General features: G+C 45.7%; 3 protein-coding genes across 6 annotated transcripts in view; 2 read left to right on the top strand and 1 right to left on the bottom strand.

Moving 5' to 3' along the window:
- LOC138742967 (platelet-derived growth factor receptor beta-like) overlaps positions 1-12,477 on the top strand; it is a 60,954-nt gene extending 48,477 nt beyond the window's left edge. The window contains 9 exon segments of the mRNA XM_069897840.1: positions 620-743; positions 1,398-1,531; positions 3,477-3,587; positions 4,758-4,803; positions 4,806-4,858; positions 5,180-5,261; positions 5,263-5,286; positions 6,563-6,792; positions 10,510-12,477. Coding sequence (XP_069753941.1) covers positions 620-743; positions 1,398-1,531; positions 3,477-3,587; positions 4,758-4,803; positions 4,806-4,858; positions 5,180-5,261; positions 5,263-5,286; positions 6,563-6,792; positions 10,510-10,645 — 940 coding nt within the window. The 3' untranslated portion in view covers positions 10,646-12,477.
- Positions 12,478-18,476: 5,999 nt separating this feature from the next.
- On the top strand, positions 18,477-42,888 carry dele1 (DAP3 binding cell death enhancer 1). Of its 3 annotated transcripts, XM_069897981.1 has the most exons (13): positions 18,477-18,707; positions 20,447-20,570; positions 23,695-23,812; positions 25,048-25,192; positions 27,953-28,081; positions 29,422-29,501; positions 31,031-31,124; positions 31,932-32,074; positions 33,514-33,672; positions 36,327-36,419; positions 37,906-38,065; positions 38,869-38,982; positions 40,707-42,888. In XM_069897981.1, the coding sequence occupies exons 1-13, from the start codon at positions 18,677-18,679 to the stop codon at positions 40,997-40,999; spliced, it is 1,683 nt and encodes a 560-aa protein (XP_069754082.1). In that variant the 5' UTR covers positions 18,477-18,676; the 3' UTR covers positions 41,000-42,888. The 3 variants fall into 3 exon arrangements, with proteins under 3 accessions (XP_069754082.1, XP_069754084.1, XP_069754083.1); XM_069897983.1 differs by lacking the exons at positions 18,477-18,707; positions 25,048-25,192 and adding an exon at positions 22,275-22,350 and having other exon boundaries at positions 20,495-20,570; XM_069897982.1 differs by lacking the exons at positions 18,477-18,707; positions 20,447-20,570 and adding an exon at positions 22,277-22,350.
- pcdh12 (protocadherin 12) lies at positions 42,792-69,509 on the bottom strand. Of its 2 annotated transcripts, XM_069897985.1 has the most exons (7): positions 68,959-69,027; positions 63,570-63,881; positions 60,820-61,043; positions 59,386-59,471; positions 58,400-58,566; positions 57,079-57,520; positions 42,792-43,272 (listed from the first exon to the last, which is right to left on the bottom strand). In XM_069897985.1, coding segments are annotated over exons 2-7 (939 nt in total). In that variant the 5' UTR covers positions 63,589-63,881; positions 68,959-69,027; the 3' UTR covers positions 42,792-43,271. The 2 variants fall into 2 exon arrangements, with proteins under 2 accessions (XP_069754086.1, XP_069754085.1); XM_069897984.1 differs by lacking the exon at positions 63,570-63,881 and having other exon boundaries at positions 68,959-69,509.
- Between the last annotated feature and the right edge of the window lie 1,598 nt (positions 69,510-71,107).

The following is a 71,107-nucleotide window of genomic DNA, read 5'->3' as shown; positions in this document are numbered from 1 at the left end:
CCCCCCCCACTCCCCCCCCCCCCCCCCCGCCCCCCCCCCCCCCCCCCCCCCCCCCCCCCCCCCCCCCCCCCCCCCCCCCCCCCCCCCCCCCCCCCCCCCCCCCCCCTTCGCCCACCCCCCCCCCCCTTCGCCCACCCCCCGCCCCCCTTCGCCCCCACCCCCCCGCCCCCCTTCGCCCACCCCCCCCGCCCCCCTTCGCCCACCCCCCCGCCCCCCTTCGCCCACCCCCCCGCCGCCCCTATTAAGTGTCATCCCACCCTGGCCACATTCTCCTCACCCCCTCCCCTCAGGAAGAAGATTCACAAGTGTGAGATCATGCACCATCTGATTTCAAAACAATTTATTCTTGCTGTTATCAGACTCCTGAGTGAGTCCCACTTTAGTAAAACTGTGCTGCCTTTACTCTCTCCCAACTGGTTTCTCTCTGTAACTCTGTTCTGTGCCTTGTTGCTGTACTGTTCATGTGATGTCTACTGGTCTGCTCGCCAAAACCATCTCTATCACTGGACCTTGTAACATGACAATTCTCTTTTTGTGAAGCTGCTGTATATCGAACTCCCTGACGTTCTCCCCCTGAGTTCCGGCTCTTGTCTAATGAGTTATGATCTGTGTGTTTTTAAGAAGAGCAGGAAGAGTCCGAGGACAAGCTCCTCATCAGCGAATCGCCCATCCTCACCTTCATCGATCTGGTTGGGATCAGCTATCAGGTGGCGCACGGAATGGAGTTCCTCTCACTCAGAAACGTAAGGGCAGTGTGTATGATCACAGGGGTGAGGGAGAGAGAAGAAAAGAAAGGAGGGGAGAGAGAGAAATGCAGGCAAGTGGGAGGTGTTGCATTCTGGAAGACAAACTAAGAAAGGACATACACGGTGAATGGTCGGGCACTGAGGAGTGCGGTAGAACAGAGGGATCTGGGAATACAGACACATAATTCCCTGAAAGTGGCATCACAGGTGGACAGGGTTATAAAGAGAGCTTTTGGCATCTTTCCCTTCATAAATCAAAGTATTGAGTACAGGATTTGGGATGTTATGGATAAAGTCACTCTGTGACCCACTGTAATACTAACACCCGCCCTTTTATTATTGCACTACCTCTGTACTTAAGTATGGGTTGATCTGCCTGTATAGCACATAAAACAAAGCTTTTCACTGCACACAAGACAAAATGCACATAAATCCAATGTTCCCTCACCTGAATTTCAGTTCCATGTGTTGGCTGATGACCATCTTCACAGCATTGAAGGATGGAACCAAATGCAGCCGTGTGATTAGCTGAGAATGCAATGTTAGTCAGCATGGATATGACGGGCCAAAGTCTGTTCCGTGATGCTGCCTGAGTTTCTGGAGCACCAATCCCTGGCTCTAATGAACTGATCACTGTTTTTGTTCTGTCAGTGTGTCCATCGAGATTTAGCAGCGAGGAATGTCCTGATCTGTGAAGGAAAACTTGCAAAAATCTGCGACTTTGGATTGGCACGAGACATCGTCAATGATTCAAACTACATCTCAAGAGGGAGTGTGAGTATCACGCCAGCTACACCTTCATCATAGATGCCTAACGTGATGTTTGCAAGGTAATTCAGGCGTCTGAGAGCGTCCAATGAAACTGGACAACAATGTTTTTCAAAAGGTTTACTTCCTGAAAATAAATTGGGGATTATAGTCGACAACTTCAAGCTGAACACAAAGATAATTTCAGATTTGCTGCATCATGTAGCAACTTGGAGAAACGTTAAATTAACTTTGATTGAATTTAATATGTTTAATCACATAACGACGCTGACACATTGCGTTAGTTGAACTGACCTAAAAATGTTTTGCTGCTCAGCATCTGATGCCTCTCATGTCAGAGTCTAACAGTAGTTGGCCCAACATTGATGGATTCCAGTTGCCCTGATACCGCTTTTCCATGGTTGCAATGTCCTGGTGAAACCTTTCACCATGTTCGTCATCGACTGCAACAAGATCAGCAGGGAAGAGTCACGTGATGGTTGGTCGAGTGGAACCAGCCCCTCTCCAGAGAAAAGAAAAAAAAAGTGTGAAAAGGCAGAGCTCAATAAACATAAAATACAGGAAGAGAAAGATAAAGTTACAGAGAAGAGACAGAAGATGGTACCCAAAAGAGAAATAGTAAGAATAACAGAGAAAAGGGTGCCTTACCTGCATGTCGGAGCAGAGAGCCACTGTGGAGAAGAGCAGCCGTTCTCCAGTGTTGTGGAGTCCCTAGAGGAGCAGTGTCCTCTGAGAGACCCCCAGGATTGGGGTGTTCGGCTGGGGGAATTAAACAAGAAAGAAGAAAAGAAAAGTGGTGAGAAAGAGAATGAAGGGCAGGAAGAGGGTGAGTGGCAATGGGGCAACCGACAGGGGGACGACCTGTAGCGGGGGGCCAGCGGCGGGTCGATCTGCAGCAGGGGGCCAGCAAGGATACAGAAGCAGCTCACCAGAGAAGGATGAAGATACCCAGATACAGAGAAGAGAAGAAGATGACACAGACATAGATACAGACACAGAAGAAGAGGAGGAAGACGGACCAAGAATTTCAAAGGAAAGAAGAAGGTAAAATAGAAGGACAAAGTTTAGATAAAGCCTTTACGTCAATCAGCTGGTAATAGTTTAGGGCTCTATCTAAAACAAAATAGTACATGATGGGAACATTTTAAGCTGACTTTTGTGGTCAGCAGCCCCAAAATCCATGAAATACACCCAAAAGTGTTCAGGAAGCAAAATCTTTGTTGGCCAGTGTAATTTGATGCATTAAAGGGTCATGAGGATTGGAGTATAATTCTGAGGAAGTGTTCCTTCCACTAGAGAACTCTAAGGTTCTCTTCTTAATTAATTGCATGTTCTCTTGGCAATTATAAATAAAAGGGCAGCACGGTTAGCACGACGCTGTTACAGCGCCAATGACCCAGGTTCGAACCCGGTGCTGTCTGTAAGGAGTTTGTACGTGTCTATCTGTGTCTTCTCCAGGGGCTCTGATTTCTCCCACCTCTAAACATATGTGGTTAGTAAGTTTAAGTGGTCATATGGGCGCGAGCTCGTGGGCCAGACGGGCCTGTTACCATGTGGTGTCTCAAAACTAAAATGAAAATCAATTTGAATGAGGTCTTCATCTCTGACACTGAATGGACCTAAAGTCAGGAACTGGTCAGCAGGTCAGGCAACCTCTGGGGAGAAAGGTCAATGGTAAGAAATGAATGAGAGGCCATTGACGTGACTTGTTAACCGTTTCCCCTCCCCACAGTTACTGCCTGACCTGCTGAGTGTTCCCAGCAGTGGTTTGGTGAACAAGAAACAAATGATCCATCTAGTTTCAATAACTGGTGTCCAGTCCTCAGTAACTACATCAGGTCTCGGTAACACCGGACCCGCCCCAGACTCAGTAATGTCCACCCTGGTCTCGGTGACGCTGGACCGTCTCAGTAATGCCGGGCTGCCCTGGACTCAGTAACCACTGACCCATTTGATTTTCAGCATTCTTGCCTCTGAGTGGATGGCACCAGAGAGCATCTTCAACAACCTGTACACCACTCTCAGTGACGTTTGGTCCTACGGAGTGCTCCTGTGGGAGATCTTCACACTCGGTAAGGAATCCCCTCACTGTTGCAAGCATAAAATCCCAGCCAGGTCGACCTCCCCCCCCCCCCCCCCCAGCCTGGTCGACACCCCCCCCAGCCTGGTCGACACCCCCCCCAGCCTGGTCGAACTCCCCCCCCCCCAGTCCTGGTCCGAACTCCCCCCCCCCCCCAGCCTGGTTGAACTCTCCCCCCCCCCAGCCTGGTCGAACTCCTCCCCCCCCTCAGCCTGGTCGTAACTCCTCCCCCCCCTCAGCCTGGTCGAACTCCTCCCCCCCTCAGCCTGGTCGAACTCCTCCCCCCCCCAGCCTGGTCGAAACTCCTCCCCCCCCCTCAGCCTGGTCGAACTCTTCCCCCCCCCCCCCCAGCCTGGTCGAACCTCCTCCCCCCCCTCAGCCTGGTCGAACTCCTCCCCCCCTCAGCCTTGGTCGAACTCCTCCCCCCCCTCAGCCTGGTCCGAACTCCTCCCCCCCCTCAGCCTGGTCGAACTCCTCCCCCCCCCAGTCCTGGTCAAACTCCTCCCCCCCCTCCCCAGCCTGGTCGACCTTCTCCCCCCCCCCCCCCTCCAGCCTGGTCGATCTCTTCTCCACCCCCCCCCACACCCACCCAGCATCCCAAGAAACTTCCTTTTCTTCCAAATCCAGAAGCTGGTAGATTCTGAGGATGTCTGAGGTGCAGGGGAAATAGAGAGGGAGTTGGATGAAGAGTCCATTCCAAGAGGTATAAAGTACCAATGCAACTAAAGGCTTTCTTGCTGCAGCCACACAGGTTCATAAACTAACAAGAATAATTAACACAGAAGAAAGGAGGAAAAAATAATGATGATGAACAGGTAGAGACGGACGGTCAGATAAAAGGCAGGTAGACAGACGGGTGGATTAAGGGAATGAGACAGGTCTCCTAGGAGAGAGCATTGGGTCAAACGTCCTCCTGTGAAGGGAATAATTGGATAAGAAATACAAATCTTTCTTTCAGAATTTAGTTGAGAGATGGAGGGAGGGATGGAAGGAGAGAGAAAGCAAAAAAGAAATGGAGAAAAAAGAAGGATGGAAGGAAGGAGAAAGTAATGGGGAGAAAGGAGGGATGGCGGGAGGGAGAGGGATGGAGGGTTGTGCATTGCCCTGAGTGAGCTGCATGTATGACCCCAACTTTCATTCCCCCCCAACCCCTCCCATCAGGTGGGACCCCCCTACCCTGAGCTGCCCGTCAATGACCAGTTCTACAACCCGCGATTAGGCATGGTTACCGCATGCCCAAGCCTCACTACGCCACCGATGAAATGTGAGTGGGCCCACGGACGAGGAGGGGATGCGGGGCCTTGGGTGGTACAACAGGAGCAATAAATACCGCAGCACACTGCACCCCGACACCAAGATCCAGGCCTTGGATGTAAGCGCTGTCGGAGGGGTGCGGGGAGAGGGGGGGAGTGGAGAGCTGTGGGAAAGGGGAAGACCCTTAGTGTGAGGGGGAGGGGCTGATCTTCATTGCAAGGAAGCTGTGGGGGAGGTGTGGGGGAGCTGCAGAGAGGGGAAGAATCCTCAGTTAGTTGCTTGGATGAAGAATGATTGTCTTCAAATCGACCTTCTGGTGAACCTATTGTAGATACACTATCATGAAGAAATGCTGGAACGATGAATTTGAGAAGAGACCGTCATTCTCTACCCTGGTCATGTCCAGGGGAAACACTGCTCACCGAGACCTACAAGAAGGCAAGTAAAAACGCACAGGAGAAGTTGGAGGAACTCGACCAGTCTCACAGCGTTCATAGCCAGGAAGATATAAATTTCGGGCTTGAGCTCTTCTTCAAGGTGTGAGGAACGAGCAGGCAGGCATCTGAATAAAGACCAGGGGAAGGAGGAAGGCAGGAGAATGGAAGGGAGGGGGAGTCAGATCAACAACAAAAGGTGTTAAATTGGATACGATAAGAGGACAGGTGAGAATTGAATTTGGCTCCATGAAAGGGGACAGATGGGAAAAAGAGAGAGACCTGACATCTGAACACCCTCCAATTGGATGGCATTAATCTCCAGTTTCCGTTCGCACCCCCCCCCCCCACCACACACACACCTCCTTCTTCCCCTTGTCACTTTCCCCCAGTTCCCTCTTGTTTTTGATCCCCAGCCATGGGAACAAGATTCTGCCAGAAGAGACTATGAAAGGACCAGTAGAGGCGGCCTCATTAAATAGTGTATGTGCCAGTGAACCCCTGAATTTCCACCTAAAATTTAGGTTTTGAGCGATGCCCTTTGTACAAGATGACCCCGCCCCCCAAAAAAATATCTGGCACTTACCGCTGACCAGTAGATGCGGTTAACAGCAAATCACAATATTTTAATAACAAATGATCATGTAAATGTTTCAATTTTATTTGGATATTTTAAAGTAAACCACACTCTGCTCCTGTAATGGGCTGTTTAAAGCCAATACAGAGCCAACAGCTGACAGTCCAGGCAGACAGACCCCACATGGGAGCGCTGAGACCAGCAGGGCACGGGATTGCATCACAGCCGGCAGGAAGATGGTGGCCGTGTATAAAACGACTCCAATTTTAGGGGGAAAATTTTGTTTCCAGAATCGCCCTTTACAACGGCAATTGGCGTTATTGAAGAGTTGGATGGAATTTTGCATTGAAACACAATTAAAGGTGATGGGGAACAGGTGGCCAGATCAGCCATGATTTTATTAAATGGGGGAGTAAGTTTGATTGGCCGGATGGCCAGCTCCTGCTCCTGAACCTGATGTTATATCTTCATGAGTCTCTAATGTATCAAAGCCTCTTTTTAACCTCTATTTGGTCCAGGAGGACAAGCCCAGCCTGTCTGATATCTTCCCAGAACTAATGTTCTCCCATGCAGGCAATGTGCCAGTGACTCTTCTTGGCATGATGGAACCACGTCCCTCCTACAATGTGGTGGACCAGAACTATGCTCAATACTCTGTGTGTAAAGTTGTAACGTTAACGTCCCGACTTCAACCTCCCTCCAGAAATACGCTCAGGCCAGCCAGGAGTTCATGAAGAGCGACCACCCAGCTCTCGGCCGGACTAGGCCCAACACGTACCAGGCCAGCGATGATATCATCTACTCCAACTGCCTGCACCCTGAGGTGACGGACAATGGCTACATTATCCCGCTGCCTGACCCGGAGCCCTCCCAGGACCCTGGCGATGCAGCAGAGGAGCCCTCGAGTGAGATGGCTGTGGGGACGAGGCCGAGGTAGGGAATCGTCCAAAACTATGTGTTCTACCTCACTGCAGGGCAGGCCATTCTGCCCCTTGTGCCTGTGCCAGCTCACCAAAACACCTTCCTAATCACATCTGAAACCTGTGTAATTAATCTACCCCTTCTAAAGGCTGACCTACTCCAACAACCCCCTGACCCAACGCCATCCCTCCCCTCCCAGATGAACATCCAAGACTGGCATCCAATGAAATTAAGGTCATAACCATAAGACATGGGAGCAGAAATAGGCCATTCAGTCCATCAAAGTCTGCCCCACTATTTAACCTTTTATGCCCTGGCTAATCAAGAACCTATCAATTTATGCCTTAAATACACCCAATGACCCGGCCTCCACAACCAGCTGTGGTAACAAATTCCACAGATTCACCAGCCCCTGGCTGAAGAAATTCCTCCGCATCTCTTTAGGTATAAATTTTGAGATAGTCAAATGGATTGAACATTGGCTGAAAGGGAGAGGCCAGAGAGTGGTAGTGGATAATTGTCTGTCAGGTTGGAGGCCGGTGACCAGTGGTGTGCCTCAGGGATCTGTATTGGGCCCATTGTTGTTCGTTATATACATTAATGATCTAGATGATGGGGTGGTGAATTGGATTAGTAAATATGCAGACGATACTAAGATAGGTGGAATAGTGGATAATGAAGAAGGTTTTCTAGGATTGCAGAGGGATTTGGGCTGCTTAGAAAAGTGGGCTGAAAAATGGCAGATGGAATTTAATGCTGATAAGTGTGAGGTGCTTCATTTTGGTAAGAAGAATCAGAATAGGACATATGTGGTAAATGGGAGAGCATTGAGGAATACAGAAGAGCAGAAAGATTTAGGAGTGACGGTACATCGTTCCCTGAAGGTAGAAACTCACGTGAATAGGGTGGTGAAGAAGGCTTTTAGAATGCTGGCCTTTATCAATCATTGCGTGGAATATAGGAGTTGGGAGGTGATGTTGAGATTGTATAAGACGTTGGTGCGGCCTAATTTGGAGTTCTGTGTGTAGTTCTGGTCGCCTAATTATAGGAAGGATATAAACAGAGTGGAGAGAGTGCAGAGAAGGTTTACCAGAATGTTACCTGGGTTTAAGCATCTAGAGTATAGGGAGAGATTGGACAGATTAGGTCTTTATTCTTTGGAGCGTAGAAGGTTGAGAGGGGATTTGATAGAAGTATTTAAGATTATGAAAGGGATAGACAGAGTGGATGTCGATAGACTATTTCCGTTAAGAGGAGGAAAGATTAAAACAAGAGGACATGAGTTAAGAATTAAAGGGCAGAGGTTTAGAGGTAACATGAGGGGGAACTTCTTTACTCAAAGAGTGGTAGACGTGTGGAATGAGCTTCCGGGAGAAATAGTGGCGGGGGAGTCAATTGTATTATTTAAGAAAAGGTTGGATAGGTATATGGATGAGAAGAAGATGGAGGGTTATGTGCATTGTGCAGGGAGGTGGGACTAGAGAGGGGTGTTTGGTTTGGTGCGGACTAGAAGGGCCTAATGGCCTGTTTCCGTGCTGTAAATTGTTAAGTGAACGCCCTTCAATCCTGAAGTTGTGCCCTATTGTCTGAGCCTCTCCCACCACAGGAAACAACCTTTCTACATCAATTCTGTCCATACCTTTCAACATATTTCAATGAGATCCCCCCCCCCCCCCGTTGTCCTAAATTCTAACGAGTCCAGGCCTAGAGCTGTCAAATGCTCCTTGTATAATAGCCCTTTCATTTCAATGCTGGTTAAAGTCGCATCACCTGATAACTGTCTTGTTGCAGCTTGTGGGATCTTGCTTTCCAACCCCCACCCCACGCTGAAGTATACTATAGGCATTCCTCAGCGAGTGGGGACACCCGTGACCTGTTGGTGCTCTTTGCCATGGGGTTCTTTCCCAGATTTAGGCACTTCTGGGATGGTGGACATGTCCTCTTGTTGAGTGGCTGAGACACCCCTATCAGAAGCCAGAGGCGATTCATTCACATTCTGGGGTGGCATCGAGCCACAGCCCGGGTGAGGATAGGATTCCCCTTCTCCATAATGGTGAACCAATCACTAGGTCATGGAGCGCGGAATTGTCGCACTGCACCTGGCAGTGAGAGGCATCTTCTGCAAGCAATTCAACAGGTCAGCTCCAACATTCACACTATCTAGAAGAACCAGAGCACTATTTACAGCATGCAGCATTACAGTCTGTACCTGTTGACACACAGGAGATTGCAGATGCTGCTGGGGATCTCACATTCCTGATTTACTGTCAGAGAACATGCATGTCATCACATATAACCAGGCAGAATTACCACTAATTGGTAGAGCAAAAGAAAACTGTCTCCACATACACATGTAAACAAATAAAAAACTGTAAACAATTGTGTGATACAGAAATAGAGGGGAAAAAATCAATAAAGTGCACAAGTCAGAGTCCTGATTGAGTTAGTTGTTTAAGAGTTTGATGTTGGAGGGGTAGCAGCTGTTCCTGAACCTGATGGTGTGAGACCTCTTTCCCTGATGGCAGCAGTGAGAACAGAGTGTGTGCAGGGTGGTGTGGGTCCTTGATGATTGCTGCTGCTCTCTGACGGCAGCGTTCCCAATAGATGTTGGGGAGGGTTTTGCCTGTGATGTCCTGGGCTGTGTCCATTACTTTTTTCAGGGCTTTACACTCAGGGGTATTGGTGTCTCAGTACCAGGACCATGATGCAGCCAGTCAGCACACTTTCCACCACACTGCTGTAGAAATTTGCCAGGGTTTCTGGTGTCATACCAAACCTCTGCAAACTCCTGAGGAAGTAGAGACACTGACGTGCTTTCTTTATGATGCCATTGGTGTGTAGGGTCCAGAAAAGATCCTCCAAAATGGTGACTCCCAAGAACTTAAATGTGCTCACCCTCTTCACCTCTGATCCCCCAGTGATCACTGGATCATCCACCTATGGTTTTCCCTTCCTGAAGTCAACTATCAGCTCCTTAGTTTTGGTGACATTGAGTGTGAGGTTGTTGTTGATGCACCATTCAGCCAGGTTTTCATCTCCATCCTGTTCGCTGACTCAACCCCATCCTTTATACGACCCAGTACCCTGGTACCGTCAGCAAATTTGTAGTTGGTGTTGTTGTCGTACTGAGCCACTCAGCCACAGGTATGTTAGCAAGTAAAACTCAACAGGTCAAGCAGCAACCATGGGAGTAAAGGAATAGATGAGGTTTTGGGCCAAAACCCTTCATGGTAGCACTGTTGTGGGGTTCATTCAGGAGCCTGATTCCTGCAGGGAAGAAACTGTGTTTAGGCCTGTTGGTGTACAATTTCACACTCTTAAGCATTCTTCCCGATCTAACATCATGCTCCTGAATGAGCCCCACCACAGTGCCCTCTCGCTGCCCGTGCTCAGTGCTGACTGATCTTCCTTTTCATTGTGATCCCGCACCCTGTAAATTGTGCTCTTTACATGGCTGTACGAATGCTGGAGATAACCTGTTAGACTACTCTCTTACTGCACTAGGGATTTTGTGTTTTTAAAAAAAACAAGAGCAGGAAGGCATCGAGGGCTGAATGGTCTATACTGCAGTGTTCTATGTTCTAAAGTTCTCGATTTTTTTGGCCAAAAATAAAGGTCAATTTTTACATGAGATTGACTTTTACATGGGTATGTACGGTCATTGAAAATATGTGGAGCAATTTCTGGCCCCATTTTTAGGAGTTGTTGAGATCCCTGCTCTCTTTCCAGCTCCCTTGTCTGTGCTGAGAATGAAGAAGTAACTGATTCTGGAGACCATCCCCAGGAGAATGAGGAGCCCAGAACCCCAGAGGCAGACAGGGACACTGAGGAGAGCCTGCCAGAGGTGGAGGACAGCTTCCTGTAATTGCCCCTGCAATCCCCAGCACCCAGAACCTCCTCAGGTAGTGAATGAGCTTGGCGGAGAATTCCCAGGTTTCTGCATCACCTGCCCCATCCCTGGTGATTCACGGGAAGGAGGACACGAGGAAAACTGGGATTACAATGTGAAAATCTTCATGAAGCAAAGAATCTCTGCGGTAAAGTTTGGTGTTAGCCATGGAACAGACATTAGTCGGTCAGTGGGAGGAGGAGGGTGGAATCTACCATGTCTGTGAGTGAATGCCCCCTTGATATTGTATTCCCAAACATTCCCACCCCACTGGAGATAGACGGTGCTGAGCAATTGGCTCCCAGCTCAGCTCCCCCCATCTCAAAACCTGAATACCCCCATCTTCCTGAGAACCACAGTATTCCTTACTGCCTCCCCTCCAGACAGAGAGCCCTTCCCTCTCTCAACCCTCCAAACTGAGGGAGCCCTCACCTCCTCCTAACTGAGGGAAACCTTCCTAAGTCTTCCGCCACATCAAGGGAGCATCTCTCTGTCTCCTGTCAAATTCAGGGATACCTTCCACCCTCTACAATAAATAAACTGGAAACTTTCAGCAGGTCAGGTTGGGACCTAAATCATTCACTCTCTTCCTCTCTCCACAGACGCTGCCTGTCCTGCAGAGTGTTTCCAGTGTTTTCCATTTTATTTCCAATTCCCAACTTCTGTGGTTTACTTTTGATTTTTGTTGAAGTTTCCCCCCCCCCTCAGTCTCTCCTTTAGCTGAGGGATTCTTTCACTCCTGTCACTCTGAGGGACCTCTACCCTCCCTCACCCTGTGGCAGAGGGGCCCCTCCACTTTCTTGACCTTCTCAGAGAGAGACCTGTCTGCTCCCACACTCTGGCAGCATCCCTGTATCTCATCCACAAGAAAGCTCCCTCACATTACCATCCAGGAAGCCCCACTGTGGCTGAAATGCTTGTCTTATATTAAGATACAGGATGCTAACTCCAGACCAGTGTGAAAGTGTGGGGTTAGAAAGAGTACTCTCAGGGCTCCTGGACCTTTCTGAATTCAAAGGGAAAGGATTAATCTATTTGGGACCATTCAGCAAATGAGAGAGTATCTTTTCCAAACCTCCCACCGTGTATTTCTTTTCAGAAGGAACCTACTCTGGTTTTGATCTGGAGTGGGAGATCTTCAGGGTAATATTGTCCAGATAAAAGCTAGATGACAGTTTATATTTATATTGATCATTTGAGTTTTTCCCAGCCAATAATAATCACCTAATAGGTAGCATATTTGCACAAAATGGAACTAGTAAAAGGGACCTACTTTTCTCTTCATTTTCTTCTAAGCAAATATTGTAAATCTTTGTTGATGATGTGCTGGTTACTTCGATAATGTTTCAAAGTATCACTTCTTGGTGTCAATAGCTTCAGACTGACCTGCGTGTGGGTTATTTCAGACTGAAGAAATTCCCCCTTCCCTCCCTCCCATGCAGTGAATCATCAAAACTGAAACTCCGAAGGCTGACATTTATTTTTTAATTTTAATTTAGACACACAGCACGGTAACAGGCCTTTCTGGCCCACATGCCCATTCCACCCAATTGACCTACAACCCCAGTACGTTTTTGAAGGGTGGGAGGAAACCAGAGCACCCAGAGGAAGCCCACACAAACACGGAGAATGTACTGACAGTGCCACATTTAAACCCTGGTCACTGGTGTTTAAACAGCGTTGCGCTAACCATGCCTCCTGTTGAAAATTGTAGGCAGGACCAAGAGTTGGGGACAAGAACCAGAGATCTGATACAGACTTCATCCCCATTGCTTCTCGAGTGTGGATCGAAGGGATGCAGTTCTAATTGATGTTACTTCACTCTTTCGTCTGCATGTCATTAAACTGACACATTGGGTGTTGGAACTGACATTGCTAATCAATATACCAGCCTCTCCAACAACAAACAACTGGTGTCAGGCAGCTCAGTGAGAGAAAAGTCATTGTTAACATTTTGGGTCAGGACTTCTGGGCAAGAAGATCAGCAGAATCCCATCCCATCCAAGCACTACATCTCCCTTACTGGAAATCTCTCCCATTGCTGCTGGGTTTAACTTGCTGAACTCTCTACTCTCTCTCTCTCTCTCTTTAGGAAGACCTTCCCTGGAAGGACTTTAAGCATGCAGCTCACTTTAACCGTCTCACTGAGCCCTTAGACATAGGTACCACCAACACCCACACCCTATAACAGTTTCAGAAGGACTTGCCAACTCCTGGCAGATGAATTCCTGGAGGTTTATTCACATGGCCCCATCCCTGACATACTTCAGTTCCCTCTGTCATCTCACAGCCTATATGAAAAGCAACAGAATTCTCTTATTGTCTGGTGAGATTAATCTGGGTGGATTGTGAAACGACTTTCCTTTCCCAACTCCTGCATTTCTGGAGTGCTGACGAGAAGTGAAAAAAGCAGACGCTTTGGTCTCGTCCCTACACCTTCTCTTGCTGCTCTTGAACCAGGAAACAGAACAACCCAGAAACAGCCTTTCTGCTCATCAAATCCATGTTGAATTATTATTCCGCCCAGTCCCACTGACCTGCACCCATTCCATATCCCTCCATATCCCTCCCCTCCAGGTACCTGTCCATTTTTTCTTGAATGTTAAAATTGAGCCCACATTCACCACTTCAGCTGGCAGCTTGTTCCACTCCCCCACCACTCTTTGTGTGAACAAGTTCCCCTAAATGTTCCCTTCAAACATTTCACCTTCCATCCTTAACCTATGTCCTTTAGTTCTTGGCTCACCCAACCTCAGCAGAAACGGTCTGCATTCACTCTATTTATTCCCCTCATAATTTTGTCTTTCAAATCTCCCCTCATTATCTGATGCTCAGGGAATAAAGTCCTAACCTGTTTAACCTTTCTCTGTAACTCCCACAATGTCCTTTTGAATCGTGTCTGCATGCTTTCAATCTTAGTGACATCTTTCCTGTAGTTAGATGGCCAACATTCCAACAGAACGTCCCTGGAGGTAACCCCCTATGAAAAACCCTGCTGCTGAATGTATCTAGGACTAATTTGGAAATAACTGCACGGTACTGAATCTTTCATGTGTGGAGTCCATCCAAAGTAAGCCAAAGACAAACTGCTGGAAGAACCCAGCGGGGTCAGGCAGCATCTGGTGAGAGAAAGAGATGGTCAACGTTTTGCCATCCTATTGCAGGATCTCAACCTGAAATGTTGTCTCTTTGCCTCCTCCCTCTTTGCTGCCTGATCCATGGAGTCCCTCCAACAGTTTTCAGACCAACATCTACACTGGGTTCTAACGCAGATAAGGCCAGCAGCTGTTGCCAAGTGCCTGACCTCCTCCAACCCATACGCCTAGACCTTGATTTCGACATATAGCATTGTTTGTTATTCTAAGAACAGAAGAAAGTGAAGTAGGAGTAGACCAAGCAGTCCTCGAACTTGCTTGATAAGATCATGGCTGAAGCAGTCTTGGCCTTGACCCACATTCACATGCTCTCAAGTTCCAGCCTATCATCATATTATACCTGCCTTGAATTGCAACCATCTTTCTGAAATACAGTCAATTGTAAATATATCAGTCAGGCCAGTAGAAAAAATCTGTATGACTCCAGAGTAATACCCTGCATATTCATCTCAAAGACTAAATAGGGAACTACTGGGTCAGACAATAACTTCTGATGTCAATGTCCACTTCTATGTTGTTGGACTATTTTTAGCAAGCATTCAGGAGCTTATTAAAGCCATGTATCATCCATATAATTATGTTCCCATGGATGCAAATTGAATCACATATCTTTCAAATTTTGGGGATTAATCTTGGAAAGATGTTGTTGCTTTGAGTTGAATGAAAGGTTTGTAAGTGCAAGCCTTGACCTGGAGAAGGTTAAAAATATGGAAAGACAACTTTCACTTCACTCATCCATGCCGCGAGTGCTTGCCCAGACTCGGGCATGGCTGGGGGTCATCCTGGCTCAAACCACTCACCCTTCCTCTCACCCTCCCTCATGGGAACGTACAGATGCACTAGGTTGCCTGCTTAACTGAGTGTGTGCTCCAACGCAGCCATTGTCTGGGAGTGCGACCCCAGGAAAAATGCCAACATACAACATAGGTGAAGAGTTGCAGCTGAATTTTCCACTGCCTTCCGAAGGCTCATCGACCCCCTTAACCCTGGCACCACGTGATGAAGTTGCCTTAAGTTTGTGTTCTCTCTGGATGGGTTGTGATAGTGTACGAATGGAGATTTGCAAGTGTTCTTAGTTACTTTTACACAGGTATCTCACTAATGGTACAGACAATATTTTTAAATCAGTTGTATCAGTGTTTATTTAGAATGTGTATTAATTGTATTAAGTGTGCAAAGTGTTATGTTTTGTCCATTTATCTTGTTAACAAAATAAATGTTATTTTGTAGCAATTCTCCTCATTAAACTTAGTTTCTTTGATCTTCAAACATCGACACTTATCATTTGTGCATTTTAAAACATTGAAACGGAAACAAAAACCTGGTCATCACTTTATAGAAAAGATCATTGTACTGCAAAGAGGGCAGAGGAGATTTATCAGGATGGAGACACAGGAGACTGCAGATGCTGGAATCTGGAGCAAAAGACAAACTGCTGGAGGAACTCAGCATCAGAGAATCAAGGGGGTTATTTATTTAGAGATGAAGTGTGATGCTGCCCAAATAGCCCCACAAGCAGGGGTGTAGGACTAGGACTGCCGGAGCTCACCGGAGTGTTGCTCCAGCACGCCTGTATATTTTTTAAAAAGGGAAAAATAAACGAGTGTGGAATTTAGCAGCGGCTGCATATTAAATACAAGGGATTTTATAAAGTGGGTGTTGGGGGGGGGATGATGGGGATGGGGAGGGTGTGGTGGGGGGGAAATTGCCACCAATAACGTTAGGATATTTGATTATTTTTGGTGAAATCCTGGAGCTGTGATGGTCTTTTGGGTATTTGTGAAATTCCTCTTCGCTCAACCCGTTATCCATAGAACTACATGTGTATTTCCAGAGGGTACCATCGGATTTCATGTTGGAGCTGCGTTAAGCAAGGAATAGTCATCAAAACCGAAGGTTAACAGTCGAAAATAATTCACTGCTCGCTCACCTTTGGCCTGATTTTGATGAAATATTCAAGGGAATCATCCAAAATCCTCTTCTACTCCTGGATAAATATAGCTTTTTTTTTAAAGCAAGCCAAAATGGTGGGGGGAAAAAACCATTTCCAGGCTATAAGCTTGTTTCATGTCATTAATAGTGGATCAACCCCTTGGCCATGCTCCACCAACTAGAGTTGATTGAAAAGAGGTTCTTTTCCTCTTTGTGTTGTTAAGACAAAAAGAATTTAGTGAGACCATGAACAAGACAAAGCACATTACCAAATCTCCTGAATATTTGTTCTCCTCCCCTGTTATATTTGTCTCTTCCAAAATACGATATTTTTTATTTGTATAGATAGGATAATAATTTACGTCAAGATTCAAGCTTTTTTAACTTTTTATATATTTAAAGACTAAACAGGGTTTAGACTAAACCATGTAATACCCGACATGTGTGAGGATATTGTGAGGATCGATTTCCTTCCAACCATTTCTGTGAGAGAAACGGTACGTGGTAGAATTGCCAACCTGCCACACTCAGCGATATCCGTGGCTTGAGCAATAGTTCATTGTTCATTAGATATTCTTTTTTCATACTTGATTACTTGGTTTCAATTTAGTGGCTAAAAGTGCAAAAAAAAACTTGCTTGCTTTATTTCTGTTATTATTACACCTGCTTAGGATGTCTGCTCAGCGCTGCGGGTCTGCTGTCTCCCCTGACTCAGTTGCATTAGTAAGGCTACACCTGGGGGCTGGGGGTCGTGGATTACTCACTAATGCAAAATTAAATTACTCTCACTCACAACCCGATGGCTTCTAACAACATTAACATCTTTCTTTTGTAAACAAGCTGAGGAGTGTAACAAGGAGAGCGTACAAGAAACTGACAGTGATAACAGTAAAAGTGAGTTTCACTTGCCTCTAGTTCAGATTTCTAATCAGGTCCAAATTCAGTTCTGAAAGTAATGATGCTTCGAAGTCAGGCTTGTATCCCTGTTCAGGGGTTTGGACTGAAGAAATGTGGAAGAAAGAGAAGGAAACTTATCCCTGGTTGGATTTCAAGGGTGATAAACTTGGGGGTAAAGTGTGTGCAAACATAAGGAATCTGACACTTTTCACTTTGAAGAGTTTGAGGCTGTCGAATGAAGGGCAGGCAAACCAAGAATCCTCTTATGAAGCCAATCAAAGTTCACGCTTGAAGTCTCTCAGAAAAAAAATTGTTGATCACAAACTATGAAAAGTTCCCACTGCTGCTTGACGTGTTGAAGATGGAGCTGGTGAGGAAGCTCTTGGAGAAGGATGTGGCACCAAGAATGTTTCACATATAAAGGCAACTTGTTCAGTGTTTCATTCTGCACATTATTTAGGTCCAAGTGACAGACCACACTCTGATCACTTTGGCTGAACTGGAACTTCAAAACAAAAATGGTATTGACATTGGAATTGGACTGCATTCCTGCACTAGTGCTACAGAGATGATTAATCACATGGACATTAATATGAGAAAGAACATTTTCCAGTATCTTCTTCTTCTTTGGCTTGGCTTCGCGGACGAAGATTTATGGAGGGGGTAAAAAGTCCACGTCAGCTGCAGGCTCGTTTGTGGCTAACAAGTCCGATGCGGGACAGGCAGACACGGTTGCAGCGGTTGCAGGGGAAAATTGGTTGGTTGGGGTTGGGTGTTGGGTTTTTCCTCCTTTGCCTTTTGTCAGTGAGGTGGGCTCTGCGGTCTTCTTCAAAGGAGGTTGCTGCCCGCCAAACTGTGAGGCGCCAAGATGCACGGTTTGAGGCGTTATCAGCCCACTGGCGGTGGTCAATGTGGCAGGCACCAAGAGATTTCTTTAGGCAGTCCTTGTACCTTTTCTTTGGTGCACCTCTGTCACGGTGGCCAGTGGAGAGCTCGTATATCAAGCAGATAAATAACAAGATGTCTGTTCTCATTGATGAATCAACGAGCCTGAGTATTAAGACCGGTCCAATGGAGAGGGTGCAGAGGAGATTTACCAGGAAGTTACCTGGGTTGAAAAATAAGTCTCATGAGGTAAGGTCAGCAAAGCTGGGACTTTTCTCTCTGGATCGTAGAAGGATGAGAGGAGACTTTATCAAGGTCTACAAGATTCTAAGAGGCATAAACAGGATGGACAGCCAGCACCTGTTTCCCAGGGCAACAGTACCAAATACTAGAAGACATCTATATAAGAAGTGGTGTAGCAGGGGGAGTGGTAACTTCCTTGAGCACATTTTTCAAAAGTGGCACTTTTCCTTCCACCTCCCCAGTGCAACGCTGCCAAAAAATCAGTGCGGCCCACCGTTCAACAACCGACTCACCATCAGGTATGTGTCATGGTGCTTTTTATTTTAATGTGCTTGCTCCCCCTGACTTTAGAACCTGGCTACACCCTTGTGTATAAGGTGGGTGGAGGGAAGTTTAGGGGAGACGGGAAGTTTTTTTAATGCAAAGAGTTATGGGGGCCTGGAATGCATTTCCAGGGATGGGGGAGGAGGCTGGAACATTAGGAGCATTTAAGAGACTCTTAGACACTTGGATGGAAGGAAAATGGGGTGGGGAAGGTGTAGTTATTTTGGAATACAGGTATATTCGTGAGCCCAAGGACCTGTACTGTGCTGTAAGGTTCTATTTTTCCCACATCGACATTTAAAACGAGTTTATTGTGAGGAGGAAGCGGGTCAGGGAAGCTTGGGGAGGGGGTGGAAATCTGGAACAGCCTGTCATTGAATCATCACCCCCTTTATTAGGCAAACTCGTGCGACCCGCTGCATTGTGAGAGGAGATGGAAGTCGGTGGGCGCCGCAGCACGGATGTGACGTCACCGTGAATACGGGACTGGACAATGCATCATCGTGTGAGTGCCGGCGGCGCGGGGTGATGACGTCAGGCGGAGAGCGACGGCCGGAGCTGGAGCGCGGGCATGTGGCGGCTGAAGGGGTTTCTGAGCAGAGGTGAGAGGGGTGGGGGGTGAGGGAATAGAGGGTGAAGGTGTAGGTGGGAGAGGGAGGTGGGTGGGGGGTGGAGGGGGGTGGAGGGGGAGGGTGTAGGTGGGAGAGGGAAGTGGGTGGGGGTGTAGGTGTTAGAGGGAGATGGATGAGGGGTAGAGGGGGAGGGTGTAGGAGGGAGGTGGGGGATGGTAGAGGGGGAAGGTGTAGGTGGGAGAGGGAAGTGGGTGGGAGGTAGAGGGGGAGGGTGTAGGTGTTAGAGGGAGATGGATGAGTGGTAGAGGGGGAGGGTGTAGGAGGGAGGTGAGGGGAGGTGCAGGAGGGAGAGGGAGGTGGAGGAGGGAGGTGGGGGGAGGGGGAAGGTGTAGGTGGGCAAGAGGTGGGTGGAGGGGGAAGGTGTAGGTGGGCAAGAGGTGGGTGGAGGGGTAGAGGGGGAGGGTGTAGGTGAGAGAGGAAGGTGTAGGTGGGAGAGGGAGGTGGGTATAGGAGGGAGGGGGAGATGCAGGAGGGAGGTGGGGGGAGGGTAGAGGGGGAAGGTGTAGGTGGGAGAGAGGTGGGAGGAGGGGTAGAGGGGGAGGGTGTAGGAGGGAGAGGGAGGTGAGGGGAGGTGCAGGGGGGAGGGTGTAGGAGGGAGAGGGAGGTGAGGGGAGGTGCAGGAGGGAGAGGGAGGTGGGGGGGGGGGGGAATGGGGACAGAGTTATGAAGTGTTACCGAAACGAACAGGCCCACAGCCCAACTCATCCATCCTGCTCACCAACTCAAATCTTATTTGTCTGCAATGGGACCCTATCCTTTCCTTCTCTGTGAATTTAAATGCTTCCAACTGTATCTGTTCTATGTCTTTGCTTGGGCCAGCCTACTGCACAATACCTTGCCTAAAGCCTGGGTAAAGTCCATGTATACCTTGCCTTCATCGATTATCTGGCAAAATTTACTTTGAAAAGATCTCTTAACTATTTAATTAGTTTGAGGGTAGTACAGAAATGCATTTTCCTTACCTCAAGGGATGAATGAAGTGATTTGATTGTTTCCAGGGTGTGGCTCTCTAGGTCTGCCGTCTGAAATCAAAGTTTCGACCCTTTGAAGTGTTTCTTTGCTTGCTCTAGAAGGTCTGGAATCTGCCAGCTCTTCCCAAGCTACAAAGTTTCTCTCAGCAGGTCACACAGCATCCATAGGCGTACAGTGGAGTTACAAGCCCTGCTGGCCCACGAGCCCATGCTGCCAAAATAAACCCCATATGTTTTGAAGGGTGGGAGGAAATCAGAACCCCCGAGGGGAACCCACGCAAACATGGGGAGAATGTACAAACTCCTTACAGACAGCGCGGGATTCAAACCCAGGTTACAGGCGCTGTAATACTGTCATGCTAACCGTGTCGCCCATCCAAGAAATAGGAGCAGGAGTAGGCCATTCAATGTGATTGTGGCTGATCTGATGATAGGCTGCACTCCACCTACTTGCCTTTTCCCTTATCCCTTAATTCCTGTCCTATCCAACCTTGTCTTAAATATGTTTACTGGGGTGATATCCACTGCTTCACTGGGCAGTGAATTCCACAGATTCACCTCCCTTCTGGGGATAAAAATGGTGAAAACATTGGTGACCCTCCATTTCCCGTGGAAGCTGCATGACCTGCTGAGTTTCTCCAGCATGTCTGTGTATTGCGCTCAGCCCCATTTTCTTGCTTAGCCCAGTGTTGTCACGAGCTTTCCCGGTTTCATCCACTTTTTTTGTTCTCCCCTCAGTGCTTCAACGCTGTCCCGTGACTGGGCCTTCGTCCTCACTCCGCCTGCCAGCCACTCATTGTGTGGAAGATGACACGTTAAACCCCTCACCCTTGGTTTCCACCCATCAATCCTTCAAAAGCAGGTTGGTTGTCAGCCAAGAGTACGAATCCGGATTTTAAGTTTTCTAACTAATGTCTACCAAATCCATCGCTCCCCTAAAGTAGCAAGGCCAGCAGCATCCCCCACCCCTGGTTCACTGAGGTGCTGGTGAATGCTCGCTTTTGGATTCAGTGAGACCACAGGGCACTGGAGACCAAAATGCTTTGGGTTGGGACTGCTATCATGTAGCTGAGTGGGCATATAGATGTGGCAGATTAGACACACTGTGGGCTGGATCAGAGTGCACCTAGCAGATGGCATAAAGACAGGTTGATGCAAAGACTAGCTGAAGAGTGCCATGTATTGGAACCAGGATGCAAGAGGGTGCCCAATGGCGCTGAAGGTTTCCTGCTCATGTCCGTGTAGCTGTGAGAGCGCTGGAGGTGAAGCCAAGGACACTTGGGGACTCTCCTCTGAGGCGCTTCAGGCAATTTCTGCGGATGGTGAATCTGTCCGCCTTACAGCAGGCGAAAGCAAATTCCGGGTAATATTGCATCTGTCTTCAATACATGACAATAAAGGAATCTTGAAAGGGGAAAGTAGTGAGAGGGAAACAGAGAGGAGAATGTAAAACCAGAGATGCTGGAGGAACTCCACTAGTCTTGCGGAGTCCATAGGAGGTAAAGATATATCACCAATGTTTTGGCCCTGAGCCCTTCGTCAAAGTTCTCAAGTTCAGGCCGGAAATGTCGGTAATGTATCTTTACCTCGTATGGACGCTGCAAGACCGGCAGAGTTCCTCCAGCGTCCCTGTTTTTGTTATAATCACAGCTTCTGCAGACTTTCGTGTTTTACTCCAGATAAGAAAGACAGGCAGGGAAGTTGCAAATGAAATGTGATGCGGGAAAGTGGACAGTTGTGCACTTTGTTAGAAGGAATAAAAGGCCAGCTATTATTTGGATGGGGAAAGTTTTCAAAATTTGGAGGTGCAAAGGGATGCCCTGAAGATTCGCCTCCAGGTTGAGTCGGTGGTGAAGAAGGCGTCCTATCGAGAGGGATAGAATACAAGAGCAGGGATGGGATGTTCTGGTTTTAGAAGGCACTGGTGAGGCCTCAGCTGGAGGACAGGGGACAGTTTTGGGATGTTCTGGCGTTGGAGAGGGTTCAGAAAAAATTCACAAGAATGATTCTTGGAGTGAAAGGATTAGCATTTGATGGCTCTTGAACTGTATTTCTTGGAGTTCATAAGAATGAGGGCCTTGTAAAACCATTTTGAATGTTGAAAGTCCTGGCCAGAGCAGTTGTTCCTCATCGTAGGGGAGTCCAAGTCAAGGGGCACAACTTCAGGATTGAAGGGCACCCATTTAAAAAAGAGATGTGGAAGAATTTCTTCAGCCAGAGAGTGGGAAACCTCTGGAATTTGCTGCCATGGGCAGCTGTGGAGGCTAGGTTGATGGGTATAAGGCAGAGATTGAGAGGTATCTAATTAGTCAGGGTATCAAGGTTATAGGGAGAAGGCAGGGGAGTGGGGCTGAGTGGGAAAAGGGATCAACTCGTGATGGAATGGGACTTGATGGGACAAATGGCCTACTTCTCTTAAATCTTTAGCCCTCCCTGGCTCAGCTGACTGTCAAGTCCCTATTTCCTAGCACTCTTTGCTGTTTCCAGTGCATGTCCAGATAATTTATAAATGTTGGGATATGTTTATTGTTATAAATATACTTTCTTCTTTGACTTGGCTTCGCAGACGAAGATTTATGGAGGGGTAAATGTCCACGTCAGCTGCAGGCTCGTTTGTGGCTGACAAGTCCGATGCGGGGCAGGTAGACACGGTTGCAGCGGTTGCAGGGGAAAATTGGTTGGTTGGGGTTGGGTGTTGGGTTTTTCCTCCTTTGTCTTTTGTCAGTGAGGTGGGCTCTGCGGTCTTCTTCAAAGGAGGTTGCTGCCCGCCGAACAGTGAGGCGCCAAGATGCACGGTTTGAGGCGATATCAGCCCACTGGCGGTGGTCAATGTGGCAGGCACCATGAGATTTCTTTAGGCAGACCTTGTACCTCTTCTTTGGTGCACCTCTGTCACGGTGGCCAGTGGAGAGCTTGCCATATAACACGATCTTATATAAACTTTAATATAAAAATGTCCTGAAATTCTTGCAGCAGGCACACTGATAACGTAAGATACATTAATAAACAGTCAGTATAAATTTAAATTAACGCACGGGGAAAATGGGTTAAAAGAAAAGGGTTGTTGTTCAAGTTCCTGACCAATCCAGAAGGCAGGGCAACACAGCTGCAAATGTTGAGAAGTTGGGGAGATGGGATTCAGTGTCCGTGGAGAGAAATGGTCAGTGTTTCAGGTCAGGACTCTGCTGAGTCTGGAGAAAGGTTTGCAACCCGAAATGGGCTGTTGGCTGTCTATTTCTACCCACAGATGCTGCCCAACCTGCTGGGTCTATCAGCCTCTCGGTGTTGGCAGCAGGTAGAACGTAGAGCCCAGTACTGCTTTGAGGTCGATGAGCACCTTCAGAGGCAGAGAAAGGTGTTCATCGTTTGATGACGAGTTTATTGTCGTAAATGTATATATGTCCTGAAAGTCTAACTTGCTTCAGCTGAACAAGTTCTTGCTTTTTAAAATTGCAATAATGACTAGAAACCAATTACAATGGTATGCTTAATTGAATTAAAATGAAACAATGAATACACAAAAAAGGTAGCGTTCAGTTATTCGCTAGGGACCCTAACCCTAATGTGTGAAAAATGACCTGACAGTAGTGCAGACAGTCCTTTTGTGATGTGGGAGCAGTTCCCTGATCGGTGTAATGGGAATGTTCAAGAGCCTGATAGCTATTGAAAAGAAATTGTTCTGGAACCTGGAGGTGTTAGTCTTCAAGCTTCTGTACCCTTCAGGCTGAAGGGAGCAGTGAGAAGAGGTTGTGACCGGGGGTGGGGGGGGGGGGGGGGGGAGGGTCTTTTATGATGTTGGCTGCCTTCTTGAGGCAGCTCCTCAAATTCGGGTCGAGACCTTGCAGCATCTTATTGAGTCATCTTGCAGGGCCTTGACCCAAAATGTTGACCATCTCATTGCCTCCACACCTGCTGCCTGACCTGCTGAACTCTAGCAGTTTTTTATTTAAACTTTAAAACATCTCATCTTGCATGTGAATTCCCAGACCGACAGATCTTCAGAATGGAAACGCAGGAGAGAGGAAGAGGGAGGAAGAGGAGCATTGGGCTCGATTTTATACCAGGCCATTACCTCAGTTTTCAGGATTGGATGCTGTCGGCTGGGTAAGAATAGAAACATTTTCCCTACCTCTCGTAGACTTGCTGTGCCCATCCTCTGAGTTCTGGTGTGTTCTGTATGTGACCAATAATAATTACTAATACCTCGATTCCAATTCACATGATCATTGAATAGCCAGAGTTGTTTTAAAGTTCAAAGGTCAGATTTATTGTTGGAGTACATATACGACGTCCCATAAAATCCTGAGATTCTTTTTCCTGTGGTCCAGAAAGAATTTCTACTTATTGGTAGTGAAAACTACTCAAGAAAAGATGTGTTAACAAAAGAGAGAAATGTGCACAAACTACAATACAAAAAATAATATTCAATAACAATAAAATGCACAAGAGTCCTAAATGAGTCCCTGATTGAGTTTGTTGTTGAAGAGTCTGATGGTGGAGGGGGAGCAGCTGTTCCTGAACCTGGGGGTGCGAGTCTTGTGGCACCGAAACCTCTTTCCTGATGGCAGCAGCGAGAACAGAGCCAGTGCTGGGTGGTGTGGATCCTTGATTGCTGCTGCTCTCCAACGGCAGCGTTTCCTATAGATTTTCTCGATGTGGGGAGGGTTTTGCTGTGAAGTCCTGGGCTGTATCCAGAACCTTTTGCAGAGCTTTACGCTTTGGTATTGATGCCCCCTACCAGACCATTAGCAAGCTGATTACAGTGGCTTCCACGGAGTTATCCGCTGGCCGTGACGTTTACTGAGTGCTTTAAATGATCTATGTATCGGGGACTAAATATGTTATATCTTCATGTGTTTATGTGATTATTATGTGCTGTGTTTGTGTGTGCACCATGGCCTGGATATTTGCAGTCAGATGCTATTGAAGTTGTATCCTAATGCCTCCCTTGCCCCATCCACAATACCACGTGTACAGGCGCATGTAGATGTACAGTGTGGTAACAGGCCCTTTTGGTTTACGAGCCCTTGCTACCCAATACCAAATCTACCCTATCACACCCAATTAACTTATTCGGCCCCCCCGCACCGGAACATTTTGAACAGTGGGAGGAAACTGGAACCCCTGGGGAAAACCATGCAGACACAGGGAGAACGTACAAATTCCTTATAGACAGCGCAGATTCGAACCCCAGTCTCAATTGCTAACGCTCTAATTAAATTGTGCTAACCGTGCCACCCAGGTAGTGATGCTGTGTGCCCAGATGTGCGGGCGTCTGCCCTTTGGAAGCACCCAGAGACCAGCCGTACTAACCCGGTATCTGTCCCTGCTCCCCACAGGGTGCTGCCACTGTGGTGCTGCTACAGTTTGCCAGACACCTGCATCTCCAGTTGTTCCAGCACCATGAACCACAGGAGGGTGATGCAAGCTCGCAGCCATCTATCCCAGGCTTCTCTGCTTCTACACTGACTCCGGACCAAATCAGTACGTTTACATTTCCTTCACATTCACGCAGATTTCCTCCAGACTCCTTGCGAGAAAATGCTCTCTGCATGCTGAGGAGAGGAAATTGTGTTCCCCCTAATTCTCCTGCAGCCCCAGAAGGGCTTCCCGCTTCCAGGGTCAGGGTGGGGGGGGGGGGCAGAGCACCGGGGGGGGTCGGGGGGTCAGAGCACTGCCTGGGTAGAGCGACTCTTGCCTTTCAGAAGTGGTTAAGAAACATTTTCACATGAAAAGATTTTGAGTTCTTTTCTAGAAAGGACAATTCATAGTTAAGTCTGATTTTTCAGAGCACGTCAGTTCAGAATCAGAATTTATTGCCATGAATATGTCACAAAATTCATTGTTTTGTAGTTTCATTATTGTGTATTACAGGTGAAAAAGTTGCTATAAATTTCCTTAAATAGACTATTTTTAAAAAAATTAGTGCAAAAGAGAAAGTGAGGGGGTGTCTGTGGTTCACTGTTCATAAATCTGATGGCAGAGGGGAAGAAGCTGTTTTCATCTTCAGGTTCCTGTACCTCCTTCCTGATGGTAGCAGTGAGGAGAGGGAATGGCCTGGGTGGTGAGAGTCCTTGAGGATAGAGGATGCTTCCTTGAGACCTCTTCCAGGTGTCCCTAATGGAGTGGTGCCTGTGATGTTGCAGGCAGAGTTCAGAACTCTCTGTCGCCTGTTCCTATCTTATGCATTGGTACTTCCATTCCTGACTGAATGGTCTCCACAGTACACCTGTAGAAATTTGCAAGAGTCTTTGGTGATATACTAAGTCTTATCCAACTCCTAAGGAAGTCCAGCGAGCCTTCTTCATGATTGCATCAACGTGAAGGCCCCAGGATAGTTAACAAAGCTGGAGGGCATGGGGAAAAGACAGGGATGTAAAATTAGGTCACAGATCAGTCATCATCAAATTGAATGTCAGAAAGGCTTGAAGAGCCGAATGGCTTTTCCCGGCTCCTGAACCCCCAAGACTGTGTTTCCATCCCAAGGTGAACACATCGGGCTTTTACAGCAGTCCATCAGGGTCTTGTTCTTCTGCACTGACAGGAAAAATGCAACCAAGGCATGAGAGATTGCAGAGCTTGGGGTGCAGGGGGTCTGGGGTCACGGAGCCCAATTTGCTAGAGGCTGGTAACGAGCAAAACTACAGAACATTATTGTTTGTGGTTTAAGTACTGGGGTGATATTGGTTTCCTTGCAATTTATTTTTTGCAAGGAGGTTTATATGAAGTTTTTCTCTGTGACGCTGCCGCAAAACAACGAATTTCATGACTTGTTCATGGCAATAAATTCTGATTCTGAAAAGATGTTCATGCTTTAAAGGCAGATCAAAGAGGGCTTGGTATTGTGGTGATACGCCACTAGCCGACTGCAGGGGGTGACCTGTGTACCTGCAGGAAGAGCACTAGAGGACAAAACAATCAGCTGTCAATTGACAAGAGGCTGTCAATCAGCCAACCTGAATGGACCAAACCCCACCCGGTCGGCTGCCAATCATCCACTGGGATACAAGCCACATCCGGCCCCTCGAGGTCAGACACTCAGAGCTACAGCTAATTGCAGCAGGGACTTTAAGTGCAATAAAGCCTGCAGATCGGTCTTTAAGCTTTGTGTCTGCTTTTTTGTATGACAGCACACCACAGGTATACTGACACCTGGAATGTGAGGGTTGTCCTAAGTACAGATTGGGCTAGTATCTGGAGGGAGAGGATTTGATGGAAACCTCCTGAAGGTTCCCGACAGGATTGAAGCAGGGAGGACATTCTCCATGTGGGAGAATCCAGGCCTAGAAATAGAGAGAAACACAAGCTGCAGATGCTGGAATCTTGGAGCAAACAATGTGAAGCTGGGGGAACTTAGCGGATTGGGCAGTATCTGTGGTCAGTCAAAGTTTTGCATCAGGACCCTTTATTGAGACTGCTGCAACCAGGAGTCGCTAATTAAAAGCAAGGGCGTTAATCCATTTCAGACAGAAGGGGGCCTTTTCTTTTCCTCTCAAGGTTGAGAGTTTTCACAACTCTTCAAAATCAGGTGGAAAGGTAGAAAGCGACAGGTCAGTGGGAATGCAGAGTAGGGGCTGTAATCTCTATAAATGTCAGGAAAGGCTCAAGAGGCCGACTGACCTCCTGCTTGTAACAAGAATGACACCTGAAATTAAGGAATTAGCAAATGAAGAATGTTTAACGGCTCTTGGACTGTACTCCTTAGAGTTCAGAAGATTGAAGGGAAAAGCTCAAAAACATTTTGGATATTGAAAGACCTGGACAGAGTAGATGCGGTAAAGTTGTTTCCCATGGTAGAGGAGTGAAGGACAAGGGGGCACAACTTCAGGACTGAAGAGCACCAATTTAAAAACAATGCAGAGGAATTTCTTCAACCAGAGAGTGGGGAACCTCTGGAATTTTTGCTATGGGCACTGAGGAGGCAGAGTCATTGAGTGTATTTAAGGCAGAGATTGATGGGTATCTAAATAATAGGCATAGCAAGGGTTATGGGGAGAAGACCAGGAAGTGGGGCTGAGTGGGAGGATGGATCAGCTCATGATGGAATGGTGGAGCGAACTCAGTGGGCCGAATGGCCATCTCCTGCTCCTAGCGAAAGTATTGTATATTCCTTAGTTGGAACTCATTGGGGTAGGAAGATCTGCATTCTTGTTCTGTCCGACATTGCCTCTCTGCCTTGCCTTTGCTCTGGCTACCCTCCCTCCACCCTCCCCTCTCTCTGACCCGTATGCTCTTTGTGGTTAGAGTTCAGCCAGTGCATTCTCCCTCACGGTGTGGTTCAAGGCTCTCCCTCGACGGACCTATCAACTCCTGCAGAGGGACCAGACAAGCACTTTAAGACTGGATGGGAGAACTTCGAAGACATTGAACAAGGTACAAGTCTTGAGAACAGGACTCACAAGGAATTTTTTTCTGGAACAGTTTGTTGAGAGTAATTGCATGCCTCCAGTACTTCACAACTGTTCTTCAGAAATAATTGGGCACTGCTATTGTGGGGAAAACACAGGTGCTGGAGGAACTCAGCCAGTCTCACAGAGTCCACAGAAATAAAGTCATATAAGTGACGTTTTAGGCCTAAGCCCTTCTATCGTGTTTCACTGCTTCGTGGGGTGCAGGATCTTAAGAGGCGCCAAATATCTGGCAAAAGACAGCAACAAGAAGAGGTTGTGACCAGGGTGATGGGGGTCCTTTATGGTGTTGGCTGCCTTCTCGAGGCTGTGCCTCACATAGATGCCCTGGATGGGAGGTTGGAAGCCACGATGAACTTGGCCACTTCTGCAGCCATCTGTGTTTCTGGGGCATTCGAGTTTCCAGCCCAGGCTGTGATGCAGCCAGTCAGTGTACTTTCAACAGTGCACCTTGATAAATTTCATACGGCACGGTAACAGGTCCTTCCAGCCCACAAGCCCATGCTGCCCAATTGTACCCAATTAACCTGAACCTCCATACGTTTTGAAGGGTGGGAGGAAACCCACGCAGACACGGGGAGGACATACAGATTCTTTACAGGCAGTGCCAGATTCAAACCCCGGTCATTGCCGCTGTAACAGCGTTGCACTAAACATATTTGACAATATGCCAAATCTCCTGAGTAGAGCCATTGGTGTGGCTTCTTCATGCTTCTCTGTGTTGGAGAAGGTGACATTGTAAATTGAAGGAACAGAGCTGGATTCTCTTGAGTTCAAGCTCAGAGAAACCCTTGGCAATTGGTACTCAAAACATGGGCATTAACACTACTGTCCCTGGGGGGGGGGATAGAGGAATGTGTCATCCATATCTCCAATCCAGGCAACACCCTGGTAAACCTCTGCACCCACTCCACATTCTTCCTGTGATGAGGTGACCAGAACTGAACGCAATATCCCAAGTGTGGTCTTAAATGTAGTGAGTGACTCTGCTTCCATCTCTTTCTCTCTCTCTCTCTCACTCTCTGGCAGTGTTGTTCAGATCATCTCGTACCCCTCACCTTAAGCCATGTCCTCTTACGTTATCTGCCCCTGATGTCTAACATAGAGTGGGTCACCATATTGGGTAAATATGTTCCATCACACTGTTGATGTGCCTGCAACCAGTCGAACGTCATGGATTTTTCCATCCATGGAGCCTATCCTGGGAAAACCTGCCAGCATTCTGGTGTGTTGTACCCTTGCAGCATCTGCCGATCCCTTTGGTGAGAGTTTTAGTCTTTAATGCCGATCTTCCACATGTTGCAGATGATCCCCTGTTTGTGAAAAGTTCAACACGCTTGGAATACAGTGGAATGGATGGGAGCAGCCTGCGGCCACCTGTCCAGGTAACCAGACTGTACAGTCATCCAGATTTGTTGTCAAGTGCTAGTTCAGTTTTGCTTGCAGACCAGTAGACACCTCGTGCCTAGTACAGCAAGTAGAACATTGTACAGAGTTATGGCGAGAGAGATCAGTATGCTAAGGCAGCATAATGTCTCTGTGTGAGGTGTCATAATTAGCGGTGGGAAAGGGACTGTCCTTGAATGTGGGGGTTGACGATCTTACACTCATGAACGTCCTTCCTGATGGGAGGGGTGAAGAGATTTTTTGGAGATGGAATCAATGGAAGGGGGAGAGGGTGTGTGATGGCTTGGACCACAACAAAGTAAAGGGATGGGAGGGGATCCTCAACATGATGGAAGTGGTCTGTGTCTGACTATTTGATGGGTTAGTGGGCAAAGCACCAAGTGATCGGGTGATAGATGTAGTCCTTTCTGTCAGAGAGGAGGTAGGGTTACAGTTCAGATACAGCCTGACCATGGACACTCACTGGAATGCCATGTCATACTATCCCTGTATGCCAATGCCTGGGTTCAGAGCAAGCCAAATCCCTAGACCATTCCCCACTACCCCTGATGTGCATCAACTCAAGTTCAAGTTTGCAGTCAGCTTTATTGTGGTACAGGGGGAAAGTTCATTTTCTGAGCCATCTTGCTAGTCAACCCATACATAGTGCAGTGATTTAAAAACAGTACCGAGTGCAAAGCTATAGAAAGAGATGTCGGACCAGAGCAATGGCAACACTATTTTATTCATGAATCTGATAACTACGTCTGATTAATGAGATCAGGGTGTCTGCCAACGGGAACGTTGTGTCATCAGGTTGCGCTGATACAATTGGATGACAAATGAACTTGGGGAGAAAAAATTCAATCAGCACAGAGCAAGAGCAGCATTGGAACACTATCGTAGGGTGGAGGACTCTGATGGCTGCAAGGAAGAAACTGCCTTTAAGCCTTTTGCTGCATACTTTCACACTCTTGAACCTTCTCCCAACTGGGAGAAGGGAGAGTGACTGGGATGTGATGGGTCCTTCAGTGTGTCGGCTGCCTTTCCTGGGTAGCGGGAGATGGAGCTGATGTCCTGAGGTGCATTCACCACCTAATTATAAGATTCCTGGGATGATATGTGGGTAACTGTTGGCCTGGTCTGCCCGTGAAAGTGTCATGTGAGGCTTTTATTTTGAGTTATTGGAGCTTTGGTTTACCGCCTCATTGGTGAGTCCCATTCGCGGTAGTTTGCTTGCCTGGGTTACTGTTGTGGTGCTTGGAACCGAGAGAGCTGGCCCATCATGGCTAAAATACTTTAGATCAGGAAGATCTGAGACTGTTGCATTTGAAACTTGCATTGTTCTTCAATCAGAGCCCCCAGTTTTTAAGCTGCCTTTGTCGAACTCTCTAAGCTCAGAAACCATCTCACTAACAAAGTGTTTCAAGCTAACCGCTGTGTATGAGTACTTCCACCCTCTCTGGTTATTTAGACCACCATTAGAGTTAGATCACTGTTTCCTGCTGTTTTTGCTCTGTTGATATAGAGGGAGGAGCCCTATACGGAAGCTATAAACCAAGCCACTTCAGACATGCAAGGAGCTGCAGAGTCCAGCATCTCTTCCACGTTAAACCTCATTGGTAAGTGAACAAAACCCCCAACGTGCTCATCAGAGTGCAGCATCCAAACTCCCCTACCCAACGGCACAGCGGAGCTCCTTCCACATACCTCCACAGAGCTTCAAGAACATCTCGTCACCACGTGCTCGAGGACCATCAGGGACGGGACTCATTCCAGAGAATCCCCACAATGGTGTGTGCAACAGTGGAGGGCATTCAGACACAAGGCCTCTCCTCCTATCACCATGTGGTTCCCTCAATTACAACTCATTGCAATGGGCAAGTTTTATTAAAATGTTCACCTTTATTATTGTGCATCCATTCTGAGTCCCTGCACCTCATGATCAGCATTTGAATTTAGTCATGTATACTAAAACATAGTGGCAAAACTTTGTTTTGCATGCTATCCAGGCAGTCAACCTATATATAGTACAACAATGGTATAGTGTCATGTAGGATGCAACTGCAGAGTTCTGTATTAAAGAGAAAAGTATAAACAGGTTGTACCATGGTTTGGGGGTGGGGGGGGGCATTCAAGAATCTAATAACAGAAGTAAAGAAACTTAAAGGTCGTGGTTTCTTTTCTGCCTGCCAGGAGTGGGGGGGTGGGGGGGGGGGAGGGGAAGAAGAGAGAGTGACCAGGGTGGGATGGGCATTTAGCATGTCAGCATCTTTCCCCAGATAATTGGAGGGAGGGAGGTTTGTCTGATGGCCTGAGCTGCATTCACGACTCTGCAGTTTCTTGTGGTCTTGGGTGGAGCAGTCCCCATCCCACACAGTAATACAACATACCCTGTGTGTCTCTCTCTCTCTGAATCTCTTGACCAGGGATTAAAAGCATAAAAGCCGAAGACGACGACATGGCTTTCTCCTGTTTCATGATGGCAGCTCGGCAAGGCTACAGCAAGGCCCAGTACAACGCTGGAGTATGCTTTGAACTGGGGCGAGGCACAGCCAAGGACCTTGAGAAGGTCAGGATCTGAGTGAGACTGTGCTTGCCACATGGACATGCTGTTTCCTTTTCCTTCCCTGGGCATGTTGCCTGGGTTTCCTTCCCTGGGCATATTCCCTGGGTTTGAATACACCCTCCAATGGAGAGATGTGTCCTTGTGCTTGCTGCATTTTAGATCAGCTTTTAAAGCCAAAACTCTGCTCAAGGTGGCAGTTGCTGTCTGAATAATGCAAGGAGTTCTCCCAGCGTCTGGATAACCCTCTCGCCTCATCGTCTTGCAAGTTCTTAAATAGAGTTACACAGCTCAGAAAACAGTCCTTCAACACCCAACATCTATGCCATCCAAGTGGCCTCCCTGAGCTAGTCCCATTTACCTGTGGTTGGCCCATATCCCTCTAAGCCTTATCCTGTCAAATGTCTTTTAAATGTTCTAATTGTCCCTGCCTCAACCACTTTTTCCAACAGCTGGTTCCTCATACCTCTATGAAGACGCTGGTCAGATAGCTTTCAGATTACAGATTTATTGTCAGAGAGCCTACGTGATATCACACAATCCTAAGATTCTTTTCCCTGTGGGTGAGGCAGAATTACCACCTACTGGCAGTGCAAAAAGAAACTGTCTCAACGTACACATTATACAAATAATATTTTAATAAGAAATATAAACGAACTGCAACACAAAGAGAATTTTAAAAAAATCAATAAAGTGCACAAATAAGATTGAGTTTGTTGTTGAAGAGTATGATGGTGGAGAGGTCGCAACTGTTCCTGAACCTGGTGGTGTGCGTCTCTTTCCCCTCGTACCTGAAACTTGTGCCCTTTATTTTTAGACTCCCCCACCCTAGGTTTAAAAAAAACTGTGACCATAATGCCTCCTATAAGGTCACCCCTCAGTCTCTTGTGCAGAAGAGGGAAAAACTCCCAGCCTATCTTTATGAAACAACCAGCAGGGTGTCTCTGGTGGAGCAGCATCAGTGGGTGAAAAGCTTGTTGACATTTTGGCTCAGAACACTTCATCAAATCTCTTGCACATTTGTATTTTTGCTCCAGAGGCATCTACATTTAAGTTCAGTGTCATCTAATTGTACAAGTTCTACCCAACGAAACCTTGTTCTCTGGTCCTTGGTGCAAAACACTCAGACACATTACACACATACAGATAAACAATACTCTTATGTCTTTCATTATAACTTGAGTCTTTCAGTTCCAGTAACATTCTGTGAGCCTTTTCTACACTTCCAAGTTTAATAATAACCTTCCTAAGGTTGGGCAGCCAGAACGCACACACTATAGTGTGGCCCCTCCAATGTCTCGTACAGTTGTCACGTGATGTCCCAGGCATTGGTACTCAAGTCCATATCCTTGAACTGTTAACCCTTTCTGTTTTTAAGATGTTTTACACACAAGCCATTGCTGACTCTCATCCTGTCTGCCCTCTACTCCTCTCTTGTGCTGTAGGCCAACCTGTACTACAGTCAGGCAGCTGTTCAAGGACACACCATGGCTCAGTACCGCTGGGCCAGGTACCTGTTGGAGGTCAAACCAGGAAGGGATGTCAGGGATACTCGAAGGGCCACTGAACAGTTGGAAAAGGCAGCCAAGTCAGGACTCCAAGAGGCAAGTTGTATTTATTTTGCACCTCTAATCTCGTGCTAAATTGTAAAATTTAATTCTGTTCCCTTTGGGCCCCCCCCCCTGTCAAAGACACTGAAGCTGGAATGGGCCTTGGTTCACTCCTATCCTTGGGCTGAGAAGGACCTACTCACCTCATTTCAGAGCATCACTCAGAATTATTCCTCTCTCGCCTGTGATAACGAGTTTATTGTCATACACATTTTACAATGAACATTGCTTGCTGCATGAAGGGGTGCAGAGAAATCCCCACGGGTGTCAAATGTGCCCATTTTCTGGTTGCCTGAGACCCACTCTTACAGGGCCCAACTAAGACACCTAACCATATAACCACTTACAGCACAGAACAGGCCAGTTCAGCCCTACTAGTCCATGCCGTAACAAATCCCCACCCTCCTAGTCCCACTGACCAGCACCCGGTCCATACCCCTCTAGTCCCCTCCTATCCATGTAACGATCCAGTCTTTCCTTAAATGTAACCAATGATCCCGTCTCGACCACGTCTGCCGGAAGCTCATTCCACATCCCACCACCCTTTGCGTAAAGAAATTTCCCCTCATGTTCCCTTTATAATTTTCCCCCTTCAATCTTAAACCATGTCCTCTAGTTTGAATCTCCCCCTTTCTTAATTGAAAAAGCCTATCCACATTTACTCTGTTTGTCCCTTTTAAAATCTTAAACACCTCTATCAAGTCCCCTCTCAATCGTCTACGCTCCAGAGAAAAAAGCCCCAGTCTGCACAACCTTTCCCTGGAACTCAGACCCTGAAATCCTGTCAACATTCTCGTGAACCTTCTCTGCACTCTCTCTATTTTGTTTATATCTTTCCTATAATTTGGTGACCAAAACTGTACACAGTACTCCAAATTTGGCCTCACCAATGCCTTGTACAATTTCATCATAACCTACCTACTCTTGAATTCAGTACTCCGATTTATGAAGGCCAACATTCCAAATGCCTTCTTCACCACACCATCTACCTGAGTATCAGCCTTGAGGGTACTATTTACCACAACTCCTAAATCCCTTTGTTGCTCTGCACATCTCAATAGCCTACCATTCAATGCATATGACCTATTTAGATTTGCCTTTCCAAAATGTAACACCTCACACTTATCTCTATTAAATTCCATCAGCCATTTCTCAGCCCACACCTCCAGCCTTCCTAAATCACCTTTTAATCTACGGTAATCTTCCTCACTGTCCACAACACCACCAATCTTTGTATCATCCTGCATTAAGAATAAATGTTTAAAGGACAAAAGACAGACCAAATGTAAAGCAATTTGAAATAAATCATTTGTAGTCTTTAAATATGTAAAAAATGTAAAGCAATTTGAAATAAATCATTTGTAGTCTTTAAATATGTAAAAAATGTAAAGCAATTTGAAATAAATCATTTGTAGTCTTTAAATATGTAAAATTCACTTTAATCAGCTACTTCCCATAATTTGGAAATTCAAACCCCAGTGGCGAGTGCTGTAACAGCGGTACGCTAACTGCACCACCATCATAATTAATCTCCCCACTGCCCTCCCAAGTTTACAGATAAAGCTTTACCAACATACTTAATAATATACTAATAAAAATCAAGACTCTTACCAGGCAGGGGTAGGGAAACATTTTGGGAGAGTCACCCCAGCGATGAACGGCTTTGGTCAGCTCTTCTTCCTGGGCACCGCCATTTCATTCAAACAGCTACAGTGGGAAGGGCCCGACGGGGGGGCTCCGCTGGGTGAATGTTTGCTCTTCTCTTCACCAAGGGATCATGTGTTGCTTCAGAGAACATTAACTTTTACAATTTTAAACATTTATTTACATTTTTATTTAAAACTTTATTTATTTTTAAAATATATTTATTTATATTTTTCCTCGACATTTTAGCCAGTTGTTAGTTTCCGGTTGATTGAGTGCCGAATAATGGGGCTTTTACGTGCTTTGTAACAAAAAAATTAACTACAAAACAACTGAAAAGAACACTTCATTGAATTTTTAAAAAATAAATACAGAAAAAAATAGTTAATAAATATTCACTGTTATCTAAGTCCAAAAAAGAAGTGGTGATACAACGGTGCAGACAGACCTGTTTGGGGTGGAGGAGCAGACCCTGATCAGTGTAATCGGGAGGTTCAACAGTCTGATAGCTGTTGGAAAGAAACCATTCTTGAACCTAGAGTGCTGGTCTTCAGGCTTATACCTTCTGCCCAAAGGGAGCAGTGAGAAGAGGTTATGATCAGGGTGGCTGCCTTCTTGAGTTAACATCAATACATTCGGTAGATGGAAGGTCCAAGCCCTGTGATGGACCCAGCTGTTCTCTGTAACCTTCCACAGAAACTTTCCCCTCTTGCCCCTCACTCCCAGGAGGTGGTTCTGGGTGACAGAGGTGTTGACTTTTAAATGGGGTCCAGGGCAGAACCACTAACTGCAAAAGATCCCTCCCCACTACTTGGAATAATTTTAGTCAGTTGCTATACCATCAGTGCTCGTCACCTTGGCTGCCCTGAGCCTATTTCCAAAGTATTTGTGTCCTGCTGTCAGGAGTGGTGTAGATCTTTAACTACCCCCAGAGAGGGGCATCACTGTCTCTAAAAGCATGGTACCCCCTGTGCAATATGTAATGTGTACTCCCACCGTTGCAGGCCCAAGCATATCTTGGAGTGTTCTATACCAACGAGCCCCACCAGGATCCACAGAAAGCTGTTCGATACTTCTCCATGGCTTCGAGAAGTGGGGTAAGTTGGCTGGTATTTCTAGGGGATAGGAGGGGGAAAGGGGTGGTTTCCAATATATAAACATAAATGCACTCATGCAGATTTGATGTAAAAACAGGAAATGGTAGAAACATTCAGTGGGTCAATCAGCATCTGTGGGTAGGCAACGTTTTGTGTTTGGATCCTTTAAATTAAATTTAAATTTAGACTTGCAGCTCAGTAACTGGCCCTTTTGGCACACCAACTACATGCTGCCAAATTTACACATACCTACATCCCCCGCCCGCCCCCCCCCCTCGGGAAAACCCACTCAGACACAGGAGTACAAACTCCTTACAAACAGAGTGGATTCCAATCCTGAACGCTGGAAAGGCATTGTGCTAACCACTACACCAACTGAGGCACCCTCTGTGAAATGATAGTAGAGCTCACTATGTTTGGCCTCGCCCTGACAATGAATAAGGCCGAGACTGAGGTATCACTGTGGGAATGGTTGTGGGAGTCAAAATGGTTGACTATGGCAAATTCAGGCTTATTCCCACAGACTGGAAGTAGGTGTCTGGCAACTGTTTGAGTACCTGGCTGGTGGGAAGGGGAATGCACAAGTACTGCATCTCTTAGCCTGAATTAGCTGATCAGAATATGGTGTATATGGCACTCCAGTTATTTCCAGGTACAAGTACTTGCTGATCAAAAGGAGAGAAGAGAGAAATTCTGACTCTTTGTTGTGTTATGTTGTGGACAGGGGTAGGGGGTGTAACAGTAAAAGGAGCATTACCTTTAAAATTAGACCAGGTCGTCATTGAGTTTGCACGTGACCATCAGCCACCCATTTATACTGACCCTGGAATGGGGTCATTTGTTCTCCCCTCATTCCCACCAACTACCGCCAGCTTCCACCATCCAACTAGACACTTACAGCAACTTATGAACCCACTGATCTGTGTCTTTGGGATGTGAGAGGATGCTCTCATGGTAAAAGGGGATCGGGCAAACTCCACGCAGCAGCAGCCAAGGTCAGCGCTGAACCCAGGTGAATCTCTGGTGCTAGGAGGCAGTGACTCTGACTGAGATGCCACTCCTGCTCCTGCTTGTAACATGGGCCTTACTCCTGATTTAGTGTCCCAGCAGATTTTTGTTGAGGTCCGTGGATGTAATCAGGAAGATTCACTAAGAATGTGCTGGCACTGGGGAGTTGATGGCCTGGGTGTCTCTCCCTTGAGCATAACAGGATTAGGTGTCACCTTGGGAAGTTTATAAAATCAAGAGGGTTGTAGATAAAGTGAATGCTTAATCTTTTACCCAGAGTAGGTGATTCTGGAACTAGAGAGCATGGGTTTAAGGTGAGTGGAATGGGCTGTCCAAGGGAGCTGTAGAAGTTAGCACAGTTACAATGGGCAGGTATCTAGACAAAAAGGATTAAGGATATGGAGCAAATTCAGGCACAGGGGACTGGGCCAGAAAGCAGATCAGTCAGCATGGATTATCTGTCACCTGTCCTTCGCAGGATCCCACAAGCCACTACCATTTGGGGATCTGTTACCAGACGGGATGGGGCGTACTGAAGGACTCTCGCCGAGCTGTCGATCTCTACAAGCAGGCTGCAGCCCTGGGACATCCTGGTGCCCAGTGTGTTCTGGGCACGTTCCACCAGGAAGGAGTGGGAGGTACTGGGACATGATGGGGAGCTGAGCTGTCCAACAAGAGAAGCTCTTGCCAAGAGTAAATTCCTTTTGCCCTTTGCTTCCTGCCTCTCCGTGTTGGTGAAATTAGTGGTCCGCCCTGCCATTCCATCATAGTAGATTTACAATCCTTTTCAACCCCATTCCAGTCTTCTCCTCATAACACTTGATCCCCTCGCTATCAAGAACCTAAATAACACTGCCTTAAATATCCCCAATGACGTCCGCAGCAACGAATTCCAGATTCTCACCCCCCCCCACCCCCAAACCCAGGTAAAAAAATTTCTCCCCATCTCTATACCCAAGGGACGTTTTTGTGTTCTGAGGCTGTGCCCTCTGGTCCCAGACTCCCCCACCACAGGAAACATCCTCTCCATGTCTCCATCCAGGCCTTACAGTATTCAATAGGTTTTGATGAGATATTCCCTCATTCTTCTAAGAACAATCCCAGAACCATCAAACACTCCTCATATGATAATCCTTTCATTCAGAGATCATCCTTGTAAAACTTGTCTGGTCCTTCTCCAATGACAACACATCCTCCCGTGGATAAGGAGCCCAAACTGCTCAATACTCCAAATGCCATCTGATCAATGCTGGATAAAGCATCAACATTGCATTTTTTTTACCACTCTCAGCATTTGCCTTCCTTTCCACGGACTCTACCTGCAAGTTAACCTTTAGGGAATCTTGCACAAGGACTCCAAGTCTCTCTGCATCTCCAATTTCTGAATTTGTTCCCCACACCTTTAAACAAGCAATCTAATCTCTCTCTCCTGCTTTCTCAGGCCTCCCGCTCAACCTGTGCAAGGCTATGGAGTTGTATCAGAAGGCAGCTCAGCTGGGCAGTGAGGAGGCTGCACACAATCTGTATATCCTGATGAAGAAGCTCCAGGTCAAAGGTAAATGACCTTCAACAATTCCCTCTCAGGGTGGGGGGGGGGGGCAGCTGTGGGCTTGACATCGTGTGGCAGGGATACTGGCCCAAAAGGTCCCATCTGCACTAGTCCCATCTGCCTGGTTTGGCCCATATCCCTCTAAACCCATACCATCCATGTTTCTTAACCTGCCTCAACCACCTACTCCGGCAGCCTGTTCCATACACCCACCACCCTCTGAGTGCAAATAAAGGTTACCCCTCACATCTATATCGTCTGGTTACCAATTTCCCTAACTGGGCCAATGTGTGGGATCGGAGTTTTAATACCATTGGTGAGAGAAACAAAACCTCTAATGGCACGCTGAGAGAAGGTTTGGATTAATCTTTAGTCAGAGTTGAAAATTTGGTTAAATCATAACCGGCTCGCCTGAAGTCTCTCCTTTGCAAAAAGCTGTTGGCCAAGGTTGGCCCCAGATTCAGGCACAACAAAAATATACCCAGCAAAGTTGGCCTGCAAAACCTCCTAAATTTTACATTTAATTTTTTTTAAATTTTATCATACAGGACAGTAACAGGCCACTTCAGCCCACGAGTCCTTGCCGCCCAATTGACCTACAACCCCATACGAATGGTGGGAGGAAACCAGAGCCCTCATGGGAAACCTAAGCAGACACAGGGAGAGTAAGGTTAATTAATCACATGATGTACTTGGGCTTGAAGGGCCTGTTTACCTGTGCTGAATCCCCAAATTTTAAAAAAACTGTCAGATTGAACTAAGACTCAACAATAAACAAGGTTGTTCCAATAAAGTTACAAAACTGTGGAAGGGGATTGGAGGGTTCTCAGCAGTTCCTCAATATAATGCTCACTAGTACCCAGTTAAGAGTTTTCCCAGGGCCCCTCGGCTCCACGCTTCATCATCCAGACCAATGAAAAGTGAAACTGACTTGGCGCTAAGGCAACATTGACGGTATGTACTGTTCAGGAAACCCTAGAAAATCTAGTTGATTTACAAACCCTGAAGCAACACTCCCCCAACAGCACAACGTGATGGTGGGTATGTGGTTCGAGCTATCAGAGGAAGTGGTGGAGGCGAGGCAAGGCAAGGACAACCATGTTTCAGGCATTTAAACTGGCACATGGATAGGAAAGGTTGAACACAGGCAGATAGGGCCAGCATGAGCAAGCTGGGCCAAAGAGCCTTTTCCATGCTGTAGAACTCTGACTCTACAGGAAAGGTCAGTTAATTCAACCCAATGTGTTGCTGCAAGCGTTCTTCAGGACTTGCCAAATTCTATGCTTCATCAACACCTTCTTTCCACCATAAAGTCAGAAGTTGGGCAGTAACCAGTTTGTTTAACTGCCAAACTTCAGTAGTCAATAGCATTACCATCACAGAGACCCTCTCTGATGGCCACTGCTGCCCAGAAACTTACCTGGGCCATTTGAGAAGGTGGATGGAACGTTTGCTTTCATCAGTCGGGGCATGGAGTAAAAGAGCAAAGATTTGTAGAGTTGCAACATGACCTCTTGACCCTTGACTTCAATCCCCCTATTAATGAAGCCCAGCATCCCATAGGCCTTAACTGTCCTCAGGTGTTTACTATTCCTGCCCTGGGGAAAAAGGCACTGGCTGACCACCCTATCTATGCCTTTCACAATCTTGTAGACTTCCATTGTTTCCTCTCTCCCTTTGTCATTCCAAGGATGCTCCACATGATGTATAATCAGGGTTTCATTTTGCAGGTGGTTTCGGGCCATCCCATGGCTGCTCGCCCCTGAGGTGTGTGGCTTCCTGTCCCTGCATGCTAACAGTGCCACTCCCTCAGCAGCCTGAATGTGAGGCCAACAATGACTGCCTGCCACCGGATGCACCTGCAACCCTGCTGCCCCACTCATGGAGCACAGGCAGCCTCTACTCTTCACCGCTCACCATCGGAGATCTCTGCGTCAGCCAAAGGCCGCCAGAGGTGGTTTGTCAGCTGGATGTCCCTGTGGGACGCAGCACCTTCCTCGTCAGCATCCCCGGTGTGGGGTGATCGAGATGGACGTGGGTCCTCTGAAGCCTGTGATAAGATCTTTACGTCCTACAGGACGAATCCACCACCCCCTGGGCAGATCCAGGCAAAGTGAGGGGGTCCTCCACACATTCACCTTCCTCTTCCGACTGACGCACCTTACCACTCCCAAGGTAGGGCCAAATGTTGTGGAGGTACAGCTGTTTAACCACTCCCCACAGCTAATATCCAGGAAACACCCCGGTGAACCTCTCTGTACTCTCAACACCTCCACATCCTTCCTGCTTTGCAGAGACTGGAACTGCACACAATACTCCAGTTGTGGTCAAACTGAACTTTTATCCATCTGCAATATGACTTTTGTACTCTGTGCCCTGATTGGTGAAGACAAACATGCTATACATTGTTATACCATAAGATGCAGGAGCAGAAGTAGGCCATTTGTCCTGTTGAGTCCACTCTGCCATTCCATCATGAGCTGATCCATTTTCCCATTCTGCCCCACTACCTGACCTTTTCCCCATTTTAATGCCCTGGCTAATCAAGAACCTATCAATCTGTCTTAAATACATCCAATGACCTGGCCTCCACAACCACCTGAGGCAACAAATTCCACAGATTCACCACCCTCTGGCTGAAGAAATTCCTCTGCATTTATGTTCTAAGTGGACGCCCTTCAATCCTGAACTTGTGCCCTTCTTGTCCTAGACTCTCCCACTGTGGAAAACAACCTTTCAACATTCAAAATGTTTCAATGAGATCGCCCCTCGTTCTCCTAAATTCCAACAAGTACAGACCAAGAGCTGTACATTCCCGGAATTGTCTGAATAAACTTCTTTAACCTCTTTACCATTAACACATCTTTTTTTAAATGAGGAGCCCAAAACAACACACAATACCTTATAAGGACTCAACATAATGTATTTAGCAGAAATATTTTAAATGTCCTTAGCCGCAGGAGTGGGGCCAGAGGATTGGAGGATAGCTCATCTTCCGTTCTTTAAAAAACGCTCAAAAAGTAACCCTGGAAATTATAGGCAGTGAGCCTGACATCAGTGGTAGTTCCAAGAGATCAGATATACAAGTATTTGGCTAGCCAAGGACTGATTCAGGAAAGTTAACATGGTTTGTCATGTTCAACTAATCTGATAGTTTTTCGAGGAGGTTACCAGGAAAGTTAATGGCTGTGGCTGTTGTCTACATGGACTTTAGTAAGGCCTTTTGACAAGGTACCACATGGGAGGTTAGTCAGTAAGGTTCAGACACTAGGCATTCATGAAGTAGTGAACTAGATTCGACAATGGCTGGATGGGAGAAGCCAGGGAGTAATGGTGGATGATTGCTTCTCAGACTGGAGACCTGTGATTAGCGGTGTGCCTCAGAGATCAGTGCTGGGGCCCTTGTTGTTTGTCATTTATATCAAATGATCTGGAACCTGGATCAAAAAGTGGATCAGTAAGTTTTCAGATGACATTAAGATTAGAAGTGTTGTGGACAACGATAAAGGTTTTCAAAGCTTGCAGAGGGATCTGAACTAGCTAGAAAAATAGACTGATACATGGCAAATAGAATTTAATGCAGAAAGTGTGAGGTGTTGCATATTGGAAGGACAAAACAAGAAAGATCATGGTAATTGGTAGGGCACTGAGTACAGGTTGGACTAGTTCAGCACAAGCAAGTTGGGCCAAAGGGCCATGATCTGATAATCTGCTAGAGTCAGTGGGTCAAGCAACATCAAGGTGAGAAAAATGGTCACCATTTCAGCCTGGAACTCTTCACCAAAACTTTTCTTCTTTAAGAAGCCTTTGCACTGTTTAATTACACAGAGATATCACTATTTTATTGTAAATAGCAAAATATACATTAGCTTGAGTGATAAACAGTGTTGGAAAATAAAAATATAAAATATTGGCACTGTCAGTAATAAAATCATTAAATAGAATAGAAAAATATTTTGTATTCAACGGAGATAAGCGACTGAGCAAAGTCAAAATATTCGTCACTCTGTTGCCAGTCACATCTGGTCCAGTGTGAATGTGTCCAAAATACCACCAATCGTGGGACTGGTCCTGGCAAAGAAACCCAATGGAGTTTTGGATGCAAACCTTGATCAGTTGTTTCCCTTGGTGGGAAAATACTCCTGGTGTTGTCTGGGGAGAGACAGCGAGCCCCCGGTGATGAACCAAGCCAGGCAAGTGAAGTATCCAAATGGATGAAAGTTCACCATTGGGATGATCCGTTTTGTGTCCAGGAAACGGGACCAAACTGCTCTGGAGTTCATCCTATTCTATGGTCTAAAAAAGAGAGAGAGAGAAAGAGAAACTCATGAAGTAACAAAGGAAAGGGGCCTCATGCCCTTCATCGGGACCCAGGCCTGAATCATTGGTTACCCTTTATTTCCTGTGGCTTCCTGAGTTTCTCCAGCATGTATGTGTAGTGCTCTCAACTCCAGCATCTGCAGACTTACCTGTTTAACTCATCAGAGAGAGAATCGCCTGTAACGCCCTACTGTTCAAAGTAGTGGGCTTGGAAACTTACCCTGAGCACTGCATGGAAGGGGGTTTGAACTGGGATTAAAAATACAATGCTGGAGAAACTCAGCAGGTCAAACAGCGTACTTCATGGATGGCATGGTTGGCGCAGCAGTCATCAGGACAGGGGTTTGAATCCCACATTGTCTATAAAGGGTTTGTACATTCTCCCTGGGCTCGTTTCCTCCACTGTTCAAATGTACTGGGAGTTGTAGGCCAGTTGGGAGTAACTGGGCAGCACAGGCTCATGGGCCGAAAGGGCCAGTTGCCATGCTGTATCTCTAAATATATAGTACGCTATTTAACCTGCCGAGTTTCTCCAGCATTGTTTTTACTTCAACCACAATCTGCAGACTTTCGTGTTTTGGACTGGGGTTAAGCACAGTTTAACCAGGGCAGCAACCCTGGAGAGGTCAGTGGCACCACAAAGTTATCTTAAAATGTGTGCCTACCTTAGAAATTAGCCTTAGAAATTTTTATAAGCTCCATGTACCTATCCAAAAGTCTCTTAAAAGACCCTATAGTATCTGCCTCCACCATTACCAGCAGGCCCATTCCATACACCCACCCACCACAAAAAAGCTCACCCCAGAGAGCTCCTCTGTACCTACTCCCCAGCATCTCAAACCCATGTCCTCTTGTGGCAACCATTTCAGCCCTGGAACAGCCTCTGACTATCCACATGATCAACACCTTATACACCTCTAATCATCCATCACTCCAAGGAGAAAAGCCTGAGTTCACTCAACCTGTTTTCATAAGGCATGCTCCCTAATCCAGGCAACGTCCTTGTCAATCTCCTCTGCCCCTTTTCTATGGCTTCCACATTCTTCCATTAGTGAGGTGACCAGAACTGCACAGACCCAAATGGGGTCTGACCTGGGTTCTATAGAGCTGTAATATTCTCTCTCAGCTCCTAAATTCAATTCCATGATTAACGAAGGCCAATACACCATATGCCTTCTTAACCACAGAGTCAACCTGCGCAGCTGCTTTGAGTGGCCTATGGATTCAGACCCCAAGATCCTTCTGATCCTCCACGCTGCCAAGTCTTACCATTATATTTTACCTACCTAAATGAACCACTTCTCAGCCCAGTTTTGCATCTCATCAATGTCTCGCTGTAACCTCTAACAGCCCCTCCATGCTATTCACAACACCCCCAACGTTTGTGTCATTAGCCAACTTACTAACCCATCCCTCCTCTTCATTCTGAGGAACACCACTGGTCACCATCCTCCATGCAGAATATGACCTGTCTACAACCACTTTTTGCCTTCTGTGCGCAGCCAGTTCTGGATCCACACAGCAATGTCCCCTTGGACCCCCTGCCTCCTTACTTTCTCAATAAGCCTTGCATGGGGAACCTTATCAAATGCCTCAAGGAAATCCATCTACACTACATCTACCGCTCTTCCTTCATCAATGTGTTCAGTTACATCCCCAATTAAGACACGACCTGCCCTTGACCAAGCCATGAACATTAAATTCTTCTTTGGGTCCATGGATTCCCTCAAGGTTACCGCACAAGGAGGAGTCACGTAATGGAGTAGTGGCTGGTCGGGAAAACCAGCCCTCCAGGAAAATAGGAAAAAAGTTAGGAAAAAGCAAAGCGTAACAAAAATACAGGTGAAACAACATAAAAATAGTGGCCCTGAAGGAGGGTGAAGGCACAGACATGAAGGAATTTATAAAAGGATGGATCCCGAAGATCCTGGGAATGTCAGAAATGCAGGAAGAAATGGAAATAGAAAGGGCACACAGAGTATTAACTCCGAAACCACAAACACATCAAAAACCAACATCCATCTTAGTAAAATTTTTGAGATACACGACAAGAGAAAATATACTGGAACGGCCAAGGAATAAAATTAGAGAAGATAATAAACCATTGGAATACAAGGGTCAAAAAATATTTTTTTACCCAGTCATAATTTTGAACTCTTAAAGAGGAGGAAGGAATTTAATACAGCGAAATCAACTTTATGGAAAAAAGGTTACAAACTCATATTAAGACATCCAGCCGTGCTTAAAATATTTATACCCGGGGAGCAAAACAAACTGTTCTCAGATCCAGAGAAAGTGCAAGAATTCACAGAACGTTTGCAGGACAGAAGAGATGAACAGATGTAACAAGAATGAAGAATGACAATAAAGTATATATAAAGATGTAAAAACAATGTATATGTAAAGAACTAAAGAGGGAAAAGAGAAGGGAAGGAAGAGAGTAAGGGTGAAAAAAAGAGCTTTGTGATGTGTTTTTTTTTAAAAAGTGTTTTCTGGAGAGGGCTGGATGGAGGGGGAATAACCGTCACTCCAAAATCAGTTGACAATGTGAACAAGATCTCAATCCAAATGAAAAGAGGAGTTGTAGTTGCCCGGCAAGGGGCATGGGGCAACTCAGAGAGGGGAGCAACTTTTGGGGTTAAGGTATTAAAGTGGATGTGGGAACAGCAGGAGTACTTTATGTCTTAAATGTGTGGTCATAAATTAAGTGTAATAAGAGAAAACTAGGAGATGAAAATGGGGAAAAGGGGGATGGAGGTGGTGAAGAGGTGGAAAAGAGGTGTATGCAAGATACAAGATGGCCATATTGAACTATATGACTATAAACATTAATGGAATACATAACCAAATTAAACGGAAGAGGCTACTAATTTATTGAAGAAGGAAAAAATAGATATAGCATTTGTGCAGGAAACGCATCTAACTGAAGCGGAACATAAACTAAAGAGAGACTGGGTAGGACACGTAACGGCAGCATCCTATAATTCAAAAGCTAGAGGTGTAGCCATACTAGTTAACAAAAATATACCAATCAAAATAGAGGAGGAAATAATAGATCCGGCAGGGAGGTATGCAATGATAAAGTGTCAGATATACTCAGAGTATTGGAATTTGCTCAATATACATGCACCTCACGAGGAGGATCAAAAGTTTATGCAGGATATTTTTTTGAAGATTGCAGAAACACAAGGAAATATATTGATAGGAGGGGATTTTTAACCTTAATTTGGACCCAATGTTAGATAAAACTGGACAAAAGACAAGTAAAAAGAATAAAGTAGCCAAATTTATGGTTAAATCAATGCAGGAAATGAAACTTATGGATATATGGAGGAGGCAACACCCAAGAGAGAAGGAATTTTCATATTATTCGAGTAGGCACAAAACTTACTCAAGGATTGATATGTTTTTGTTGTCAGCCCATATTCAAGGGAGAGTTAGGAAAATGGAGTATAAAGCTAGACTATTATCAGATCATTCACCCCTATTATTAGCAATAGAACTGGAGGACATCCCACCAAGAACATATAGATGGAGATTAAACTCCATGCTACTTAAAAGACAGGAATTTAGGGAGTTAATTGAGCACCAAATTAAAACATATTTTGAAATAAACAGGATCAGTGAAAGACAAATTTATATTATGGGAATGAATGAAAGCCTTCATTAGAGGGTAAATAATAAGGTATGTGACTAAGATGAAAAAGGATTACAATCGGGAAATAGAGCACTTGGAAAGGGAGATAGTAAGTACAGAAAAGGAATTATGAATTAATTAGGAAATAAAAAGGGATGATATATCGAAAAGGAGAGAATATGCGGACAAAAAAATTAAATACGAAACATTATAAACATACAAGGTGGAGAAGAACATAATGAAAACAAAGCAAAAGTATTAGGAACTGGGAGAAAAAAAAACACAAAATATTAGCCTGGCAACTTAGAACAAGCTAAAAGAACGATACTGGCATCAAGGAAAAAGAACAAACAAATTACATATAATCCAATAGAGATTAATGAAAATTTTAAGGAATTTTATGAACATTGTATCAAACTGAGAACGAGGGGAAAAATGATAAGGAATTTTTAGATAAAATTGAACTGCCAAAATTGCAAGAAGATGATCAAAACAAACTAATAAAACCATTTGAAATATATTAAAAAAGCTGATGAACAATAAAACACCAGGAGAGGATGGATTTCCAATAGAATTTTATAGAGTTATTAATAGAGTTATTAATTCCTCCTCCTGGAAGTAATAAACCAGATATAAGAAACACAAAACTTGCCAGAGTTATATAAGACAGCAATAATTACAGTACCAAAGACGGGGAAGGATCCATTAACACCAGCATCATATAGACCAATATGTCCACTTAACTCAGACTATAAGATAATAGCGAAATTATTAGTAAACAGATTGGCCGATTGTGTACCTAAAATAGTAAAACAAGATCAAACTGGATTTATTAAGAAAAGACAAACAGCGGACAATGTCTGTAAACTTATTAATCTAATCCACGCAGCTCAAGAAAATAAGAAACCAACAGTGGCTGTTGCTTGAGACGCAGAAAAGGCCTTTGACAGAGTAGAGTGGAATTACTTATTTAAAGTATTACAAAAGTTCAATCTACCAGAAAAATATATAAATTGGATTAAAGCATTGTATAATGGACCTTTGGCGAAGGTATCAGTAAATGAATATGTATTGAGTCACTTTAAATTAAGTAGGTCAACTAGACAGGGATGTACACTATCTCCCTCATTGTTCGCCTTAGCAATAGAACCATTGGCAGAACTGATAAGAATAGAAAATAAAATAAAGGGGATAAAATAAAGGAGAAAGAGTATAAAATCAATTTATTTGCAGATTACATCATAGTATACCTAACAGAACCAGAAATATCAATAAAAGAACTACATAAGAAATTGAAGGAGTAGAATAGACCTATTTTTGTTATCAGCTAGTATGCAGGATAGAGTAAGAAAAACAGAATATAAAGTGAGAATGCTATCGGACCATTCACCCTTAATATTGACAGTAAAGCTAGAGGACATCCCTCCAAGAATGTATAGATGGAGATTAAACCCCATGCAACTTAAAAGACAGGATTTTAGAGAATTTATTGAAAAACAATTAAAAATGTATTTTGAAGTAAATACGGAATCAGTGGAAGATAAGTTTATACTATGGGACGCAATGAAAGCATTTATTAGAGGGCAAATAATAAGTTATGTAACCAAGATGAAGAAGGACTATAATCAGGAAACAGAGCAGTTGGAAAGGGAAATAGTAAACATAGAAAAAAAATTAGCAATGAAGGAAGATACAACTAAAAGAAGAGAATTGGAGGATAAAAAAATAAAATATGAAACATTACAAACATATAAGGTAGAGAAGAATATAATGAAGACAAAACAGAAATATTATGAACTAGGTGAAAAAACGCACAAAATCCTAGCATGGCAGCTTAAGACAGAACAAGCTAAGAAAATGGTATTGGCATCAAGGAAAAAAGACAAACAAATTACATATAATCCAAAAGAAATTAAGGAAAACTTTAGAGAATTCTATGAACAATTATACCGAACTGAAAACGAAGGGAAAGAAGGGAAAATAGATGAATTTTTGACTAAAATTGAACTACCAAAACTACAAATAGAGGAACAAAATAAATTAACAGAACCATTTGGAACAGTAGAAATACAAGTGATAATAAAAAAATTACCAAATAATAAGACACCAGGAGAGGATGGATTTCCAATAGAATTCTACAAAACATTTAAAGACTTATTAATACCGCCCCTCCTGGATGTAATCAACCAGATTGATGAGACACAAAACTTACCAGATTCATGTAAAACAGCAATAATTACAGTAATACTAAAACAAGGGAAAGATCCACTCTCACCAGCGTCATATAGACCAATATCTTTGCTAAACACAGATTATAAGATAATAGCTAAACTATTAGCAAACAGATTAGCAGAACAGGTACCGAAAATGGTAAATTTAGACCAAACTGGATTTATCAAAAAAAGACGCACAACAGACAATATTTGTAAATTTATTAACTTAATTCATGCAGTAGAAGGAAATAAAGCACCTACAGTAGCAGTTGCTTTAGACGCAGAGAAGGCCTTCGACAGAGTAGAATGGAATTATTTGTTCAAAGTATTGCAAAAATTCAGTTTACCGGAGAAGTATATTAATTGGATTAAAGCATTATATAAGGGACCGTTAGCAAAAGTGACAGTAAATGGACATGTATCAAAGCAATTTAACTTAAGCAGGTCAACGCGGCAGGGATGCCCATTATCACCTTTATTGTTTGCGCTAGCTATAGAACCACTAGCAGAATTGATAAGAATAGATAATAATATAAAAGGAATAAAAATAAAAGACAGGGAATATAAAATCAGTCTATTTGCGGATGATGTTATAGTGTACTTAACAGAACCAGAACTATCAATAAAAGAATTATATAGGAAATTGAAGGAATATGGAGAAGTGTCGGGTTACAAGATAAACGTAAATAAAAGTGAAGCAATGCCTATGAATAATGCGGATTTCTCAAAATTTAAGAAGGAACCTCCATTTAGATGGCAAATGCAGGCAATAAGATACCTAGGTGTACAAATAAACAAAAATCTAGGCCAATTATATAAACTCAATTACAATCCACTAATGAAAAAATTACAGGACGATTTAGAGCATTGGAAAGATCTACCACTAACACTGATAGGAAGGATAAACTGTATTAAAATGAACATTTTTCCAAGGATATTATACTTATTTCAGGCATTCCCAATACAACTGACAGAAAAATTCTTCAAAGAGTTAAAGAAAATAATAAGGAAATTTTTATGAAGAGAGGGGAAACCGAGGATAGCACTAGATAAATTAACAGAATGGTATAAACAAGGAGGCTTACAATTGCCAAACTTCAAAAATTATTATAGAGCCGCACAATTAAGATACCTATCAGATTTTTATCAAACAAGGGAAAAACCAGACTGGACGAGATTAGAATTAGATAAAATAGGGGAAAAGATACCTGAACACATATTATATAAATGGGATGAAAAATTGGTACAACATAGAACTTCTCCAGTACTACATCATCTCCTCAATATTTGGAAGAAGATTCATGTAGAAAGAAATAAAACAAATTATCAATTACCAAAACTAATATTGACGCAAAATAAGCTACTCCCTTTTACAATAGATAACCTTTCCTTTAGAGAATGGGGAAAAAAAAGGGATTAAAAGAATAGAAAATTGTTTTTCAGGAAGTAGATTCTTATCCTTTGAACAAATGAGAGATAAGTACAATATAACTGGAGATACAGCGCTGGCATATTACCAACTGAGATCCTACTTGAAGGATAAATTAGGAAGCAATTTGAGTTTACCAGAGGGAAGTAACCTTGAATATGTGATTACAGATACAATGTTAATCAAAAGATTTATAACAAATATGTATATTAAACTGCAAGAAAAGGAGAATGAGGAAACAAATGGTAAAACTAAACAAAAATGGGAACAAGATTTAAATATAAAGATAAAAAAGGAAACATGGGAGAAATTATGTTCTGGAACGATGAGAAATACAATAAATACGAGGCTACGTATGATACAATATAATTGGTTACACAGACTATACATTACACCGCAAAAGTTAAATAAATGGGACCCAACAGTATCTGATAGATGTTTTCGATGTAAAAAAGAAATGGGAACAACAATTCATGCAATCTGGACATGTGAGAGAGTAGAAAAATTTTGGGATGATCTCAATCAGATATTAAATAAAATAACAGAAAACAATATACCAAAGAATCCAGAGATCTTTCTCCTAAGTAACATAAAAAACAAAGAATTTGGAATTGATTTGGAGGATGCACAAAAAAGATTTGTTAAGATAGCCCTAGCCGTAGCAAAAAAATGTATTATGTCAACCTGGAAATTGGAAGATAATTTGAAAATACAACAGTGGTATATAGAAATGAATAAATGTATTCCATTAGAAAAAATAACATATAGTTTAAGAAATAATACTGAAATATTCGAACAAATATGGGAGCCTTACATTAAATACAATAGCGAAAACCTACCGGGGACAAACATTACCTAAGTTGATGGAAGGAGAAGGAAAGAAAAGAATGGACTCAGTAGAATTTCTGGTGTATTTTTGTTGAATGACAACATTGTCTGACTGGTTTAATGCAACCTAGATTGTATACCTAAAATGGATGAGGGGGGGGGGGGGGGTGGGGGGGGTGGCCTGGGAGGAGGGAGGGGGGTGGGGGGGAGAAAAAGTCACTGTATATGTGTGAAAAGAAAAAGTGTATATCATGGCTAATGTGATTTATGGTGTGAAAAATAAAAAATTTAAAAAAAAAGAAATTGAAGGAGTGTGGAGAAATATCGGGGTACAAGATCAACGCAAATAAAGGTGAAGCGATGCCAATGAGTAATGCGGACTGTACAGAATTTTAAAAAGAATCACCATTTAAATGGCAAACACAAGCAATCTGATACCAAGGGATCAAGTTAGATAATAAGTTAAGCCACTTGTACAAACTAAATTATTAGCCACTAATAAAGAAATTGCAGGAAGACTCAGAACATTGGAAAGAAATACCGCTAACGTTGATAGGGTGGGTAAACTGCATTAAAATGAACGTGTTCCCAAGGATACAATACTTATTTCAAACATTACCAATTCCCCTAACAGAAAACTTCTTGAAGGAACTAAGAGAATAATAAGGAAATTCTTGTGGAAAGGGAGGAATCCAAGGGTAGCGTTAGATAAATTCGCAGAGAGGAATAAAGGTGGTTTACAGTTACCAAATTTTAGAAATTATTATAGAGCAGCACAATTAAGGTATTTATCAAATTTTTACCAGACTGGACTAAGATAATAACTAGATAAAATAGGGGAAAAGGTACCAAAACGTATACTTTATAAGTGGGATGAAAAGCTGGTGCAATACAAAAACTCACCAGTACTGCATCATTTATTTAATACATGGAAGAAGATCCACTTAGAAAGGAAAAAAAAACGAATGATCAAATACCAAAATAACTATTGAGGCAAAATTCGCTAATCCCTTTTACAATAGACAACCTTTCTTTTAGAGAATGGGAGAGAAAAGGAATCAGAAGAATAGAAAATTGTTTTTTGGGAAATAATTTATTAACATTTGAACAGTTGAAGTATAAATATGGAATAACTCATGGTACAATGTTTGCAGATCATCAATTGAAAGCTTATTTAAAGGATAAATTGGGAAATAGCTTGAGATTACCTGAAGGAAGCAGCTTTGAATATGTGATTACAGACACAATGATAATCAAAAGATTTATAACCAAGGAAAATGAAATAAATTATTAACCTAAACAGAAATGGGAAAAAGATCTAATCATAAAGATAAAAAATGAAGTATGGGAAAAGTTAAGTTCTGGAACTATGAAGAATACAATAAACACAAGGTTACGCATGATACAGTATAATTGGTTACAGCGGGTATATATTAGTCCTCAAAAATTAAAAAAATGGGATTCAACATTATCGGATAGATGTTTTCGTTGTAAAAAGGAAATGGGAACAACATTACATGCAACTTGGGCATGTTCGAAAGTAAATAAGTTTTGGGAAGAATTAAATCAGATACTAAATAAAATTACAAAAAATAACATACCAAAAAAAACCAGAGATATTTCTTTTAAGTAACATAAGAAGTAGGGAATTAGGCCTCAAATTGGATAAAGTGCAAAAAAAATTCATTACGATCACTTAGCGATAGCAAAAAAATGTATAATGTCAACTTGGAAAATGGAAGACAGCAATGGTACATGGAAATGAATAAATGTATTCCATTGGAAAAAATAACATATAATTTAAAAAATAAAGTCACAATGTTTGAACAAATTTGGGAGCCGTAATGGAACATATCAGAGAGAGCTTGCCTACAACCTCCATCCCCAAAAATGAGAGTGAAAATGATGAGGACAAAACGACTAGATTCAGTGTGTAATAAATAGATGACGCATTTTTCTTGTTTATTTTCCTTTGTGTGAAGATAATGTTTTATGGTTGTATATTGTGAATATTTATGGGTTTTGGAGGGGGGTGGGTAGAGGGGAGGGAGGGAAAGGGGGGGGAAAAAAAGGAGAGAAAAGACCACTGTAAATTTAATGAGATACGTTTGTACATATTTTGGTTGGTATGGTTCAGTGTGAAAAATAAAAATTATATATATAAAAAAAGGTTACCATGCAAGTAGATGGAAAGCCAAGTGGTGTGCTGGGCTTCATTAGTCAGGGGATTGAGATCAATAGCTGTGAGGTAAGGTTGCAGCTCTATAAAACTCTGGTTAGACCACACCTGGAGTATTGTGTTCAGTTACATTGTCTAATAAGTATTTAGAAGCTTTAGAGAGGATGTAGTGAAGATTTACCAGGATGATGCCTGGATTGGAGAAGATGTTATATGAAGCAAAATTGACAGAGCTGAGGTTTTTCTCTTGAAAGGATGAGAGGTAATTTAAGAGGTCTGCAAGGTTGAGGGGCTTAGCTAGGGTAGAAAGACAAGGTGAAGGAAAAAAATTCAGGGAAGGTGTCAGGGGTTAGGTTTTTACCCAGAGTTGTGAGTCTCTGGAAGAATTGCTGGGTTTGGTGGAAAAGGCTAGTACAATAGTCATTTACAAGACTATTACAATGTACAAAAAATAGAGGGTTATGGGTGTGATGGAGGGAAGGGTTGGATTGATGATAACTAGGTTTATTTACCATATAAACACGTGTAATAGTCAAATCTTGTTGACCGAAGTTTGACTTACATGCATACTACTTTTGACCACAGCAAGTACCTGTGTCACTGGGGCATCAGAAGCTCAGATGGACAGAAGGCTGACCAGGACTGTGTGGTAAGCCTGCATTTGGAGCTTCGGGAGCTCTGATGGGCGGGGCACCCTGGGCCTAGGTGAGAATCCATGGTCGGGAGCTCAGATGGGTGGGTGGTCCAGATGAGAGTCCCCGGACAGGGAAGATTCCGTGGTCAAGCACTGACCATTACACACCTATATACGGTAGACCAACATGACATCATGGCCTGAAGGACCTGTACTGTGCTGTTCTAAAATATTTGCATCAAGGGTGAAGTTAAACGTGCATGTGTCAGTGGAAAAGGATCTGCTCCTGACACACTGGACACTGTTTTTGTGCAACTCCTGGTGAGTCACCGGCACGCACACATCCGTTCTGACAGGGACCCACTCCCTCACTGGTCAGAGGATGCACCTGGCCTGCAGCAGTGACACATCCCAGACCCACGTCATCACACTTGTGTATTCGCTGGGAAGCTCCGAACCAGTTCAATTAACTCCACAGCTGAACAATAGATTTTTTTAAAGTCACTTCATACCGACAGCAGGTACTGCCTCAGCCCCAGATTCAATTGGGCACTGTTTTTTTAATGTGTTTGCACATTCTCCCTGTGACCCAATTTCCTCCCACATCCCAAAGCCATGCAGGTTGGTGGGTTAATTGGCCACTGTAAATCCCTCACCCCAGTCCCCAGAGTGTGAGAGATGGGGAATTATTGGGAATGTGGGGGAGTGAGATTAGTGTTAGTGGGCCAGTGTGGAGAGAGGGCCAAAGAGCCTGTTTTCTTGCTGTATGACTAACCAACAGCCCCATACTGATTCCAAGTCATATCCCTTCCTACAGTTTCCTCATTTCCATCCCTCTACAACAAGAACTGCACCTTTCTCTCCCAATCTTCAGTTACAGTCATGCAGTGTAGAAACAGCCCCTGCTAACCTCCCCTACTGATCCCATTTACAGGGATATGGAAGAGGTGAGGGAATCGCACTACTGACCAGGGAGTTGTCACTGGGCATCCTGGAAGGCAACATGGGGAGAGCTAGGAATGTGCAAACACTATGTTAGGTTTATACTCTAGGCTTCACAATGACCTGAGGGAGATAATTGTAGACAAGCCACAGAAAGGTGTAAAACACGTCTGCAGACTTCCAGCTAACATAGAACAGTACAAGCCCACAATATTGTTCCAACCAATAATACAGTTAAACTACTCAACAATCCAACTTTTTCCTCCCTCACACCCATAACCCTATATTTTTCTTACATCCGAATCTTTTAAATATTCCTATTGCATCAGCTTCACCACCACCCCGGCAAAGCATTCCAGGCACCCATCACTCTCTGGGCAAAAAAAATTACCCTTGACATCTTCCTTAAACCCAAGCTTCTCAACTTTTTTTTCATTTACATACCACCTTAAGTAATCCCTTACCACTTACCACAGAGCATCTATGGCATCAGCGCCTTTGGAAGACTACACAAAAGAGTCTGGAAAAACAACCAACTGAAAAACCTCACAAAGATAAGCGTATACAGAGCCGTTGTCATACCCACACTCCTGTTTGGCTCCGAATCATGGGTCCTCTACCGGCATCACCTACGGCTCCTAGAATGCTTCCACCAACGTTGTCTCCGCTCCATCCTCAACATCCATTGGAGCGCTTTCATCCCTAACGTCGAAGTACTCGAGATGGCAGAGGTCGACAGCATCGAGTCCACGCTGCTGAAGATCCAGCTGCGCTGGATGGGTCACGTCTCCAGAATGGAGGACCATCGCCTTCCCAAGATCGTGTTATATGGCGAGCTCTCCACTGGCCACCGTGACAGAGGTGCACCAAAGAAAAGGTACAAGGACTGCCTAAAGAAATCTCTTGGTGCCTGCCACATTGACCACCGCCAGTGGGCTGATATCGCCTCAAACCATGCATCTTGGCGCCTCACAGTTTGGCGGGCAGCAACCTCCTTTGAAGAAGACCGCAGAGCCCACCTCACTGACAAAAGGCAAAGGAGGAAAAACCCAACACCCAACCCCAACCAACCAATTTTCCCCTGCAGCCGCTGCAACCGTGTCTGCCTGTCCCGCATCGGACTTGTCAGCCACAAACGAGCCTGCAGCTGACGTGGACTTTTACCCCCTCCATAAATCTTCGTCCGCGAAGCCAAGCCAAAAGAAAGAAAGAAAGAAAAGAAAAGTTAAGGTAGTATATGAGTGGGAAAAAAACAAAGGTTGAGAACCACCGCCTTAAACAGGCATTCTCTGGGATTGGCCACTGCTAATTTCACCTGCCAGTAGAAACAACTTTCCTGTCTCTACCTTTTATTTATACCTCTTGTACATTTTGTTTATACAAAAGTAGGGCAGTTTAAAACAAGAGGGGAAAGATTTAAAGGAGAAATTTTCAGAGGGCAATGAGTGTGTGGGACATGCAGCCTGAGGTGGAGGTGGGAACAATTGTGTATAAAAGACATTTAGACCATTATCAAGGATAGAAAAGGTATGGAGAGAAATGCACTAGCTCTGCTCAACACCTTAGTTGGCATGGACAAGGCCATAGAAGATTAGCAAAATTGGACCATTCAGCCTATCAAGTCTGCTCCCCCATTCAAATCATGGCTGTTTTCACCTTTCAACCCCATTCTCCTGCCTTCTCTGCATAACCTTTTATTAATCAAGATCCTATTTACTTCAAATCTACCCAATGACTTGGCCTTCCCCACTCCGGCTGAAGAAACCTCAACTCTGTCCTAAAGGGACATCCATTCATATGGTGCTAGTCTCTCCCTGTTGGGCTGAAGAGCCTGCTTCTGTGCTTTGGTTCTACAACAGTGTTGGGCAAGGGATTCGGGAGGCTGGGGATGGGAGGGGTGTGGTGGGCTGTGTTACTCACCATTTGTCCAGCTGTTGTGGGGGCTGTAATCCTGTGCTCTGCTCCGGAGTTTCCAGCAGGCTTGGGAGAAACCTGCCCCCAGTCGTGCCCACCTCCCCCTCACACAGGACACTCCATCGGGCGGAGAGTTTTCCGAGGAGCTGGGTTTCAGGCTGACCAAAGGCCTCGGCTTTCTGCACCAACAGATTCTGGAAGAGGGCACTCATCTCATTCAGGAGCGAACCTCTGGCTGACGGTTCCTCAGACCCTTGGGAGCCGCCTTTGCCAAAAGTGGAGAAGGTGGTCTTCTCTGTATTCTCAGTGGTCTCCACTACCTCTGATTCATCAGAAGACCTAGGGTTGAACATGTTCTCCCTGTAGTCACAGCACAGCGGTGAGGGCAGTGACCAGCACAACTCCTCGAGCCTCAGCTGCTCCCTTTCACTCTCTCTGGGTCCTGTTCCTGGAATAGCAAGAGGACATGATCAACAGCCACTCACCCCACTCTGTACGTCCAACTACAAACCAGCAAGACGTTGGCCTTGTCCACCTCCGGGGCCACAATGGAGCTCCATTACCCGCCAGTCACACATCACTGTCAGGACTCCCCAAATCCATTTCAGGAGGGCGATGGGGACCAGCCAAACAATGGCTGTCTGTGTGAGGGAGCTGGGAGATCTGGGGCAGCTGACCACTCCCTAAATCTTCCATTTCATAATTACACTGACCCTTCAGCCACTGAATCCACACTGACCATTAACCATTGATCCCATTTTTTCAGATTTATTGTCAGAGTACATACACATCACATACAACCCTGATCTTTTTCCTGCAGATGAGGCAGAATTACCACTTAATGGTAATGCAAAAAAAAACTACACACAAACAAATAAAAAATGTAAACAAACTGACTGCAGTACAGAGATTAAAAAAAAAGTGCACAGGTAAGAGTCCTTAAACGAGTCCCCGATTGAGTTTGCTGTTGAGGAGTCTGATGGTGGAGGGGTAGCAGCTGTTCCTGAACCTGGTGGTTTACAAGGTCATAAAAAACCTCCGCAAACTCCCACCCATCCCTTACCCACACAGTGGGGACCCCCTGCTCGGCCAAGGTGGCCCAATCATGGGGCTAGGAGACAGGCTGTTCACAGTTCCACTGACTGCCTGCCCCTCTCCATGCCTGGAGAAGGGGTGGCATGGGTTTGTGTGCCGGAAGGGCCTGTTACTGGATCCCAAAATTAAGAGCTCCCCCAGTTCCGACCTGTTGCACTCTGTCCCAGTCTCACGCGCCGCCCCTGTACACCGGCTCCTCTTCCTCTGTTACACAGAGAAGGATGGCTCTCACCTTTTGGAGCGGTCCAGCTGCTCCTGGCCAGCAGGTCATTCAGTCCCTCCTCCAGCAGCTGCTCAATGGGAGAGATCTGGCCTGTGTCACTGTCACTGTCTCCCTCCTCACTCTCCCCTTGCCCACTGTCCTTCAGACTCTCTCGGTCTGCCTCAGGTACTGTGGTCCTAGAAAATGCAAAAGAAACAGCTTGAGAATGGACAAATGCATGGCAAGTTGAAGATTTCACAGAACTAAAGGTTTGGGAGGAGGGAGGGAGAGAGAGTAAGAGAGAGAGAGAGAGAGAGAGAGAGAGAGAGAAAAAGGCTCTACTGTTTCCTTGGGCAGAGAATTCTGCAGATTCAGTACTCTATGAGGAAAGCAGTTCCTCCTCATCTCCATCTTCTTTCTTGAGGCTATGTTCTAGTCTCACCTCCCAGAGGAAACAACCTTCCTGCTTCTATCTGTTCCTTTCATAATTTTACATGCCCATACAAGATTCCCTCCTCGTCCTAAACTCCATTTTTAAATCAAAAATAGACTTTATTCACAATAAATTATTTACAAAAGGAAAAACATTCAAAGTCTCTTCCCACCCTTAGTTTTGTATCTATACATTCCCATCACTCTACATTAATTTCTAGTTACTGTGGCATCTTGTTGTTACACCGCCCTTCTGTTGTTTGAGGGACTTCCCCTCAGTCTCAGCCCCTAAGTACCTAGTGACAGAAGGACTAGCTTCAGGCAACTGAATCTCTCATCATCACCCAAACCCCTCTGCACCACCTCCAAAGCCAGTCTGTCCTTTCTCCAGTGAGGAAACTAGACGCAGTTCTCCAGTTGCAGCCTCACCAGTCCCCTGTACAGTTGCAGTTTCCTTGCTCTTAAATCCAACATTTCCCCCCCCCCCCACCCATACCAATGAAGACCACCATCCCATTGGCCTCTTGACTTGTCTCAAGTATATGAATCTGCTCTGACCCTCCCCTGTTCCAAGGAAAACATACCTGTTCTTTAAATATTTATTTCCCCGAAAATTTGGTCTGGCTTGGAACTGTCCCTGGTGCAGTAGTGAGAGCAACTGGGAGATCTGCTGTAACAGAGGAAGGAAAACACATGTCAGGCTTTGTCAGGCCTTAAACATTAACTTTGTTCCTCTCTCTATTGATGCTGCCTGACTGGTTGACTACTTCCACCATTTCCTGGTCTCATGTCATAGTATCTGCCCCTTTGGGTGGAGAAAAGAGCAGAGAAAGGCTTCCAGGTTTCTGCTCCACCTCCTGGGTGGGGTTCATCCCTTTCCAGCCCAGCTCGGTCCTGCCTCCTTATTCTGGACAACTCCTTCCCCCCCTCCATGAAGAAAGAGTTCTTTTCTCTCTCTCCAATATTGATAATCCTAACCATCAAATATTCAGACAGGTGTATGGGCAAGCAGGGCTGAGGAGAGCAGCCAAATGCAGGCAAAGGAGACCAGCCCAGAGTGCCAACTTGGTCAGCACAGAGAGTTGGGCCAAAGGGTTTGTTCTGTGCTATATGACCCAAATCCATTATACTGAATGCCCCAAGACCTGAAACGCCAAAGCAGAGGTTAGACTGGCGTGCAATTGGTGCCAAGCATGGACAGGATGGGCCAAACTGCCATGAGGTGATGCCCTGACTGTTTGCAGTCGGCTTTGCCTCTGTCTCTCTCGCCCCCCACCTTTGCCCACCCCTAACCTCCACACCACTCTTCCCCTCTCTTCCCTTTTCTCTCCCAACTCCCTCTCACCCACCCTTCCACCCCACCCCCCTTCTCACACCTCTCCCCCCACCCTCCCCCCACTCCTCAGTCACCCTCCCTCCTCTCCCCACCTCCTCCATCCAGTGCCTCCCCTCACCTGGACTTGCGGGGTGCCGGCAGCCAACTCCAGCGAGGGGTCGGGACAACCGGCCAGGGACATGCGCACCAGCTCCCGCAGCAGACAGCGGTGCCGGCACTCTGGCTCCTGGGGCGCCGGCGCGCCTGCGTGGAGCGGCGGCCGCAGCAGCGCGATGTCGGCCTTGACGATGCGGCGCTGCGGCCGGCGGGGCCGCGGCGGGTAGCTGCTCTCGGCCTGCCGGCAATTGTAGGATGCGCCGCCCCCGCCCCGCGGCCGTTTCCCGCGGAGGCACCGGAGGAGCAGCAGAACGGGCAGCGCGACGCCGCAGACGGCGGCCAGGCCAAGGCCGACACCGATTCCCAGGGGCGGGCTGAGGCGACGGCCGGCTTCCGGCGGGCGGTCCATGACGTCACCGGCGTCCGGGCGCATGCGTGCAGTGGCGCGGACCACCACGTCGCGCGCCCACTCGCCGCCCACGATCCGGTCGGTCACGTGCCCGTTGGCGTCCGCGACCCGGTCGGTCACCCGCACGGTGAGGCGGCGGACCTCGCGCGCGCCCCCGCGGCGGGCGGGCGCGCTCACCAGCCGCAGCTCGTACTCGTGGCGCCGCTCCCGGTGCAGCCGGGCCGTGGTGACCAGCCACAGGCGGCCGTCCGCCGTCTCCCGCAGACCGAAGCCGCGGCCCCGCTCCGGCTCCAGCCGGCACTCGACGCCCGGGGCCCCCGGCTGCACTCGGGCCACGGCCGCGCCCAGCGACACCCCGGCGGGGACCAGCAGCAGCTCGGGCCGCTCCAGGACTGCCGGCACTGCGGAGGAGACAGAGGAGGGGGTCAGTGACAGCCGCGTCCCCGTAGCGCCCGCACCGTCCCCCCACTCACCGCCCGCGTCCCCGTAGCGCCCGCACCGTCCCCCCACTCACCGCCCGCGTCCCCGTAGCGCCCGCACCGTCCCCCCACTCACCGCCCGCGTCCCCGTAGCGCCCGCACCGTCCCCCACTCACTGCCCGCGTCCCCGTAGCGCCCACAATGCCCCATCTATTATCCCAGACCACACAGCTGATGGCACAGACCACCATCGCCCCTCTGACTCACCCACCCTTTTGTTGTCCTCTCGTTCAACTTCCTCCCCTCCCCTCCATCGCCCTCTCGCCTTTCCCCTCCATCTGCATCCCCTCCCCTCTGTTGTGGACAGACCTCACCCCTCCATTGACTCCATCACACATATCCCTCTCCATCTCCAACTCCCTTGAATCAGCAGCTGATCTATTAAAGGTCTCAGTCCACCCCCTCCTGTCAGGTTAGTACTTTATTTGGAGGAGCATAGAAGAATTGGGGGGAGGGGGGGGGAAGAGGCGTGTGGTATTTCATAGATCTATACAAAATTATGAGGGGTATAAATAAATACAAGCAGAATTTTTCCACAGAGGTTGGGTGAGACAAGAACTAGAGGTCATGGGTTAAGGGTGAGTGGTTTAAAGGGAACATTAAAGGGAATTTCTTCACAGAGAGTGTTGGGAGCATGGAATGACACAAGCTGAGAGATGAAGTGGTTGTGGCTCAATTTTGATATTTAATTAAAATTTAGACAAGTATATGGACGGAAGGTGTCTGGAGGGGTATGTCAGTGAGACTTGGCAGAATAATAGCTCAGAACAGACTAGATAAGCCAAAGAGCCGGTTTTCTTTTCTATAGAAGAAGATTTACGAGTGGGAGATCATGCAGTACCAGATTCAAGAACAATCTCCCGCTATTATCAGACTTCTGAGTGAACCCCACACCAGTAACACTTTGTCGCCTTTCCTCCATCCCAACCGATCTCTCCCTGTCACCGTACAAGTAGGGCGCAATACAAATGTACAATGTATGAGATGTCTTAACTGGTCTGCTTGTGAAACGACCTCTAGGTCTATGTGAAAATAAACTTGAACCTAGTGGGTAGCCCCTCTGCCGCACAGCTCGAGAGACCAAAGTTTGACCCCCACCTGCATTGTCTGCATGGACAATGTACATTCTCCCTGTGACCGTGTGGGATGATTCCCACATTCCAAAGTTGTGCAGTGTCAGTAAGTTAATTACCAAACTACCCTCACCATAAACTACTGCGAAATCACCAACAGGTCAATCAAACAGTGTCCTTTATATAGCAAAGATACATAACTAACATTTCATGCTTGAGTCCTTCATTAAGGTATGAGCAAAATGTGGGCTTTCGCCCAAATAAAATGGCATAAAAACAGCTTCTTCCCCTCTGCCCTCAGATTTCTGAATGATCAAGGAATCAGATTTTATTGTCACGAAATTTGTGGTTTTGCAGCAGCGTCACAGGTGCAAACATTGTAATAGCATTGAGCTAATCATCCCGCCCTATTTGCCTGGACAAGGGCAAGAGTGTCTCATAAACTCAAGATACCCACCCCAACACAGCAGCCTACTTGACTGAGACTCCATCTCCCCTCCCCTAAACACCCACTGCCTCAGCCACCAGTGACTCCAGAGCATCTGCCCACATTTTGCCCGTACCTTGATGAAGGGCTCAAGCCCAAAATGTTGGTTATGTATTTTTATCTCTGCTACATAAGGTTCACTGCTTGACCTGCTGAGTTTCTCCAGCACTGCTTTTACTTCAACCACAGTGTCTGCAGACTTTCATCTTTTACTCATTGAAATATTACTTTTTTTGCAAATATTTATTTATCCGTATTTATTGTTCTGTCTCATGGGGCATTATGGTCATTTAATTTGTACAGATGCACCAAAATTCTTTCTTACTGCAGCCACACAGGTAGGCAAGAAACACCAACAATGGTATACATTAAATTAACTCAACAGTTGGTGTATTCTGCAGTAAACATTTCAGTGCATCTGTAAATTGCATTCATTTTTGGAGACGTCCAAGCCACAATCCCATGCAGCCCAAATGCAGCAATGTGACAAATTAACCGGTCAACCTCTTGTATCTTTTGAAATCAGAGAACTGAGGAAACCCACGCAGACATAGAGAACCTACAGACTCCTTACAGACAGTGCTGGATTCGAACCCCAATCACTGGTGCTGTAACAGTGTTGTGCTAACCGTGCCATCCATGGTTATATTTAAGGTACACTATTTAGATCCTAGCACAGGTAGATGTCAACACCAATTCATCGCAATATTTGCACCGTGACGCTGCTGCAAAACAACAAATTTTGTGGCATGTTCATGAGAATAAATTCTGATTCTGGCTTTCTGTAAGTACTCTGGCTATTGGAGTTAGGTTGGAATTGGATTGGGTTTTTATTTTGTACTTCAGCAGACCTCAGTACTCAAAAAGGACATGATATCAGGGTTTTACCTTTCTTTGATGGGGTCATCGAATGCTGTACTCATAAATTCTCATCGGCGTCTCAGAGTTAGCTGCTATTCTGGGTGAGGGACAGAATCTGCAGGCGGCTGATGGGAATGTGGACAGAATAAGATGGAACTGGTGTAAACAGGAACTTGATGGGCTGAACATTCATTTTCTTCCAGGTTAAGTGCTTCAATAAAGACAACAGGAGAGCTGATGATGGAGATGTCTGAGGAGATCATTTATTGGCCCTGGAGGCATGACTTCCAGAGTGAAAGGATTAGATTCCAGATGTGGGAGAGGCAGAACTGTGACCACCTGGGTTTATTTAAAACAGAACATTACAACCCACAAAAAACTAAAACCCTCCCTACCTCATAACCCTCTATTTTTCTTTCATCCATGTGCCTATCTCAGAGCCTTTTAAATGTCTCTATTGCACCAGCCTCCACCACCCCGGCAATGCATTCCAGGCCTCCACTTCTCTGTAAAAAAAAAACTTTCCCCTGATGTCTCCACTAAATTTTCCTCCTCTCAATTTGTACAGATGTCCTCTGGTGTTTGCTACTCCCGCCTTGGGAAAAAGATGCTGGCTGTTCACCCATGCCTCTCAGAATCTTGTGGACCTCTATTAGGTCACCACTCTATCTAAATTTGGCTGCCACAGCAGGCAATGAAAGGCAGGAAATGCTGTAGGTTTCACATCATAAAAACCAGCACCATCCTGAAAGATCCAAATATAGAGGTAAAGCTGGAGATTTCACAATCCAAATTTTCTCTTCTGGGTGAGAGTAGCCCTGGTAGATCAGGAATCCCACACAGCAGGAGGCCAATGCACTCATTCTCCCTCCCTGAAGCAGCCATTCCCTTCACCAGCTCAAGCAGCTCTGAGGATTGCAGCTGGGTCCCAGACAGTATTTCAAAATTGTTTAGATGAACAAAGTGTCAGACATTTAGAGGCTTATCAAACAAAATGATGAGCAACCGGGAATAATAATGAAGAAAGGTCCCCACTGATTGGTGAGAAGGAGTTGAGCCAAGTATCCTGGATCTACATTGTACCAAAATCTCACACTTTACCAACTCCCTTAAATCCATGGTCAGTCCAATGAAGGAGTTCCTCCTAACTCACGCTTTCTCTATTCCTGAGAGCACAGGAGGATGAGGGGTGATCTCTGAGAGTTGTACAAAATCATGAGGAAAAGATCAGGTGAACAGAGAATTGGTAACCAAAGGACAAAGATTTCAGGCAATGGGGGGTGGGGAACAAATTTAACAGATGTTACACAGAGGGTGGCGGATGTTTGGAACGGACTGCCAGAGGAGGTGATTGAGGCCGAAACACTTTCCATTGCTTCTCTTTCATTGTGTAAGGGGCACCAGGTGACACTAATGGTGACTCTTTGCCTTACAGCAGGCAATTTTGTGTAATTATTATGTGACAATAAACTAATTAAGGAATCTTGAGGTTTGTTGCAATGTGTAAGAAACATTTGGACAGATAAATGGATAGGATAGGATAGGATGGGTTTAGAGGGATCTGAGCAAATGGGACTAGTGTGAGTGGGTAATTTTGGTCAGCATGGGCAAGTTGGGCTGAAGGGCCTCTTTCCACACTGGACAACTCACAAACAGGCTGTTCAGGCCATTGTCCACACTGACCCTCGTCCCTGTTTACACTAATTCTCCACTATTCCAATGTTATCAACTCCTCCCCCCCCCCAAATTCTACCTCTCACCCACACACTGGGGGGGGGGGGGTGCAATATACTGCAGCCGTATAACCCACTGGCCCACATGTCTTTAGGATGTGGGTGGAACTGGAGCCCCCAGGGTGGGGAGAACCCATGTAGTCATGGGGGAGAGTGTGCAAACCCAATGTGGGGAGTCGGTGAAATTTGATGAGCACGTATTAGAGAACACAGAAACAGGCCCTTCAGACCACCACATCCATGCTAACTCTTAACCAACTCCTATCCCATCTTCCCGCATTCAGAACATAGCCTTGCCTATTCAAGCATCTGTCAAAATGTCTCTAAACACAACTCTAATAAAAGTGATGGAAGGTCTGACAACAGTATCTGATTCTATCACTAACCCTGAGAGTGAGTTCCAGGCATCAATCACTCTCTGTATTTTTTTAATTTGCCTGCCTTTAAAACTCTTTCCTCTCACCTACACCAAAACCTTCTCATTTTTTAATACCCTTTGGATTCCCTGTGACTCAACCTTCTGCAGGTTAATGTGGCAGAATGGGACTGGTAGGATTGTTCGAGGAGTTGTCATCGTCTAAGTGGAACGAGCAGTCTCTTCTCATGTTGCAAGGAAATGCGTGAAATAAGTCAACACATTGATTTCCTTCCCCTGTAGAGGCCCAGGTCTTTTACAATTAACTATGAAAATAGGTTATGGCCAACAGTTACAAAGAAAAAGTTTCTAATTCGTTCTGGACAAACCAGAATTCAATTTAGTTCCTAGTTACTAATCCTCTGCCATATACAAATGTCATGTTAGGTCTGTGTTAGAAACAGTCTGAACTTTGTCCTGAACTATAACATGTCCTGAACTATGCAACGCCAGATATCAAAGCAGAATTTCTCCACTGCCAAATAACTGTCAGCAGAATTCCATATTTTTGGAATTTGCTGAGAGCAAGGAGGGTTTCAGAAGGGCCCTTGTGTGTCCAAAGTTTGGATCTGGGGTTGAGTTACCGATGGTTTAAACTGAACTGGAGTCTTGTGTGGCTGTAGAAGCGTTGGAGGTGAATCTATGGACACTCAGTGACCCTGGGGGTCTCTGTTTTTACTTCTCTCTGACTGTAAGAGGCACCAGCCAATTCTCATGGTGACTCTTTGTCAGATGGCAGACTAAAGGCAATTTCATGTAATATTTCATTTGTTTTATTACATGATAGTTGTATGTGAAATACATAAAAGTCCTGATCCCCTCGAGCCTGCTCTACCATTTAAAAAGATTGTCATCTGAAGTCCACAAGTGCCCCCATGAAGCTTTCACCATCTCACTCCTCAAGGATTTATCCACCTGTGTCTTCAAATTGTTCATCATTCTCACCACCCTTTGAGGGAACCAGTTCCTGAAGCACATCACCCAGTCATCAAGGATTGTGTTCCAACCAACACCAATGGAAATATGGAAGACTGGAATGAATTGCCAGAGGAAGCTAAAAAAGTGGGTACAATAACAAAATTTAAAGGGCATTTGGACAGATTTATAGACAGGGCGGACTTAGAAGGATAGAGACCAAATGCCGGCAAACGGGAGCGGCCCGGGAGTGGGTTGAGATTACAGTCGGAGCAGCCATAAGGCTCACAGAAGAATGGAGAAACCTGAGCCAAACATAATCTGCTGGAGGAACTCAGTGGTCGAACAGCGTCAGTGGGACCCTTCATCAAGGCAGAGTGCAGAGGCGATATATCCAGCTTAACAAGGACAGGGACCAGTGGGGGATTGGTGAACCAGGAAGGGGTGGAGGATGATGGATAGATGCCAGAGAGAGAGAGACAACAGGAAGACTTCATCAGTCATGGGAGTTAAACAAGAAAGTCTGCAGACGCTGTGATGGCAGTTCACACAGAAATTCAACAAGTCACGCAGCGTTCTTTATGTAGCAACAGTAAAGATACATCACCAACGTTTCGGGCCTGAGCCCTTCGTCAAGGTATGAGCAAAAAGCAGACAGGCACCTGAATAACAAAGTGGAGGGAGAGGCAGGTGGAGGAGCACAGACAGGAGGTAATAGGCGGATAAAGCTGGGAGAGTGCGAGAAAAAAACCTGGAAAGGGATGGTTCTCTAAACGAAGAGGGAAGGGGTGCAGAACTGGAGGGAAAGGAGGCTGGGGTAACAGGGAGTGACCTACAAGAAACCAGAGAAGTCTAATGTTAATGCCATCCAGTTGAAGAGTGCCCAAATGGAATATTAGGTGTTGCCCCTCCAAATTTACAGGTGCTCTCAGTGTGGCAATGCACAAGGCTGTGGACAGACATGTCAGCATGGGAGTGGGGCACAGAATTGAAATGGTTGGCCACTGGGACATCTTATTGAATGTAGGCAAGGTAACCCATTTCCAATTTGCATATTGACTTGAACTTTAAATTTAGGCATACAGCAAGGTAACTGGCCCTTGCAGCCCACGTGTCTGTCCCCAATGAACCCACAACACCCAGCACGGGTTTGTAATGGTCCCACTGCTAAAGTAAGCTTCTCAAACTTCCAAGCGAAAGAGAGTGGTGGGAAAAATGCCTTCCTGCCAGGATTGGGCAAATTTACATTCTAGTAGCAGAATTATTAACACAAAGGGAACTAATCATCGAAAACAAGTGCACAAGGCCATTCAGCCCTTCCAGCTTGCACCATCACAGCCGATGATGTATCCTGAGTCCCCTATCTTTGCTTTCTATCCACATCCCTGGATCCCTTTAGCTATAACGGCTACATCACATCTGGGAAGGGTGGGGAGGAGATCGGAAAGAACCAAGTAACCAGATAAACAACTACCAGGAATGACAGTTCTGAACAGGCTACAGAGAGTTGTGAACTCAGCCAGCGCCATCACGGGCACCAGACTTCACTCCATCGAGGACATCTCTATGAGATGGTGTCTCAAGAAAGCAGCCTCTATCCTCAAGGACCCCCACCATCCAGGTCCTGCCCTCTTCACTCTGGTACCATCAGGAAGGAGGTCCAGGTGCCTGAAGACGAGCATCCAACGGGACAGAAACAGCTTCTTCCCGCCCCCGCCATCAGATTTCTGAACGGACAGTGAACCACCGACACCATCTCACTTTCTCTTTTTGCCCCAATACAATACTTCTGCCTCGAAACCACTAAGTCCATGACAATAAAGTTCTCCTGCCGTCCTGTCCCTCTCCCCGCTCCACCCAGCCTCAGTTCTTTTAGTGAATAATTTATTGTGAAGCAAGAGAGGGGAGGGAAATCCCCTCTCCCGACCCCCACAGCAGAAAGACGAGAACAAATGTTCGGAAGCTTGGAGACGCCGCTATCCCCGGTGTTCCAGGAGAGGGGAGAACGGTCGGAGGGAGGAGGTCTGGACCATGGGAGTGGGGGGAAGGGGCACAACTCGCCACGACCCGTGGCCGGACAAGCAGGCGGTATTGACGCAGGAAATCTTCCGCCACCCTCCACAGATGCACTGGGAGGGAGGGAAGGGAGAGAGAGAGAGTGGAGGGGTAGAAAAAAACCCTCCTCAACTCACAACTGCTCCTCTTCCATTCCCACCCTCTGTGCTTCTCAAGACATCGCCCTGTTCACACCCACTCTTACCCCGACAACCCAACCCCTTCCCTTCCCCTCTCACCCTCTCTGCTCTTCAGGAGCCCCGACCACCGTTCGGCCCCTCCCCTAGCCCTGACCCACCTGTGGGCTGCAGTCGACAGAAGGAGTCTCTGTCTTGCTCCCCGGTGTTGGTGTCCCGATGTGCCGGCGATGAGGAGAAGGGCTCCTGGCGATAAGCGGCTCCCTCAGCCAACCCTCGGCGAGAGTCAGCGGTGGTCACAGCCCAGCACAGGAGCAGGAGCAGCGACTGTCCCATGACGGAGGTGCGAGCATCTGCTCCCGGCTCCCCCGGGCACCGGAACACATCCGTGGCCGAGACAGGACTCTGTGGGGAGAGTAAGAGAGGGCGGAACCACCGCTTCCCCTGGGGTGGAGTAACATAACTTTTCCCGAAACGCAGAAAAACTTCCATCCAATCAGGGCGAGCCTTGGAAAAGACGGAGGTGTGGTCATTTGTACATCAGCTCTGGTCACAGACTGCGAGACCGGGTTGTTCAGAGTTACTTGACTTCACATACAACCCTGAGATTCTTTTTCCTGAATTACCACTAACTGATGCAAACAAAGAAAGAAATATAAAGAAATTGTGCAATACAGAGAGAGAACCATTATGTAGTGCAAGAGTGCACTGCAACAACAGGGACCTCACAATGACCAGCCACTTCTGTCCCCATTGGACTAATCTCCACCACTACCCTACCTCAAGGCATTCCAGGCACCCACCACTCTCTGAGTAAAAAACTTACCCCTGCTGTCTCCCCAAAACTTTCCTTAAATCAGTGCCCTCTGATGTTTCCTACCTGTCCTGGGAAGAAGGTGCTGACTGTCCACCTTATCTATGCCTTTCATAATCCTGTAGACCACTACTAAGTCACCTCTCATCCTTCTTCACTCCAAAGAGAAAAGTCCCAGCTCTGTTAACCTTCCCTCATAAGACATGTTTTCCAATCCAGGCACCATCCTGGTATATCTCTTCGGCACATCTGGCCTGTAATGAGGCGACCAGAATTGAACTCAATATCCAAGTGTGGTCTATACAGCTGCAACATCGCCTCATAGCTCTTTAACTCAACCTCCCAACCAATGAAGGCTAGTACACCATACACCTTCTTAACTACCTTATCAACCTGCATGTCAACCTTGAGAATTTAAACCCTGAGATCCCTCTGTTCTTCCACACTATTAACAATCCTGTCATTAACCATGTACTCATCTTTCATGTTTGACCTTCCAAAATGCATTACTTTACACTTATCCGGATTAAACTCCATCCACCAGTTCTCCACCCAATTCTGATTCTTGTCTGTGTCCTGTTGTCACCTCCGACAACCCTCAGCACTATCCACAACACCTTCATATCATCTCCAAACTTACTGACCCATCCTTCCACTTGTTCATCCAGATCATTTATAAAGATCACAAAGAGCAGGGGTCCCAGAACAGATCCCTGTAGAACTCCACTAGTCACTGACCTCCAGGCAGAATACGTTCCATGTACTACTACCCTCTACTTTCTGCAAGCGAGCTAATTCTGATCCACACAGCCAAGGTTCAATGGATCCCACATCTCATGACTTTCTGAATGTCTTCCATGGGGGACTTTGTCAAATGCCTTGCTAAAATCCAAATATATCACATCTACTGCCCTCCCTTCATCAATTTCTTTTGGCACTTTTTCAAAAAACTCAAGTTGACTAATGAGGTATGACCTGCCCCATGTTGACTATCCCTGAGAAGGCTGGACTTCTCCAAATGCTCATAAATCCTGTCCTTAAGAATCCTATCCATTAGTTTACCCATCACTGATGTAAGACTCTCTGGTTAATAATTCCCAGATTTTCCTTATTTATTTTTTTAAACAAGTGGACCACATTTGCCGTTGTCCAATCCTCCGGCATCCCCCCTGTGGCCAAGGATGGAGAGATAATTGCCAAAGCCCAAGCAATCTTTTCTCTCACTTCCTGTTATAACCTGGGGTACATCTCATCTGGTCCTGGGGATTTCTCAATCTGAAAGTTGTTAAGAAGATTCAGTGCTTCCTCTTTCTTAACCCACACATGTGCAACCCAACCTGTACCTGAACCTACACATATAAAACCTGATGAAACAGAGTATCTCCAGACCACGGTGCACAATATACAGCACATAAAAATAGTAAATATCTATAAATATATTTGGGATTATTTCCTTGGTTACAGGATGTCATTCATTAATCTCACAGTCTGCAGGA

The sequence above is a fragment of the Narcine bancroftii genome, chromosome 9 (genome assembly GCF_036971445.1).
Source record: "Narcine bancroftii isolate sNarBan1 chromosome 9, sNarBan1.hap1, whole genome shotgun sequence".
Lineage (NCBI taxonomy): Eukaryota > Metazoa > Chordata > Chondrichthyes > Torpediniformes > Narcinidae > Narcine > Narcine bancroftii.
This window is presented reverse-complemented; position numbering and strand designations above follow the sequence as displayed.

Bases quoted from the DNA above. Each gene is read 5' to 3' on its own strand.
- dele1 (XM_069897981.1), top strand. From the start codon at position 18,677: ATGTGGCGGCTGAAGGGGTTTCTGAGCAGAG. The intron at 25,193-27,952 runs GTACGTTTACAT...CTTTGTGGTTAG, and splicing joins ACTGACTCCGGACCAAATCA to AGTTCAGCCAGTGCATTCTC. The intron at 32,075-33,513 runs GTCAGGATCTGA...CTTGTGCTGTAG, and splicing joins CAGCCAAGGACCTTGAGAAG to GCCAACCTGTACTACAGTCA.
- pcdh12 (XM_069897984.1), bottom strand. From the start codon at position 69,289: ATGGAAGTTTTTCTGCGTTTCGGGAAAAGTTATGTTACTCCACCCCAG. The intron at 59,472-60,819 runs GTGAGCGCGCCC...CCTCTGTTACAG, and splicing joins ACGAGTACGAGCTGCGGCTG to CAGATCTCCCAGTTGCTCTC. The intron at 57,521-58,399 runs GTGAGAGCCATC...TTGCTATTCCAG, and splicing joins CAGCTGGACCGCTCCAAAAG to GAACAGGACCCAGAGAGAGT.